Genomic DNA, 71385 nt, shown 5'->3' with positions numbered 1-71385 from the left:
GTAATACTCCATTGTATATATATATACCACCTCTTTATCCATTCTTCCATGGATGGACATTTGGGCTCTTTCCATACTTTGGCTATTGTCAATAGCACTGCTATAAACATGGGGGTGCATGTGTCCCTTTGAAACAGCACACGTGTATCCCGTGGATAAATGCTTACTAGTGCAATTGCTGGGTCATAGCATAGTTCTATTTTTAGTTTTTTGAGGAACCTCCATACTGTTTTCCAGAGTGGCTGCACCAGCTTGCATTCCCATGTGTTTTCTTTTCATTTTGATCCTCCCCTACATACCAAGAAGGCAGCTGCTAGGAAGGAGAACTAAGAAATGTTCTAAATATAGAACATTTTCTAATTTGAAAGATCTGCTGTCTGCTAATGGCCAGTGGGATCACCATTAATATATTTATTTTAATCGTGACTCAATCCAAGAAGCCTCTTTATGAAAGGACTCAGCGACAACTTTCCAGGATTAGAATAAGTCTCTACCATGGATGTAAGGATGTTTCTGGAGAGGGTATGGATGAAGAGGTCCCCATGATCCAAAGTTTACTCCTGAAAGAGTCTAAGAAAACAAAGACCTTTGTGCAACATCCTAATAACAAGTGTGCCAGGATGCCCACAAGGAGCTCCAGGCTCTTATGACCTGGCCTTTGTCCCCAGGGAGACTCTGCTGCTGTACTGTATTTGAGCCTGTCACCAGGGATGCCCAGGGATCCAGGCAAGGGCTGAGACCCCACCTCATGATGGGGAGAGGAAAAGCCACTGAGCAGAGGGGCGTGTGGGATGGAAGACAAGGCTGGGTCCATTCGGAACATGCAGTCTGCCATAGTCAGTCTCTGAACATCCCCTAGAAAGGACTCCTTGTAAAAGTCATCTTGCTTCACCATGACAGGCTCGCTCAGACTGCTGTCCACACCATCCTGGGAGTTCAGCCCAAGACTCTGAGAACATGTGCAGGTGCCGATGGGACAGAAAGTGGGTAGATCTGACTGATGTGTGAACAATTCAGCAGATATTAGAAGCTTCTGTAATTTACAAGCCATTCATATTTATTTAAAAATTGGAAAATCACAAATCATCTTTCATAAAACTATTTTGAGGAGCACTTGGGTGGCCCAGTCAGTTGAGAAATAGACTCTTGATTTTGGCTCGGGTCATGGTTTCAAGTTCATGAGATTGAGTCTCATGTCAGGCTGTGCACTGACAGTGTGGGGCCTGCTTGGGATTGTCTCTCTCCCTCTTTCGCTGAGTTTTCCACTGCTTGTCCTTTTTGTTTTTCAAAATAAATTAAAAAAACTTAAAAATCCTATTTCTAAGAGAAGCTTATAGACATGAAATAAATAAAGCAGAAAAAAATTTTGACTCCTCCCTAAATCTTGCATGTATCATAAAGTAATGACCAGTGTTTCCTACATTCCATAGACCTTTATAATTTCTATCAAAAAAAATTGCAAGGGAAGCAAATGATTCAGAAATTAGAAAGTGGAATTTGGACAAGTGTGTGTGTGTACTTACAACACTTGGTTCTTTTAGGAGCAAAGGACTCAGAAGAGTGAAGAAATCTCCATTGATATTTCAATCATTATCACTAAAGCTTAGTTAGAGATCACACACTATTCAAGTCCTTCTTTTTTGTTCCAACATTTTATGGTGGAGGAAAACATTAATGGTAGCTAGGCCACGTTTGTGGGTTTCTCTAAAGAAATTAAAATCCTAAACTGTCAGCTCACAGAGCCCAACGAGGGGCTCAATCCCTCGAACCATGAGATCATGACCTCAGTTGAAATCAAGAGTTGGACACTCTCCATCGGAGCCACCCAGGCACCCTGCAGTTGTTTTACTTTTAAAAAGTAAAATTTCATACATTTTTAAAAGAAACTTGAAAATTCAAAAGTTACCAGACTAGTCACTCATACAAAAGTATTTACAGCAATAATGAGTGAAGTGGTAATATTCACAGTGTAAAATGTCACACAATCAAATCACAACTTGGTTTTTAAATGATTCAAGTGTTTCACCCCACACAGCAGGGTGTGGTAGGCTTGAAAATAAAACCCATTTTCTGGATAATTTGTTGCCAGTCAAGGTCTTCTTTACACCATCATCTCACACGATAGGAAAGCTGGCCATGGTGGCGATTCCACAGTGGTTGTCCCGGTCCTTGGCCATGAGTATGTAGCCGTGTTTGCCCCAATTTGCACCCCAGCTGAAAAAAATGGTTTTTTTCATTTATTACAGAGGAAGAAACACATTTCTCTTTATGGGCAATAACACCTGATACTCAGCAGTGCCTGAGGCCAGGACAGATTCAGGAAGAATCAAGAGAGGCCATCCTTGCTCATGGTTGAGTTCTAACCCAGCAGAGAAATCTATCCCCAAACCTTTCACAAAACTGCAAAATGAGAGACAGGAAAAGGAAAGTCTTGGGTCAGATGTGTTTCAGATGCAGTACTACTCAAACTATAGCAGGACCCTTGCAAGTTTGAAACAGTAGCTTAATGTCATCAAATGAATATGTCTCTGTTCCCGCTAAGTGGGGCAAACACTTCTGGGGTCTCAGAAGTGGGCTCAAGGGTTTGATGATCTGTATCCAAACACTGATTGCAAAAAGGATTTCCTTTTCAATTCCAAAGATAAATATTTTTGGCTTTTTATACCTGTTCTTGACAATCCAGTATTTTTTGTTATCTGATTCTTCTCCTTCAAAGCCATAGCCAACCACCAGAACACCGTGATTCAGGCGTTTATTGCTGCACTTTGGATCATAATAAATGCCTGGAAAAGTAAATTTCAATTCCAAGGTGGGACATCAAAGCAACATGATAACATCTAACAATAACCGAGTCACCGCAGTAAAGGAGGCATCTCAGAATTCAGGTGGAATATAAATCCAATAAGATTTAGAAATCAGTTCTTTTTGTTTAGCAAGGCTCTCATGCACATCATCACACACACATCATCACAATCTCTTTTGTAAAGAACAGTCAAAAGGCATAGAAGAACACTCGCTGAAACTTTGTCATTCTATTCTACCATGTCAGCATTGGGAAGCAGCAGAAAAACACAAAATCACTTGAGCCAAGGGCTTCTTTCCAGCGTCCATTTCACTAGTAAAACTCTTTGGAAATCTTCCAGGTCTAACAGGTGGGAAGAACTAAAGTAAGTTAAACTATACCAATCAAATTATGTAGCCATTTAAATATATTTATGAAGTGGTTGAAAGAGGGGAATTTGGGTGAAGTCATGTCAACATGCTGAACAACAGGCACAAAATCACATGTGCTGAAGGAATAACTACGTGAAGTCCATACCCTCCTGATCTGTACACAACAAAGAGTCTATCTTGCCTTATATGATGGTGGTTCCCCATTTGTCCTGCCTACTTTTCTACGTAGACATATGCTGACCTTTTTTATAGAACTGGAAGGAATTCAGGCTTGCATCTACAGCAGCAGAGACAGGCCCCACAGTTGCCACTGTGGTCATTAGGCCATCCTCCTTGTTTACGACACTCCAGAAGGCAGTCACGTTGGCAACAGAATTCTCAGGCTTGTATTTGCAGGATTCGTTCTTTCAAAGGTAAAGGGGGAGAGACTTGATCACTACCATCCACCTCCAGGGGAACAGGAGTGCAAAATTGTTTGCAACTGAATGATTTCCAAGTCAAGTTTGTTATAAGGCATCTCAGGACATAAAATGGGTTTGATTGTTTTGAAGTTGAAAAATTAGCAGTGTCTATCCAATGAGACACTCTTTGGGTTTACTCGTTCATAAAGTATTCACTCTGGAGACCTGTACTGTATATAAGATGGTGTTTGTGACACCATGTAACATAGTTGTAGGAACAGCTATATGGTAATGAGGTGATCAGAGAGCTGTGCTAGGCTAATACATTTTAATGGCAGTTCTGACCCTTTGCAGGTATAGAGTCAATAATCAAATACAAGAATTCTAATTACAGGATCTGTTTCTACTGAAATGCTCAACTTTGATAAAAGATAAGGAACTCCACTTACCCGTGCATGATATGGATAGGATTCCTCTGAGTCCAGTCCCCCATTGTCCTTAACATACTGGAAGGCTTTATCCATTAGGCCACCATGGCAGCCCTTATTGCCATGAGTCCAAGAGCAGTCCACCAGGTTCTGCTCACTCAGTGAAACAAGTTTGCCAGTTTTCCGGAACATCTGTCCTTCAAGGGCACCAGTTGCACTAAAAGCCCAACAAGAATGACAGTCACCCTGAAAACAAAATGCAAACACTCTGAGCCTACAAAATAAATTGCAAGGCTTTGACAACAGCCCATAAATCTTAAAACTCTTCTAAAACATAACAAACTGCATATTGTGCCTCTATTTCCAAAGCAACAACACTGATTCCTTTTGGCTTTACTCTTGAGAGGGATCTGCTGAATATTGTCCCACCTGATTCTTCACAGGAGTCACATAGCCTTTCTCTCTCCAGTCCACAGATGAAGGGATCTCAGCAAAGAGAGGTGCTTGGAACACTTTCCCCTTTTTGTGTTTCTGGATTTTAAGGTCATTCAACACCTGCTTGAATTCTTCACTGGTCTTCAAGGAAAAGGAAACAGAATGTTGACAAGCATGAGTGTTTTGAAAAAGTACTTAGAGGAAGCATGAAACGTTCAGCAATCCGTGTCACACTCACCATGTCACCAAAACCATTCATTGCCATTGTGAAGCTGTGTTTCCCTTGGCTGTGTTCCCGATTGTGCTGTTCAATCATTTGCATATTCCTCTCCCACACTGCTCTCCTCTGTCCTTCTTCATCCTGGAGACAAACATATAACTTACCATCTTTGTCCTATTTAAAATCTATTGCCCTGAGACGTGTGGGTTCCTCAGTCAGTTAAGCATCCAACTTGGGCTCAGGACATGATCTCGTGGTCTGGGGTTCGAGCCCAGTGTCAGGCTCTGTGCTGACAGCTCAGAGCCTGGAGCCTGTTTAGGTTTCTGTGTCTTCCTCTATCTCTGTTCCTCCTCAGCTCAATTTCTGTCTTTCTCTTTCTCTCAAAAATAAATAAATGTGAAAAAAATAAAATAAAACAACCTAATGACCTACACCTAGTGGATGTGCTCACAGAGAGGAGGATATCCCACACAACCAGGGATGGCCTGAGACTTCTGGGAACTGTTCTCCAGCAACCACACAGCAGGACATATGCCCATGTTGTGCACAGTCCCAGTGCCCTGCTTACTGCCTAGGTAAGAATAACCTCAAGAAGCTACTCCCTGCTATGAACTCCCACCAGCATGGAATGTTCTCTGCAAGAGTCCCTTGGAAAGTTTAAATGTTACCAACCATGCTATATAGTTTCCCGTGTGTTGCCTTCCACTGGGACCATTGTTCATCTAAGCTCTGATTGACTTGTGGAGCAGCTGATGCTATTCCCAGGCAAAGGGTAGCCAGGAAGAAGGCAGGATGCATGTTTGAAAACCTAGGAAAGGAAAAAAAATGAGTGTCTGATTAGATCAAACCACCTAAAAAGCCATTCTTCCTTCTGAGATGTTAGAGCCACTGAAGTAGAGCAAAAAGATTGAATTTATCCTCCTGAGTGTTTACAAGGGCTGTGGAGGAAGGCTGAGGATGTGGGACGTGCAGTGCTCCCACTCCCTGCTCTGTGACCTGCCTACTGGTTCCAAAGCATGTAAATGGCAGTGCAGGGAGTGAGGAGCCCTGAGTCCTGGTGTGGTGGTGGGGGGGGGGGGGGTTGGGGAGGGGGGGCAAGCTGCCATGTCTGGAAGGGTCAGGTCCTGGAAAAGTGCCTCCTGGGAGCCCCAAACCCCCAAGGCAGCTGTCCCCAGTGTTTTCAGAGGTGGCCCACCCTTCATGCCAGTTCTGGGGATCTCACCTGTGGTAGGTGCAGCTGTGCAGCTCAGTCACACCTTCAGGTCAGGGGATGTCCAGGAGGCCTGGCAATGGTTGGGAGGCTGCCCATTTAAGGTCTAAGATTGGCCCTACCAGCCCTGCCCCCACCACCTGCGTGCCCTGCAATTGGCTGATCCATCCTGTGGGCGGGGCCTCTGTGCCCTGGAGCTCTGGGCATGTGATGCCTGGGTCCCTAATTATCCCAGGGGAATTTGTGCCTGCTTTAGTGGCCCCAGGGGGAGGTGAGCTGGGGAACCAGGGACAGCCCTGTGGAGGGGGTCCGGCGCCTCCCTGGGGACCCACATCAAATAATTACCATGAATTTATGCATTGGCGGATGGTTCATGAAAATAACTTACAGGGAACCCCAACTGGCTTTTAAGGACCCTGCCTGTCCTTTAGTCCTAGGATTTTTGGTTAAAATCTCCTGGAGGGATGAGAACAGGATAATCTAGTCTAGTGGTTCCTGTTTATTCCGATCGAAGGTGCAGCAGGTGGAGGGTGCAGAGCCCACATGGGGAGGTGTTATAAGTGTGTCAGGATGGGATGCCCCTGGGTTATGGAAGAGTCTGGAGAGGGCAGGCAGTTCCCCAAGCAGGGTATGTGCTGGGCAAGGCTCAAGTCCTTTCAGGGAAAGGGGCAGAAGGGAGGGGTGTATGGAGAAGGCATGGCATTTTTTAATTCTCCTGTCCTGCCTCCCCCAGGTAGAGATTCTTCTTCCCTCTCAAGCCTTTCTCAAAACTGACAGAAAAGAGTTATTTCCAGAATAATATGGTTTAATAAAAGGAGGACAGGCAGAATGTAGAAACACCCTTTCCCTGCCTACTGTCTGTCTTATGGATTAGTATGTTTCTCAGTATCCAACATGTTTTTCTTCAGATTTAATTTTAAAAGTTTCAGAAAGACATTTAATTCAAGCAAAAAGGTATTTATTAACCTCAGTTTCCTCAGTGAAGACATAGGGCAATAATTTGATTTTCCTTAGAGGATTCTTGTGAAGATTAAATGAGGTAATACATGTGAGGCACGAGCATAGAGTAGGGCTAATTTAATACTACTTCCTTGTGAGGTCACAGAAAATCCTTCCAAAGGTCATGCTTCATTCAGAAAGTATTTATTTGAGAATTTGATACATAGGCAATCCCTATTGACTTCTTTTCTTCCTGTGAACCAGGTCACCAGTTTAGTGAAATGAATCATAAATTATAGTGGTTAAGTAAACCTATACATTAAAAAGCCAAGCTACATCTGGTTAACATTCTTGAATTATACTCCCAAACTGATAAATGAGGCATACATATCCTAACTATACCCACGGAACCTAAAATACAATCTATTGTCTCTCATTTGACCCATTATGCTAGAGATGATATCACATTTTAAATTACAGATAGCTTTTTTTCTTTCCTATTAGAATTTAGGCAGTCATCTGAGTGTGCTAAGGTGGCTCAAGTTTTTCTACAAGCTGTTCAGATTACAACGAGATGATATTTCATACTCCTCAGGATGGGTAATATTGACAAGGGTGCAATAGCAAATGTGGGTGAGGGTGTGGAACTGTTGAAACTCTCATACATTACTAGTGGGAATGTAGATGGTAAACCACTCTGGACGGTGGCTCACCACTTGCTTATAACAGTAACTATACACGTGACCATTAACTCAGCAATTGTAGTGTTAGGATCTACCCAAGTGAGAATATTCACATCAGCTTTACTCACAATAAGTTCTAACTGGAAACCAGAGGAGAATGAATAAACACACTGTAGTACATTCTTACTCAACATTTAAAAAAGAACAGTATATGATTCTTTTTTTAAAAAAATTTTTAAATGTTTATTTTTGAGACAGAGAGAGACAGAGCATGAATGGGGGAGGGTCAGAGACAGGGAGACACAGAATCTGAAGCAGGCTCCAGGCTCCGAGCTGTTAGCACAGAGTCGGATGCGGGGCTCGAACTCACCGACTGTGAGATCATGACCTGAGCCAAAGTCGGATGCTTAACCAACCGAGTCACCCAGGCGCCCTGAACAGTATATGATTCTTAAAAACAGTATGTCAAGCAAAAGAAGGCACATGTTCAAAAGTACATATCTACATGTATTATATGAAGTTCAAAAGGCAAAACTAATCTGTGGTGATAGATCTCAAAACAGTAGTTACTTTCAGGGGAATTATTGACTGGAAAGGGGCAAAAGAGAACTCATTAAAATGTGGGAAATTCTTTTTCTTTAAGTTTCTTTTATTATTTATTTTGAGAGAGAGAGAAAGAGAGAACAAGGGAGGGGCAGAGAGAGGGAGAGAGAGAATCCACAGCAGACTTTGCACTTGTCAGATGTGGGGCTTGATGCATAAACTGTGAGATCATGACCTGAGCTGAAACCAAGAGTTGGATTTAGCCAACTAAGTAACCCAGGTGCCCCAGAATGTTGGGAAATTCTATACCCTGATCTGGGGGATAGTTCCATGGGTGCGTGTATTTGTCAAGACTTACTCAGCTATATACTTAAGATCTATTAATTTCATTTTATGTAAAATTCTACCTCAATAGAAACTTTGTTAGGATAAAATTTGAGATCAAAGCAAAAAGAAAAAAAAAAAACCCACAAAGTTAAATTGTAAAACATGGATGTTTTGTCAGGATACTGAGCAAATTCCTGACTTTTCCCTGAAAAAAAAAATCTGTAGAAAGTAGCCAAATCTTTCTATTGACCTAGAGCTGTGCCCCAAGTAAGACTACTATCTGTGCTTGTTAATGTGGTGGAAATAAGCAGCGACAGTAAGACTCCCTCGGAAAAGCAGCTGTGAAAGGAAAGCCTGACCTCCAGCTTCTCTGGGTCACCAGTGCCTGCAGCCTGGGTTCACCTGAAGCCACAGGGCAGCTCTCAGTGGACAGAGTGGTCTGAACTCAGGATGAGATCCTGGGAAGCCTGTCCATCCATGAGGCCCTTATTCTCTTCTTCTGTGAATTATTCTGAAAATACTCTGACACAGGACTTAAATAACATGTTGAATCTTTATTTTTTTTTTCCTGACTCATTTCCTGACTCATTTGACAATTTCCATTGTCAAGTTAGCTAACATAAGGTGTATACAGGGTGCTCTTGGTTTCAGGAGTAGATTCCTGTGATTCATCACATAAAACACCCAGTGCTCATCCCAACAAGTGCCCTCCTCAGTGCCTATCATCCATTTTCCCTGCCCTCCCGCTCCCCACCCCGTACCACTGTCAGTTTGTTCTCTGTATTTAAAAGTCTCTTATGGTTTGCCTTGCTCTCTGTAACTGTTTTTTTCCTTTCCCTTCCCCCATGGTCTTCTGTTAAGTTTCTCACCTTCCGCATATGAGTGAAAATCTATGATATCTGTCTTTCTCTGACTGACTTATTTCACTTAGCATAATACCCTCCAGTTGTATCCACGTTGTTGCAAATGGCAAGATTTCATTTCTTTTCATTGCCGAGTAGTATTCCATTGTGTGTGTGTGTGTGTGTGTGTGTGTGTGTGTTATACATACATATATATATATATATATATATATATATATATATGTATATATATATATACATACCACATCTTCTTTATCCATTCATTAGCTGATGGACATTTGGGGCATTTTTATTTATTTTTTTTTAATTTTTTTTAACGTTTATTTATTTTTGAGACAGAGAGAGACACAGCATGAACGGGGGAGGGGCAGAGAGAGAGGGAAACACAGAATCCGAAGCAGGCTCCAGGCTCTGAGCCATCAGCCCAGAGCCGGACGTGGGGCTCGAACTCGCCGACCGCGAGATCGTGACCTGAGCCGAAGTCAGACGCTTAACCGACTGAGCCACCCAGGCGCCCCAGGGAGCATTTTTAATCTTTTAAAGCAGCAAGAGAACAATTAGTTACTGATTTCGCATTTATTTGTAAAACAATAAAAGTTTCCTCCAGATTCTTAGTCTGTGTTTCTAAAGTAGACCGTTAGAACATCTTCTAGGGAAGCAAAGACGTGTGCACCTGTTGGGAAGGAGCAGAAGAGGGGGAGATGTGGGAACTGACTTTGCTTCAGGAGAAAAGCTGGTTTTACTTCTGTATTTGACTTTTCTGTTTGTAAAGCCTGTTTCTCTATGTGAGGACCTCATTTCTACTGAAGTATATGCTCCTGTCATTTCATACAAAATAAAAACTGCACAATAGTGCTTGTGTTCAAGGATTTACAATATGTTTATGCTCTGGGGGAAATCTTTCTTTAAAAAAATATTACTTCAGTCAACATTTATTCAGGGTAGTTTTCTGGTTCAGTACTCCAAATTATGGAGACTATGAGTCCTTTAAAAATTCACAATTTTTTATTTTATATCACATTCATTATAGTTTCCAAATATTTTGCATCTTCCAGGTAGCACCAGAATGATCCTTTAATAGAAGAAATACATCGCTTCAGGGAAATTTAACAGGAAGTAGAAGAGAAGGTCACAGTGTGCACTGTTGATGTCACTGTAACAGGCCAAGTGCCCCCAACCTTTATGCAATACAAGCAGGAAATATTTAATTCACATGGTATAAAGTCATAGCAAGTGGTTTCTGATTAATTGTCCATGACTGTTGGACTACTTAGTCCTTCACAGTGTTATCCCTGGGCTCATTGTCTTTTTATCCCATTCTGAAGGAGTACCATCACCCTCATCATAATCTTTGTTTTCTGCCATTCTTTAATTGCTGGCCCTAAATGGCATTTCCAGGCTCATATCTCATCCCTGCCTCAATGCCATAAACAGTGCAGTCCATCAGCGCGCTACTCTGATGACCTGATGTTACTCTGAGGAGCTCTCCTGTGCCTCAGTGTATTTGCCAAGCTGTGTCTTCCCCCTGGAATGTTCTTCCTTTCCATTCCACCTCTTAAATGTCTGGTGGAATCCTGCTCTTCCCTCCAGTCCCCTATGAAAAGCCAGTAAATGGATTTTTTCTTTGTGTCTCCAGAGCTTCTGGACTTCAAAGCTTTCAGGGTGCCTGTTACAGTGTTTATAAGTTTTTGGTAATCCTGGCTAGGCTGAGCTCCTCAAAGTCATGTTCATGTCTATTACACCATTGAACCCAGAATCTCAATGATTGGGTAAGCAGGTGCTTGATTAATAAGAAAGGTTGCACGTTGCACTAAAAATATGGGCAGCAGAACCAAATTATGACTTTCAGTTCCTTTAGATTTTGACTTTTTTTTTTTATTTGCAAAGTACATCCATGCATAAAGTTGCTCTCATTTTGGTCACATTAAAAATGAATAAATGGAGCTGAAATATTCACATTTATGTTTATATATTTTTCTGTTTCTTTTTCCAACTTTAATCTGTGATAATTCACCCAAGGCAGGAGAATTTTCCTTCCACACTATATATTAAGAAAGAATATCATGAATAAACTAATGTTCAAGCAAGTGCAGAAAATGTTTTAAATTATTTAATAGAAAAAAATGCTTATAACATGGTTAGTATTATTATCTGCATTCAGATGGCCAGATTATTACAAGTATATCAGCTACTTATTAAGATCATCAGTCTACTTGGTTTCACTTTATCAACAATAAGAACAAGTTACTTGCAACTTTTGCTTCAGACATTCTACAGTCCAGGAAACCAACATCATCACCATCATCGTCATCATCACCTTTGTGGTAGTTGTCAACAGCTTGTGATATGTTAGGCATTGTTACATGGCTTAAATATATCACTCTATTTCCTTTCACAGTGACTTCTGCCTGAAAGAGTCTTTGAATCCTTGTTGCACGTCCCAATGATGAAAATTTGGAGTTGGCAAACTCTAAGTTAGTCCATATGCAAAGAGTAAGAAAAATGACATGATGTGAAACTAGGGTAGTTGACAGCTCAGGTATTTTAAGATATCTTTGAAGAGCAAAAGACAGGTAATCCAAACCAATTATATTCTTTTTTTTTTTTTAATAGAATTTTGGAGAAGATATTGGGATATTGACAGAGTTCATAGCAATGCTAAGAAATAGATGTCAGGACCAAAACACCTGGAATCCAGGGCAAATTTGGCATCTAAGCAGCAGGAACTAGTCAGCAATGTGGTCAGGGCTCAGTTGCTGTAATAAAAGAATTCACATTGTTTCCTCCATCCTTGCATCCACTCTGCTTCCAGATTGAAAAACCTGGAAGACAATGTCTGTCAGTATTTCATCCCGTGTCTAAGGGAGGGAAAGGCATCTTAATAGAGCCCCCTCTCCCACAAGACTGCATGTGATGGGGAAGAAGAAACCACAAACGAGAGCACGCTGTTCCTACCAAGACAAGAGGAAATGGATGCTGGTGGCTAAGAAATAGCCTTTGTTCAACATGGCAGCCCCCATTTAGCTTCTCAAGATACAGATAAGCTTTTTCTTTTTATTAAATGTTTTCTTTTGAGATAATTGTAGTCACATGCAATTGTAAGAAATACTACAGAGAAAACCCATGTCCTTCTTAATTAAATGAAAACAAACACATACATGGATGGAATAGAATAGAAAGTCCAGAAATAAACTCACACATATACAGAGAATGTGAATAGATATTTTTCCAAAGAAGACACATGGATGGCCAAAAAGTACATGAAAAGATGCTCATCATTGTTAATCACCAGGAAATGCAAATAAAAATCACATTGAGATGTTACCTCACACCTGTTAGTGTTACTATTATCAAAAAGACAAGAAATAAAAAGCATAGTGAGGATGTAGAGAAACTTTGTAGAGAGACTCCTTTGTATACACTTTGTGGGAATGTAAACTGGTGCAGCTCATGTGGAAAACAGTATGGAGGTTCCCCCAAATTAAATGTAGAACTACTATAATAATTCCCACTTCTGGGTATTCATTCATAGAAAATGAAAATACTAACTGGAAATGATATATGTACTACATATCCATTGCAGTATTATTTAAAAGACTATTATTATATATAAAAGAGTCAAGATATAGAAACAACCTAAGTGTCAATCAATGAATGAATGCACAAAGAAGATGTGGCATATATATACACTGACATACTGCTCAGCCATAAAAAAGAATGGAATTTTGCCATTTGTGACAATATGGATGGACCTTGAGGGTCATTATCCTAAGTGCGATAAGTCAGACAAAGAAAGGTAAATACTATATAATCTCTGTCAAATGTGGAATCAAAACAAAAAGCAAAAAAACAAAAATCAAGCAAAACAAATAAACAAAAAAAACCAAAATAAGCCAATAGATACAGAAAGTAGATTAGTGGTTGGCAGACACAGGGACTGTGGAGTGGGAGAAATGGGAAGGGGGTCAAAAAGTAAAGGATATTACAAAAAGAAAAAAAGAAGCCTGAGGGGGAAAAAAAAAGTATCTTACCTTCTGTTCCTTCTTTAATTCCAACATTAGCCTGGGGCAGAGAATTTATTGCCTCTAACCCTGCAGGTAAAACAATGCATAGAATCTAAAACACCTTCAATTATTGTGCATAGAAAGAGTCTCTCTTAACAATGCTTTCTTTTCTTCTTTCTGTTTCCTGATGGGCTGGCGTGCATAGAAGTTTCTCTGTAAAGAAAGTGTGTTTCTTGCTGGAGCTTAGTGCAGGGAACAAGGAGTAACAACTACATCCTACATTCTCACATTTTTCTGCCAAGTTTCCAAATATTCCAGCCTGGTTAGGTGTTGTCCATACCCCCAGGGACAATAGGTGATAGGTCAACCACCTTGTAACTGACATTTCCAGCTTCTCAGCTTACTTAGTAAGGAGAGACGTACCCTCACTGTATCCACCCTATCACAGCCCAGCCAATCCACATTGTATAGACTTTTATTTGTAAGACCCTATTTCCAAGTACCAGTTTCTCTATTAGACATCACTCTTCCAGTTTCAAATGACAGAAACCTAACTCAATAGGCTTGAAAATAGTATATTGCCTTTGCATGGGAAACAGGGTAGTTTCTCTTCAAGCACAGCTGGATTCCAAAGCTTAGTAGGTGTGGGACGAGCCTCCATGAATGATGTAATCACGCCCAGTGTGCGTTCCTTCCATCCATCCACTCTGACTCGTGGCTGTTGACTTCACTCAGACTTCTTATAATCACTCTTGACCATTATAGACTTATCCATTTCTAAGGATGACATCCTCAGAAAAGAGAAAGGATTTTGTCGAATAGCATAGACAGTCTTGGAATTGTTCCACTGGCTCTAACGAGCCTGCAGCAGATGCTCATTTTAAATACATATCTGTGACACACTGTATGTTAGTCAATTTGACAATAAATTATATTAAAAATAATTAAAATAAATACATCTCTGTGGCTTGTAGATGAAGGAAGAGATGTTGGGCTTGGTCCTGGAGATAGGTTTGGTCAGTGACACCTGAAACACTCTCAAGGAGGAGGGGGTGAGTAAGTCGGGGTGGGGGGGGGGGAAGACTACAATTGCTGGGTCATAGGGTAATAGAATGTTTCCTTTTATAAGACTCTGTTTGGGTGTAGGGGACATGGGGGCAGGAAGACAAAAGGTATAAGCTTCCAATTATTAGATAAATAAGTTCTTGGCATGTAATGTCCAGTGTGGTGACTACGGTGAACAGTGCTGTATATTTGAAAGTTGCTGAGAGAGTAAAATTTAAAGATCTCATCATAGGGGTGCCTGCGTGGCTCAGTTGGTTAACCCTCTGACCCTTGATTTCAGCACAGGTTATGATCTCAAGTTTGTGAATTCGAGCCCTGCATGGGGCTCTGTGCTGGCAGCTTGAAGCCTGCTTGAGATTATCTCCTCTCTCTCTGCCCTTCCCCAGCTCTCTCTCTGTCTCTCTCTAAATAAATGAACTTAAAAAAAAGTTCTCATCACAAGGAAAAATAATTATAACTTTGGGGGTGATGAATGTTAATTAAAGTTATTGTGGATCATTTTGCAATTTATACACATATCAAATCTTTGTTGTATACTTTAATACAATGTTATATCTCAGTTACATGTCAATAAAACTGAGAAAACTAGAAAATGCTAAACTATAATTCTAGAGTGGCTGTACCACTTTACATTCCCACCAGCAATGACTAAGTGGTCCAGTTTCTCCCCGTTCTTACCAGCATTAGGTGTTGCTGCTATTTGTATTTTACCCAATCTAATAGGTGTGTAAAGATGATCATCCTGGCTTAAACTGGCATTTCTCCAACGGCTGATAGTAGTGAACACTGTCTCATGTGTTCATTGGCCATCTGCATATGTTCCTTGGTAAAGATAAGAAGTCTTCCTTCGTGCACATAGTGCACAGATGTCAGGAGCTCATTCAGAGCCAAACAAAAGGGCTGCTGTTGTTGCCTGTGTTCTGTCCAGGGTCATCCACAGGCACCCGTGCCGAAAATGGCTCCTTGATCCTGTCTGCAGACGAGTACTGGGTGTTCAGCAGTGTCTTCCGATAGAGGAGTGCAGCAGAGTGTCTACTTTCTCTTAACACAATCTTGGTCGTGACTCTCATGGCTTCTCTGACTAGCTTGTCAGACCAGTGTGGACTGTCGTTGTTCCTGCTGCAGGGAGGCTGTCTCTGTAACTCTGCAGTTCTGGGCTCTGGATTTGCCCTGTGTATACTATGCCTTGTAGACAAATCCTGAGAACGAAAGTCCTCTAGGGCAAGGCTTCTCAATCTGATGTCCATTGATCTCTTGGGTTCATGGACAGACTTCAGGCGGTCTTTATTAGTCAGGGTTCTCCAGAGAAACAGAAGCAACAGGATGTATATATAGAGAATGAGATTTATGATAAGGAATTGGTCCACATGCTCAGGAAGCTACAGTTCCCAACATCTGCAGCCAACAAGCCAGAGACACAAAAGATCCCAAGGTAGTTCAGTCCAACTGGGACCACCTGAGTACCAGGTGTTAGACCCAGAGAGCCAATGGTTCAAGTTCCAGTCCAAATGCTGGCAGGCTCCAGGCCTAAGAGACCCAGCGTTTCACTTCAAGTCCAAGGTAGGAAAGACCAATGTCCCAGCTAGAAGTCAGGCAGCAGGAGGAGTTCCCCATTACTCAGGAGAAGGTCAGTTGTTTCTTTTTTAAACCTGTTTAGGCCTTCAACTGATTGGAAGATGGTTGCCCACATTAGGGAGGACAGTCTGCATTACTTAGTATACCAATCCAATGTTATTCTCATTCCAAATCACTCTCACAAACACACTGAGAATGTTTGAACAGATGTTCAAGTATTCTCTGAACTACTTGAACTACTATTCTCTGAACTACTACAAGTTGACACATAAATTTAACTCTCACAATTCAAGCCCTTGTCATACTTGGCATACTCACACATCTTCTCAAACCATACTTCATCTCCAGATAAAGACAATGACAAGGTCATAATTCTGCCTAAAATGATCCAAATAAACTGTACAACCAAAAATGCACTAATGCCTTTCTCCACAGAGGAAATAAGTTTCCTTATTTACTCTTGTCTTTGATACCCCAAAACTAAAATACTATGATGTAAAATCAACAATAACTAAATACTATGATACAAAGTCAGCACATCTTATGTAATTAGATAAAGGAATAAGAGAGGGGGAAAAAGACAAAGATATTTTATGCACATACATACACATGTGTATTCATGACAAAATAGAAGGAAACGTTCATGATAATGACAACCCTCATTCTGGAAGTGGCCACATAGTACTACATATCTAGTATTTATAACTACTTACTTCCACAGGCTCTGTCCCTTTCCCTGGTACTGGAGATGAACCATTCTACATTCCCTTGGCCCTCAGCAAACACCTCAGCTGGTTATGATACTTTACCTGGTGTAGTGACCCAAACCTTCATCCTTGAAGGGTCTTAGACCAAACTAGCCTGCTGGATTGGGTTGCTGTAATTTTCTATTGGCCTTAACCACAGGTCAACCTAAGGTATCTCCTGTATTCCAGACACAGTCTCCCTTACCTCCATTGTATAGTAGCAGTCCAATTTCTCCTTGGTAGTGAGAACTATTTACCTCAGCCAGTACCATAGCTCCCTCTTTTACCTGTTGACTCAAAGGTGTGATGAACCTAAGTGGCTAAGCAACAGTCTTAACTTCCAGTTCAGTGGAATCATTGTGTATATTCTGGTGGAAGCATTTCTCCCTCTGGAACTAGGGCATCTAGAGCAGAGGAAAATAAGGTGGTAAGAACAGGAAGCATAAATTTTACAATTGGATCACTAAGGGTAATAGTGAGAGCTGCCACTCCCATATCCACTCTTTGATTCTTAGACCTTGGAGGTCTGGCTATTGGGGAAATAGCACCATATTGGATGCTGATTCAGACCACATGCAGCCTGCTAGAAAGCCTGCTAGAAAGCCTTGCAAGAGCCTCAGTCCTGCAAGATATTGCCATGCAGCTGGTGCTGTAACTGAGTCTTCAAAAGGCCATCGCACCATTCTATCAAGCCAGCCATTTTGGATGTTAGGAAACATGAGAAGACCAGGGAATTCCATGGGCATGGGACCATTGCTGCAGGTCACCAGCTGTCAAGTGAGGTCCTGGAATATGGTAATGCTGTGTGGGATACCATAATTGTATTGAATCCTTTCAGCAAAAGGATTGCATGCAGGGAAGGCAAATTTGTATCCAGACTGTCTGTTCGATGAAGAACAAAAGGCTGCCCCTTTCATGATGGAAGGGGTCCAATGTAATCAACCTGCCACCAGGTAGCTAGCTGATCACCCTGGAGAATGGTGTCATATCAGAGACTCAGTGTTCGTCTTTGCTTCCAGCAGATTGGGCACTCAGCAGTGGCCATTGCCAGGTTGCCCTTGTGAAAGCAGACCGTGTTGCTGAGCCCATGCATAATCTCCATCCCTGCCACTTTGTCTGTGAGTCCTTTGGGCAATGGTGGGGTGACTGTGGAAAGAGGCTGACTGCTATTCACAGAACAGCTCACCCTACCCACTTGATTATTAAAATCCTCCTCTGCTGAGCTCACCTTTTGGTGAGCATTCGCACAGGACACAAATATCTTTCTACCCATTAAGAAAGGTTTGTTCACATACTTTCCCTGAAAATTTCCTTGGAACCACTGTAGTGCTGCAGCTGTGTACTTCCAAGTGAATGCTACCCATTGTACAGAACCACCTGTAAACCTGGCCTGAATCTTATCTTTCTCTGTCAATAGACTGTAGAGAACTCCTAGGGAGGCCATAGGTGCAGGCTGGGCAAAAGAAGGCAGGGTTGGGGCCATGGAATTTGGGCTGCTCCCTAGGGTAAATTACTCATGTTTTCAGGGCCCACTTGGGCTTAATGGTGCATATATCGCTTCCATCTGATGAAGGGTGTTGATGTGCATGTCCAACTTTATGGCTTTGTTCATCAGATAACATCCATGCTTGCCGGGCAGCCCAGGTCACACTGTAAACTGATGACCCGTGGTTAAATATTCAGTCTCTACTAAGGCTCAGGAGCAGGCCAAGACCTCTTTCTCAAAAGGAGAATATGGATTTCCTCCAAAATCCTCACTGTGCTGTGATTTACCTACAGGAGACTGCCAAAGACTCCAAACAGCACCCCTATCTGCCACTGACCTCAAACACCATTGAAAGTGACTCAAGCGGCAGAACAGCCACATAGCTATTGTACCTGGTGCAGAGCTTTCTCTTGTTTTTGAACCTCACTCAAAACCAGCAGTGTGTTTAGTAAATAGTAAATAGACATGACATGACATCCACAGGAGGACTCAGTAAATAGACATGACATGACATCCACAGGAGGAATATGTTGTTTCCTAATTCAAAGATGCCAAAACCCAAAGGAAGCCTTGTACTTCATTTTTGGTTAGCGGCGGGGAGATACTATAACATATCCTTCTCCTTAGAAGAGGTCTCTCCACCAGCCCCATACCATTGGGTGCCTAGGCATTTCACAGAAATAGAAGACCATTGAATTTTTGTCTGATTTATTTTTTTACCCTCTAACACAAAAAATGTCTTACCAACAATTCTAGAGTCATTGCTCTCTTGCTCATTAGGTCTAATCAGCATAATGTCATGTAATAGACCACTGTGATATCTTCTGGAAGGAGGGACAATCATGACCCTTGTGAACTAAATTATGACAGAGGGCTGGGGTGTTGATATATCCCTGACATAGAACCTGGAAGGTATATTGATGGCCTTGCCAGCTGAAAGCAAGCTGCTTCTGATTAGACTTATGGCAGAGATGGAGAAAAGGGCATTTGACCAAATCAAAGCCACACACTATTTGTTCAAGCCATGCATCCACATCTGGTCCAACACTGTCATTGATGTGACCTACTGCTTAAGCTTACAATTATCCACTGTCATTCTCCAGGATCCAACTGTCTTCTGCACAGGCCACATAGGAGAGATGAATGGGGATGCAATGACAATCACCACTCCTATGACTTTCAAGGCCTTGATGGAGGCACTAACCTCTGTAACCTCTCCAGGGATGTGGTATTACTTCTGGTTTTACTTTCCTAGGTAGAGGAAGTTCTAGTGGCTTGTGCTTGACTTTTCCATCATTAATATCCCTCACTTCACATGTCAGGGAGCCAATATGTGGATTCTGCAAAACACAGGGCTCAGTAATATCTATTCTAATTATGTATTCCAGAACTGAGGAGATAATCACAGGATGGGTTTGGAGACCCACTAGGACAACTGGGAGATGGATCTGTACTAAAACTTCAGTGATCACCTGATTTCCATAAGCCTGTACTTTGACTGGTGGACCATAGCGACATTTTGGGTCTCTTGGAATTAGTGCTGATTCAGAGTGAGTCTCCAGTAGTCCCTGAAATGTCTGATTATTTCCAATGTATTTACCCTGGTCAAAGCCAGAGATGCCTGGAGGAAAGGCTGGAGAGGGATTAACAGGAAAAATGTTTGCTAGTGTCCCAGGGTCCTTCCTCAAGGGGCCCTGGACTCCCCTTCATTCAATGGTCCAGGGTCTGTAAACTGGATCAAGTTTGGAATTGATTAAGGGATGTGATTCTCATTTATGACTCAGGTTAGACTTTTGTTCACTTAGTCTGGAACTTTTCTGCTTAGTAAGAATTTAGCAGCTTCATATTTGTTTGACCTCTAGGAACACTGTGATCAACTAGCCAATGTCACAGGTGTGCGTGAAGCAGACAATTCTGATTGCTGCTCTGACTTTGCTGTCCATCACAGTGATGGCACCAACCCTGCTTTGGGCTGCCACTGGACCCATTACAAATTCATTTCTCACAAGAGTGGTCCAAAATATGTCTTCTGCATCTTCCCAGTGTGGGTAAGAATGTCTTAAGTGACAAATCCTATCTAATATTCCAATTTTTCTACACCCGTATCCCTTATTCTACATTAAACCAGAGCCGGTCTGGAATTTCCACTCAGTCACTATGGGACACACATTTTGGTCCATGTTTCACAACCATGTGAAACTGCTAGACCCTTTCTGACTCCCCAAGCTCCATCATTAAATGTAGAAACTCTTCTTGAGGAGTCCATGTCAAGAAATTCATCTTAGTAAAAGTTTATGTTCTTTTCCCCACTGCCTCACTCTCTTACTATCCTTTCTCATACATGTTCCCCAGAGCTGTTTGTTTAAGTTAGAAAACTCGAGTAGTTCCTTTGGGTATCGTGCAACCCCATACTTCATACTTCACGAGTAGGGGCCTGGTGAGAACTCAGTTTAGCTGGAGCAAAGAGGGGAAGTAGGGGTAGGTCCTCTCTTTGTTTGCTCAGCTGTCATAACAATCTGCCATTCCACCATTATACCTCCATTCCTTAGGTGTGGACGGGAGATAGTGTTCATTCATTCAACAAATACTTATTTAGGACCTACATGAACATGATGATAGATTCACAGGCAAAGGCAGACAATAATCAAATAAATATGTAGTAATTTAGGCCACTGGTTTTGGAATTAAATAATTCTGGATTCAAATTTTGATTCTGCTTCTTACTAGTCATGTATAACCTTGGCAAGACCCTTCACCTTAAAGAGCCTCCATTTTCTCATCTGTGAAAGGGGATTAAAAATGCCCACCTCTGATTGATATTGTAAGGATGATAGAGGATACATTATATGGTGGTCAGCATACAATCCCCAGCATGTAGCTACTACTATTATTCTTAATGATTTTCTGGAATTTATTAGGGCCCTTAAACCATCAAAACACCCTCGTTGGGGTCATGCTTTTAGATATATCACTGAAGATTATAGAATTATCAGACAACACAGAAAAAGAATAGAACATGTGACAAGGGTTTAAGGTCTGGGGAGGGCAGAGCACCTGAGGTCATAGGACCAGCAGAGATGGACAGAGGATTAGCAACACGAGGCCACAAACACTCACCTGGGGCCATTCCAACAGGCTGCCTCAGGTGTGCTCTGTGCTCGAGGTTGGATGAAGAGTGAAGTCACCTTAGTAGGTGCCCTTGGAGTCTCTCAGTCAAACTGGCTTCCATCATCAAAGCTTTCTGCCCTGCATTTCCCTGCTTGTTGAGCCCCCAAATGTGCACGACACACTGAAATAGGTCACCTGTGGGCAGATTTTTGGGCAAAATGCAATGCTGAGTCCAGGCTTTGCCTTGGTGAACTTTGCTCATCAGTGATCCATCTTGGAAGCTGGTGTTCCTCCCCCCCCCCCCTTTTCTTGCATGTTGCCAGAAAAATGAAAAACAAGTGAAAATGACTTTGTAGGCTTCCAGTAGAATCAGTCTACAACGGTCCAGGAAAACTGGACTTGCCAGGAGACATGAGTGAAGGATTACCTTAAATTTCAGTCTCTATGTCCTGGACGTATCCATAATCTAATGGAAATGCAGTGGTTTGCTATAAAAATGAAGAGTACGTGAATGTTTCATTACCAAGTGGAACAATCAACCAAACCTGTCACCTGGCTCATGAGCAACAATGTCACATTCCTTATGTCATGTCCCTGGCGGGGGGGGGGGGGGCAATAATGCAAGGTTGCCCTGCCACTAGACCTTCATGAACAAACTGGCAGTGGCTGTTGTGAAGGGGATTCTCAGAGAGACCTTGTCCCTTGTCCTTCCAGAGTTTCTTTGTTACTTTTTTTTCTCTTCCTTCCTTCCTCCCTCCCTCCCTCCCTTTCTTCCTTCCTTTCTTCCTCTCTCTCTTTCTTTTAAGTTAAAAGACAAATAAAATAAGAAAAATGGAAAAAATATGCATCCAAATTCCCAGTCTACTTTCTTGTGGCCTCTTGAAGCCAGTGGACAACTGAATATAGTCACAAACACTCTGCTTTGGGTGATGGCCTTTGTTCACCATAATTCCCCTTATCCCATCTTATGGATGAATGAACTGAAGCTTGGAGAGGCTTGGCAGCTTCCTCAGCTGGTGAGCAGGGAGCCAGGGTTTGATCTCAGGAGCTGTAACTCCAGACAAGGCAGCACACAGAGCTGTACCAGACCCGGGATTGAAGGCTGGATGTCAGTAAAGATCATTAAAGACAATTGCAGAGGACAACAGCCAATGCTTTATGCTGCAGTCCTGGGGACAGCAACCAAGGCACCACAGTCCTCCCTGGGGCCCCACATCATTACCCCAGGCACAGTCCCTAACCCTCTGTCACTGTGTCCATTCAACATTTCTGGAAAGTGCCTCCTGTGTCTGTGACTTGCACTGCCTCATGGGGAGATTTTCCCTTCTCCCCCTGGGAACCACAACTCTCTTCTCCTAGCAGAAGACCTCCCACTCCTGAGTTCTTTCTTCTAGAGCAGGTCCTGGGTGCTGTTGTCAGGGCTGAGGGGAGACTGTATCAGATGCTGAGAGGGGCCCTGTAGCCACCTGCAGACCTGTGTCATGTGTGTCACAGGACAGTGGTACTGTCTGAAATGTCAGTGTTCTTTTCCCATTTGCATTCCATTTCTAGGGACTGGTCCCCTCTATGGCCAGGGACATCCTTGTCTCATGGAAAATGAGGATTTCAACAGCAGGAATGCAAAGAGGAAAAGAGTCACTTTTCAGCACTTGACGTCTCATTTAGAATTCCTGAGTCCAAGGGCTCTGAAAGCCAAGTTTGAAGACAAAATAACGAACAAACAATCAAACAAAACCAAAAGATTTCCTAATTGCAGGGAGAGAGAATACCTCCTATAATGTGTCTGTCATCAAGGAATGAAGTGTCTATTGCTTAGTGGAATGGGACAAGAGGGGAGAAGGGGAGGGGATTCTCAGACTGAGGACAGTAGCCTGCTTGTACTCAAGCTATGTGAAGCTGGTCTAGAAAGGATGGGCTCTGGAAGATTTCCAGGCATCCTGGAATGACCAAGGGCTGGCAAACACAGAATGTTTATAAAACTCCAGGACCCTTGCATAGCCATGGGGAGAAGGAGGGGCTCCATGAATGAAAGAGACTAGATTTTGCATGGTGGCTTTAAGTCACATTGATTTTAAGAAGAATAAAGGAATATGGTAGTTCTCAATAGTGTGGAGGTTAATTATGCCCAAAGTCTGGGTTACAGACATAGTTGAGTATGACAAAGGCTAATTAGTTCACAGAAAATGGAAGGAAGTGGCAGGGGGTTGATGCATTCTGGGAAATTGAGGTTTACTCTCCCTCCTTAGGCTTGTCCTAGGATTCCAGTGGATGCACTTTCACTTCCAGTTCTACTCAGATACTAATAAGGATTAAGGTTAACATATATTAAAAGAAAATGCCAGAGTCTCTCTAATAGGTTAGGCCATTTTGGCTGCATCAGCCATATGTGCTCAGATTTTAGTTTCTCAGTCTTAGCTGGTGAACTCCTTCCCCACACCCCACTCTCCTCCACCCTGTGTTGTGTGCATTCCTGTTGCAAAGGGGGAACTGTTCTAAGGTCAGTTCCCCATGATTTTGTATAGTGGATGCTTAGTGAGCTCAGGGGAACCCAAGAAGTCTGGGCACAAATCCAACAGAGACTGTGCCAAATGGTGGTACTAGAATGGTCAGACTTGGTGGCAAGGATCACCTGCACAGGAGAAGATCCCGCCCCAGGTACACAGGGCTTGGGTTGAATACACATGAAATGTGGGCCCCACGGTCTCCTCCTCTAGGCACCTTACAGCAGTCTACACAGCACACAAGCATTTGCAGGTAAGATACACAGCCTCCCCCACTCTTGCTGGCTCAGAGCTCAGAAGTTAGGACGAGCAGGCAGAAGGTCCTGGCTGGCTGGTCACGATCACAGACTGAGGACATGGACAAGGGGAATATCCAAGGGGAAGGAGAAAAGCTGGAACCCTTATTCTTAAATGTACCTGTTTCTCTGATTCTAAAACTGGGACACTTGGCAAACAGAAATGTAAGGAAGAAAACAAAATGACTCAATTCTCAACACTATCGTAGTCCACATGTCAGTGTATTTCTCTGTAGAATGTTAGTCCGAGTCTGACAAAGTCTATGAGGTTTCAGAAGAATGAGTTTGTCCATTCCCTGTGCAATGAATCCTGTGCTGGGAACGACCATTGTCAGGAACAGACTTGTCTAGTGAACTATGGGCTCGTGGTTGCCAAGAACAGATCAGATTGGTAAATGTCAGGTATTTCTAGAGCTCACTGGTTGCATTGTGAGGATAAAAGATTAGAATAGAGTTTGTATACAGTATCATACAAATAATAATTTCACAGGGAAACATTGAAATCATCCTGGGAAAACATTTTTGCTAACTGCTGACCCCTAGTGGTGAAAAGTGACAGGCCTGACGGAGAAGCTACCTCTGCACCCTGGACGGAAGACACTTCCTCCCATGTGATCTTCTCTGGGGACAGCAAGCCGTGGCCCCTGCAGGGCTCCTCCTGGACACTCCCTCGCCCTCTGCTCTGGGTATTTCCTTCCTATTGCAGCCACACAATGTGGCCAACGACAGCTACTCAGCTGGCCCGTGTCCTTAGCTCTGGGGGCTGACCTCGGGGAGGTGAGACCTTGCAGCCAGTACATCTGGGCAGGGTGGGGTGGGAGTGGCCCAGGCCAGAGCCTGTGGGGGAAGGAAGAAGCCGGGACAGGCCTGAGCTGGGCGAGGTGTGCTGTGACCCAGTTCACCACGAAGTGATTGGGGGGCAGCCATGTGCTGGAGCCTCTGGTGCCCCCCCGCAGAGCCTACCACATGCGTCTCTTCCCACCTGCGTGTTCAGTGCCCTCACACTGGGGCTTGGAATCAGCCCTAGTGGCAGTATTTGCATCCCAGGAAGCAGCCGGTGCTGCAAATCAAGGCTTGTTTGCTCCCAGCGAGCTGGCAAAGCAGCCCACCCCTGCTCTGGGGGCTCAGGAGACCCACAGCCACAGCTTGGGTTGTGGGAACCACCTTCTTACAAAAAGAGCGGCCCCTCTGACTCTGCCCTGTGCCCCGCCCCAAAGTGAACAGGCCAGTACAGCTGCACAGACCTGCCCAGAACTGTGCTGTTGCTTAGACCAATTCTGCCTCCCAGGAAGATGAGGGGTGCATGTCAGAATGGTGGGGAGGGGGTACAGGTAGATGTCACGAGTGCATCTAGTTTATTGTCACCACACCTGCCCTGCTGATCTGATTTTAACATCCGAGTTTTGGGAGTGGTTAAGAAGTTAGTCTGTTTTGATTTAGTTTTATGGTCCTTCCAATCAGATGCTTCATACACTGATATCAAAGCAGTTATTTTTCTAAGCCTAAGAGAGCACAGTGAAGGAAGGTGCCCAGGAACATACTGGAAAAGAGGACAAAGTTGGGAGTTTGCCCAGGATTAAAAAGTCACCGCAGATAAACTGCATTTGCATCATGAAGAGTTGCAGCTCCTTCCCTGCTGGGTCTAAATGCATCCTGCCTTGTGCAGAAAGCCTTGTCCTCTCCCTGCTGCTATCTGGTGTCCCCAGATTCTGACAGTGCTTCCCAGTCAATATGCTGAAGTTCAGTCACTTTTGCAAGGAGCATGAAGCTACGTGGCCAGGGGAAAATGTTCTGGAAAAAGGGAAAGTAGAACCCAAGATTCACTGGGGCTCCAAAGAGCAATGCAGTTACCAAATGATATTCACTTAAAAGATATTCAATGTCCAGATATGCCAAGACCTGTTCTAGGTACAGGGGAGACCACAGCGCCCAAGTGGCAAGACTCAGGCTGTAAACAAATAAGGAAAATGCCAGTCAGGGGTTGGCAAACAACAGCCTAGGAGCCAGTGCATGTTTTTGTAAATAAACTGTTATGGAACACAATCACCCCTTTCATTTCCTCTTGTCTATGACTGGTTTAGCGACACATGACCGTCACGAGAGAAAACACCTGGTCTATTACAGAAAGGATTGCTGGCCTGGTGTAAGTGCAGGGATTCAAACAGGGTGAAATGAGAGAAAGGGGGTGGGGGGCTACTTCCCACTGACTGCTCAGGGGACCCCTCTCTGCCCATGACATTTAAACCAGCACAAGAAGGACAAGAGAGGGGAGGCTGCAGCAGAGGAGGGGCTGAGGGAAGGCAGAGGGAATAGTGAGTGCAAAGGGCCTGGGGCAGTAGAGAGCTGGGTGTGTCACAGGAAACACACCAAAAGGAAGGGGGATAGACCTGGCACAAGGGCTTGAGCATGGTGGTCTGGGGGAGAACGATGCCTGAGGAGATCTAATCAGAGAGGTAGGTGGCTTGACAAACCTACATCAGGAGATTGGTTTGGTCCAGGTGTGCTCAGCAGGTGGGAGCAAGATGGAACCCACTTAGGGAATTTCCCTCCCAGTGTGCAGAGAGACCAGGTAGAAGGTCATTTCTGAGTTATGATAGCACTTGGATGGGGTTGTCCAGACTCAGTTACTTTGTGAGCCATGGGCAGGAATGCACACAGAGGCCCCCATTCCTGGGTAAATACTTGAAGTAGAAAATTAAAGCAAACAAACAGGGAAATAGCACATGTCCTGCCTCCTACTTACGCAAATACACTCTTCTGACCACCTGGAAGGAGGGACTGGCTTAGAATTCTGATTCCTCTTGTTCCCTGCTGCTCCCACCACCCCTGCCCCCAGCTCTTCACAACACTGGCAGCCACACCTGCAAGAGGCCCACAGCCATGGACACTCCAGCCTCACCTCTGCATCTAGCCACACCAGCTTGCCTGTGAGGGGCGGGTGGGGAAACACACAGGAGAATATTCTAAGGCAGGAGCCATCTTTAGGAAATCCATAGCCCCTGCTCCTCACTCCCAGGCGTTACTACAGGACAGCCTGCCATTCTTAAGGTTGGGCTTCATTTGCTTGTTACTACTTCCCTGCCCTAAAAACTTTCAGGGAGCACTCTGGCCCAATCTCCAGGTTCAAATTAAATGCTGAAAGCTGGAAAAAGAATTTAACAAAAGCACCTGAGACCGGCAGTAAGGCCCACTTTTTGCCTGCCTGTAGGCTCCATCATCAGGCGCTGCAGGTCAGACATTCTTATCCAATGTTCTTTACAGGTGTACCCTACAGCCCCACCACCAAAGAATTGGTGTCCTCTGGGCACCAACAGATCTTTTAAATTATAAAGCTTTTTGCCCCTGGTTTTAAAATGTCCTACAAGAGGGGTGCCTGGGTGGCTTAGTCAGTTAAGTGTTCCACTCTTGATCTTGGCTCAGGTCACGTTCTCATTGTTCATGAGCTTGAGCCCCATATCAGGCTCTATGCTGACAGTGCAGAACTTTCCTGGGATTGTCCTTCTGCCCCTCCCCTGCTTGAGCTCTCTCTCTCTCTCTCTCAAAATAAATAAATAAAAAAATATATCTTACCAGCTGTGGAGAGAAGTTAAATAGGATAATAACTATTCACTACCCACCCCCCCCAACTTCACAGAGGAAACAGGACTAAAATTCCCCTAGGCCCTCCTACAAATGATCTGCAAAAGGCCAATATTCAGGGGTTAATAGAAGCCATGTTTCATTGGGTACCCAGAAAGAAAGCTTTTGTGAAAATGCTTTACACAGACTTTACAAAGGTATAAATCTTTTGATTCCCATTTCAGTGAAAAGTCTTTCTGATATAAACAGAGAAACAAAATCATTTCATTAAAAAGATGGGCCAATCCCTTGCTTTCAATCTATAATCCAGTTCTTTGGGAAATTAGAAACAACCATCTGTCTTCCAAATCTCCGCAAGACCTGAAGTACAACTCTAAAAACAAGTCCAAATCCACATGTATTTACCAATCCTCCAAACTCACCTATTCCTCTCAAAATGTTTCTGGATGTTATAAAAGATCAGGATATGGGAACAAATTGTCCTGTACTTCAGGAAAAAAAATCCATTTTCATGTTTTTGTTAACATTTATTTATTTTTGAGAGAGAGAGAGAGAGAGAGAGAGAGAGAGAGAATGTGAGCTGCAGAAGGCCAGAAAGAGGGATACAAAGGATCCGAATCAGGCTCTGCACAGTGAGCTCAGAGCCCGATGTGGGGCTGGAACTCACAAACCATGAGATCATGCATGACCTGCTGAAATCAAGTCAGCTACCCGGTGGCTGATTGACTGATTGAGCTACTCGTGGTGTCCCAAGTAGGATCCATTTTAAATAGCAGTTATTCTGAAACTCTAGAAAAAAAGTGTACATTATTTTCTCTCTTCTTACAATTATAAATCTTGTCTTAAAATGTAAAGACAGCCCGAATCATCTGAGCCTGGCGGGGGGGGGGGGGGGGGGTGCGGGGGGGGGAGGGGGAAAGTAGGGAAAGTGGCCTTTCAAAAAATTTTACTTACTTGCTTACTTGCTCACTTGATTAATTTAGCGAGCTTTTTAAAATACAAACTGCTAAAAGGGCTCTTCTTCCCACACTCTACCACCTCCGATATCAGTAAGATATGCTCTTAATTTCTACCTTGGAGAAAACTTAAAACACTCTTTCTGCAGCTTTGTGATACAAATTTTCTACCCCCATCTTCTCCAAGACCTAAAGCCATTTTTTGAAATGCAAACTGTAGAGAAAAAGGTGTCATCAGAAAAAAAAAAAGTAGGGGCGCCTGGGTGGCTCAGTTGGTTAAGCGTCCCACTTCGGGTCAGGTCATGATCTCACGGTCCGTGAGTTTGAGCCCCGCGTGGGGCTCGGAGCCTGGAGCCTGATTTGGATTCTGTGTCTCCCTCTCTCTCTGCCCCTCCCCTGTTCATGCTCTGTCTGTCTCTGTCTCAAAAATAAATGAACATTAAAAAAAATTAAAAAAAAAAAGAAAAAAAATAGAGGGAGATATTTGAAAAATGTGCCTAAGTCCTCTCCAGAAAATTAGTATTTTTTTTACTATCTTGTCTGTGTATATGTCTGCACATGTTGTAAATGCGGGATGATTTCTGTTCCTCCAGATGGTATTGCTAACATTAAGTTGTGAAAGAGCTCTATTTGGTACTAAAGGTAATTTAAGGTTATTGATTTTATTAAAATAGACGTGTCTTTAGAATTATCAGCATTAAATATGAGACTTTTATTGTGTGTTTGCTGAGATTCAAATAAGTGCAGGCTAGCTCTATTGCAAAATTTGTCAAAAAATGGTATTAGGATGGAGATATATATTTTTATTAGAGAAAAGAAGATTTTTCTCTTAATGTGAGGCTGATTGGGGGCAAAAACAAACGAACAAAACAGCAAAAAGTTAAGACAATATCTGAATGTAAGAAGGAAAGTTGTAAAAGGTTTATGGAAAAGTAATCTTTGGAGAGGAGTTTTATGTTTGGTCAGTACAAGCTAGAATTAAACTAATCTTGGGGCATCTGGGTGGTTCCATCAGTTAAGTGCTAGACTCCTGATTTCGGCTCAGGTCATTATCTCACAGTTCATGTGATGGAGCCCCACATAGGGCTCGGTGCTGACAGCACTGAGCCTGCTTGGGTTCCTCTCTCTCCTTCTCTCTCTGCCCCTCCCCAGGTGGTGCTCTCTCTCTCTGTCTCAAAAATATAGACATTAAAAAGAATTAAAAAAAATAAATTTAAGTAAAAAAAAATTTTTTTTTTGAGAGAGAGTGTGTGTGTGAGCGGGGGAGAGGTTCAGAGGGAAAGAGAGAGAGAGAGAGAGAGAGAGAGAGAGAGATCATACCAAACAGGCTCCACACATATCATGGAGCTGGACTTGGGTTTTGATCCCATGATTCTGGAATCGTGACCTGAGACAAAATCAAGAGTCCGAGGTTCACCAACTGAGCCACCCACGTGCCCCAGAAATGAATTTTGATATTAAAAGCACCCTGGTGTAGGGTCCTACTTTGGCTCAGGTCATGATCTCATGTTTTGTGAGTTCAAGCTCCCCATTGGGCTCTGCACTGTCAGTGGGATTCTCCCTCCCTCTCTCTACCCCTCCCCCACTTGTGTGTGCGCGCGCACTCTCTCTCTCTCTCAAAATAAACAAACTATATAAAAGAAAAAGAAAAAAAAAAAAGCACCCTAGTGGAAAATTTGTTTCTCTTTGTTAAAAGAACAAATATTGCTTGAACTAATGGTTGGCTGTTCATTAAAAATTATAAACAAAGGGGGGCGCCTGGGTGGCTCAGTCGGTGAAGCGTCCGACTTTGGCTCATGTCACGATCTCGCGGTCTGTGGGTTCCAGCCCCGGGTGGGGCTCTGTGCTGACTGCTCAGAGCCTGGAGCCTGTTTTACATTCTGTGTCTCCCTCTCTCTCTGACCCTCCCCCGTTCATGCTCTGTCTCTCTCTGTCTCAAAAAATAAATAAATAAATAAATAAATAAACGTTAAAAAAAATTATAAACAAAGGTTTTTCTTTACCTTCAAAGTTATCTGCTAAAAAAACAAAACAAAAAACCAGATTCTATATACCATGAAAATACTTTTCTATGTCTATCTGGATTTTGAAAACTTAAGAAAACTGAGTCTTTCTATTAAAAATCTTAACAAATTTTGCTTATAACTATATAAACTTTGACATCTTTTTTCTTTTCTTTCTTTTTTTTTTGCCTTTGACATCCTTTATTGTCACTTTGTTAAATGCGTAACTACTGTTACATAATGATCTATGATCCCATTTAATCAAATGCTCAAACCTTTTGATGTGTATGTGTGTATATATACATATATATACACATATATACACACATTATATATATATATATATATATATATATATATGAACATTTAAAAGATTTTCTGAGAAATTAATTAGCCTTTCTTGGTGTGTTAAAAATGACATAAATTAAAGCATTGTCGAGTAAGTGATGCTAAATTCTGTTAGATTATAATTGTATAGAGATGTTATTAAAATAAGTGTTTCAAAATCGTATAAAATTGTATAAAGCCCACAGAGACCTGATGTCCAGGTCTGTTATTATATTGAAGTGTTGTGTGTCATAGAAACAATCAAATGTCCTTGTCAATTGTATTGTCATGAACTCTCACCAGTTCTTTAGCCATAGCCGTTTTCAAGCTTTTTATTATTTACAGACATTTATACTTCTACTCAATACTTTTATAAAAGCTTCCTGCCAATGTGTTTCATCTTCAGTGAGGCTTATGAAAAAAATAAAACATAGAAACAAAACCAGAAACTAAACCTCTGAGTATAGATTTCTGACAACCTTAAGATCATAAAACCGAGCTATGTAAAAATATCCAGAACTAGTGGAAAAACTGGATTCAAGAAGAACAAGACTTAATAACATGGGACTGAATGAACCAAGGAGGATTGGTAGCATTTTTATGACTTCATGCTCACTTAAAAAATGTTTTGTTTTCCCAGAGTTAAGGAAACATTTTCTTTTAAGCTAACTGACTTCTAGCAATTTGATGTATTACACTGTTGTAAGCAGGATTGAAACAGCTGTCTTTTCTCCCCACTTGAACCCTCCAAAATTCAGAACCTCACTGAGTACTCTTATATTTTTATGGCGATGTATTTATTTGCATACATTCAGTAAGAATCTGTTTTCCTTAGAACAGGGACACATTGGAAACACTGGTTATATGACCAAGGCTTTGACTGGAATGTCCTACCTACCTGGGAAAGACATGCACAGACTCAGATCTGACCAGACAGCTTTAAGGAACTAAGGTTGACTTTATGGAGCCTATAAAGCCCCAAGAAGATGTCAGCCTTGTGACAGAGTTCACAGCAGCCTTACCAGGTGAGTAAAGAGGGTGGCTTCCTGACAGGTACAGGAACCCCAGGATATTTGGGGAACCTTGAGTAGAGAAGAATCCCCCCAAACCTATAGGTATTGCAGATGAACTCTGAGGGCAAGTAATTAGCTTGGTTCCTGGCCTTGAGAGGCTGTTAAAAGTTCAACTGAGAAATTTCTTATGAAAAGTTCCATCAAAGCAGCTTTTAAAGAGCCTACATCATCAATCACTATATTTTATTTTATTTTGTTTTACTTTACTTTTTTTATTTTTTATTTTTTTTTATTTGAATACAAGTTAGTTAACATACAGTGTAGTCTTGGCTTCAGGAGTAGAACCGAATGACTCATCACTTACATATAACAGTGCTTATCCCAACAAGTGCCCTCCTTACTTCCTATTACCCATTTAACTCACCCTCCTACCTACCTCCCCTCCAGGAGCCTTCAGTTTGTTCTCTGTATATAAGAGTGTCTCATGGTTTGCCTTCCTCTCTGTTGTTATCTTACTTTTCCTTCCCTCCCCTTATGTTGTTTGTTGTGATTTCTCAAGTTCCACATATGAATGAAATCATATGTCAATCACTATTCTTGCTGCACTTAGGTAAATAATCAGGCCAAGTATTTTTCAAAACTAGACTTATTTTGCAAATAATATTAATTTGACTACCTTTGGTAAAAATGAAGTGATTATAGAGAGATTATATGTTTCAGACACAGCTTTGTACATAGTAGATTCTAGTACTGATCATCATAACAACTGGATTCTGATTTCTACAACTGTCTTCCCATGCCTGGCAACAATTCTCCAAACCATCATTTTAGGGACTGTGCCTAGGGTACTGATTTTGGGGAGGTGGTGGGGAAGGTGTGAGGTCCCTTGGCTGCAGCATAAAACATTAACTATTGTCCTTTGCAATTCTCTTCCATTATCTTCACTGATTGTCAGCCTTCCATCTTGGGTCTGGCACAGCCCTGTGGTGCTAAGTGCTTTCTGGTCTGAAATTATAGCTTACAGCTCCTGAGATAAAATCCTGGCTCCCTGCTTGCTTGTTAAGGAAGTTCCCAAACCTCTCTAAGCTTTAGTTCATTCATCTGTAAGATAAGATAAAGGTTATTATGATGATCAAAGGCCATCAGTCAAAACAGAGTATTCCTTGAGTGAGCCATAAATCCCAGTTGTCTACTGGTTTGTGAGGCCACAAGGAAGTAGACTGGAATTTTGGATGCTTTTTTTTTTTTTTTTAATCTCACTTACCAGAACTTTGTCATATTTTCAAAGTGATTACTTGTTTTTTAATTTTTTATTTTTTAACATTCACACATTTATTTCTATCCAAATTGTCTCAGAAATTAACAGTCTAATGAAGAGTAACAATGTCAGTATTTTACCTGGAATAAAACAGCTGCATGCAATGGATGTCTGATCATATCATGATAGCATTTAGATACATTTCAATGACTTGATGACCCAAAGATTTGAAATGACAGGAGATTTTCATTTTCATCTCCAGGAATAAACAGGAAGTCCAGGTACAGTAAGTAGTTAGCTTATAAAAAGTGTACAATTAGGGGCGCCTGGGTGGCGCAGTCGGTTAAGCGTCCGACTTCAGCCAGGTCACGATCTCGCGGTCTGTGAGTTCGAGCCCCGCGTCAGGCTCTGGGCTGATGGCTCGGAGCCTGGAGCCTGTTTCCGATTCTGTGTCTCCCTCTCTCTCTGCCCCTCCCCCGTTCATGCTCTGTCTCTCTCTGTCCCAAAAATAAATAAATAAATAAAAAACGGTAAAAAAAAAAAAATTAAAAAAAAAGTGTACAATTAAATCTTCAAATACAAAGGCTTGCTAACCTTCTCATCACATCTGGGGAATACTTTATAAAAAGACAAATATAGTAAACAGTTAAATGCTTACCAGTCCCATGCTCTGTGACAAGCCCACCTTGCCCAACAAAACAAAACCCCATCAAAACAAAAAGATCCAATTGAATTCATGTAATAAGCCTTTTAAAATGCAAAAGACTTGAAAATTAATGGTATGGCTGACATTTATGACTACATGGCACATTCAAATATGTTTGCATCAGTTGAGTTTTTATAATCTGAACAGCGATTAAATCCAGTCTTTACCCTTCCTATTGCTAAAGAATATGACAGTGGAGGCTCAATCTCAGAAGCAGGAGCAGCAAATGACAAGCCACGACAGTAGTGATGCACCACACTCGGCAATGATCCACCACATTTGGTAATGATGCTCACACACTTGAGTTTCATCTAAAGCATGAAAATTCCCAGTTCTTGGAAGAGGGTTTCCTTTGTTAAAATCCCCTTCTCTTCTAGTCTTTTTTTCTATAATTATCCATGTGCCTTTGCAGCAAATCAGGGAAAGCTGTGTTGAGGGTTACAACTTCCAGATAATCAGGTCTTCTGCTACAGAAAGCAATGCACTTTTTTTGCATATATTAAGAAAATATAATTTATGCCATAAAATGGATCATTCATTTTGAGAAAGATAATCTCCATTTCACCCACCTTCATTTAAATCAAATAAAACCATTCTTGAAGTCACCAAAGAGCAACAGGTTAATATACAGAACAAGCTGCCTTAACACCCAATATGTATAACCCCCGCCACCCACCCCCGCACAACCCCTACTTCATTTGTGGCCCTAAAAATTCCTGACCAAAATATTTAGCCTGAATAAAATTCAGCAGATAATTCCCTTTTGAGAAACAGTATTATTTTTTTAAATTTTACATTATAACCATTGTGACAGAGTATGAAATAACTTTGGAAGAGAGATGTTTTTGGTAAGAAGTTAGAAAATTTCAGACAATGGAAATGGATGATACTTTTGGACCAATTAGAACCAGTTTCAAAATATTTTCTTTACCACTTTAATACTGAAACATTGGCTTTGTGCTCACGGGTTTATTTTGAAATTTAGAAGGGAAGCTGAAATAAAGATATAACCAAAAACTCTGGACAAGGCTGGGACAGAGGGGACCAACTTTGTAATGCTTTGTAATTTATTATCACTCCAGGAACCCATTTGTCCTAGTATTGTTCTTAGTTAAGCTGAGAATGGAGAAAGTGTGTTTTTAAAATTATATATCTATGTGTAGATAGTCTTTAGATACAAAATGAATAAATATTTAAATTCCATGATAAAGAAAAAATGTGGAATAAATTCCTATTTTTATAAGTAACTGTATATGCAGTGGATGTTGTCTGCCTGACTCCTAATCTTTTGTCTACTAAGAGTTCTTCAATGGGCAATTTATAGAAGGCAGTAGCTCATATTACCTTAAAGGAGCCCAGTTTAGCTTAGAAATCAGCCTTTCCAGACACTCTGCTCCCTGAAAAGCCCTCACACTTGTGTGTATAAATAGCTGAGAATACAAGCAGGTGCACATGTGCAAAAAAAGTACTTGTCTAAAGAAGAGTTAATTAGATTTACAAATAAAGTCTAAAACCAAGAAAATATATTGCTATTCCCCAATCCGACAAGCACACCTAATGAAAAACTGCTAAGGCCACTATGAAAAGGTGGCAGCTGTAAACCTAACTCATCCTACGTCATGCTCTAAGCATCTAGCTGTTCTGTGAACCAGCCATCAGAACACTAAATCCCTCCGTGTTCACATGGTTAAGTGCAGGCTTCTGATTTAGCTTTACTTTCTAGTTAGAGGCCAGACTACGCAGAATAATTCTTTAGAGTTATGCTGTATCCAAACTACCTCCTACTGTTAAGAAGAAAGTGCCCACATGATAATATGAATGAAGGACTAAGGTCTTCCACCTGGATAAGTTCAAGCACTGGTCCACGGAGAGCTTTAATCAAAGGAAAATTATATGGTAACTGCGAACAGTTTGCATATTCAGAGCTAGGGGGGGTAAGATTAAAAATTAGAGTGTCACTGAGGTGCTGTTAAGCATGGCAGAAAGGTGACTATATGGAAAGACTAAAGAAGCCAATTCTTTAGCTGCCCTTTGCTTTTTAAAAAAGTAGGGGCGCCTGGGTGGCTCAGTCGGTTGAGTGTCCGACTTCGGCTTAGGTCATGATCTCACGGTCCCATCCGTGAGTTCAAGCCCCGCGTCAGGCTCTGTGCTGACTGCTCAGAGCCTGGAGCCTGTTTCGGATTCTGTGTCTCCCTCTCTCTCTGACCCTCCCCTGTTCATGCTCTGTCTCTCTCTGTCTCAAAAATAAATAAATGTTAAAAAAAATTAAAAAAAAAAGCAACAAGTGTAGAATTTTCCCCTGTCAAAATCTGAACACCGGTGAATGCATGTTTTCTCCTACCCAGTTATGAAACCCCTTCCCAACCTCTGTCATTGCCTTTTTAAGCCTAAGAGAGAAATAAAAGAAAATGGATACAGACTATCCATTCTTATTTATGAAGAGAGAGGCATATTCTAATAGTCATAAGGCAATGTATTTAAGAGCTACACCTGAACTGGTATTCTCAAAACTGAAAATACACTTACTAATTCTACTCAACTTGCAGGATGTATCCATGTGCTTTCTAAATCATTGGTTGTCACTCAAATGGACCACAGTGACCCTATCATGCCTTAAGGCAGCACTATACTGTGTATACTATGTATTTTCAAGAAATGACATTAAGAGGAAAAGGACAACCTTTCAAACATCAGTTCCTTATATAAGTGGCGATGGTGCTTTATGGCTCCCATTTCATCTCAAAATATCTCCAAAATTAGACAAAAGAGGGCCAGAGGCAAAGCTCCATGGTGAATTATATCCTTCAGATGAGCTTTAAATTCACTGGCTTTTAATTTCCATTTCCTGATTTACTTGGGAGTGAAGGTGAGAATCATCCAATTGATGACAAACTAGAACAAGAAAACAGGATAAATGGCGAGGGCTTTGCGGTTTGGAGGCTGGCTATCGGCAAAAAAAGCTGTAGAGGCTGCTATAGACCAGGCAAACATCACAATCACCACAAAAAGCCAGACCATGAAGTTTATTGGTCCCTGCTCAGCCAAAAGGACCAACTGGCAAACCAGCATTGACACTGTTAAGGGAAGTATATGGTAACCCAGCACACAGAGGCTCTGGAAAAAAGATAAGTTTCCTTCAAGAAGTTTTCAGTTGAGGGTGGTGGTAACTGCACCAAACCAGACAATGACAAAGACTTCGGCAAACTGGGGCCCTCCATCCTTTTCACTATCTACAGAGCTTCTTTGAAGCATTAATGCAAGTGTCACACAAAGGATCAAAGGGCCCCATAAATCCCAATCTCTCAAAAGACTATTACTTTTTCTTGGGTACAAAACATGCATGAATTTTTTCCCAACAGCTTTTAGATCACGCATAATAGTATTCTGAACAGATTCATTTAACGTGGAGCTGTCAAATTCCCGAATGTGAGATCTCATAGGAATGGTGAATTCTCCTTCCACGAGGATGTCTTGTGAGATGGATATATCAGAAAGGCCTGCAAACAGGGGCCTGGGCCACGTTGTCCCTGGCTCTCCCGAAGACTCTGCTGCTTTCGCCATCTTGGCCCTCCTTCTCCCAGGTTGCTCCCTACTTGTTTTTTTTTTAATTAAAAAACAGAAGAAATTGTTGGGAGGACAATGGCCAAGGTCCCTCTGAGAATCCTTAAAAACAGCCCCTGCCAAGTTGTTCATGAAAGCTCTAATGGGGGGAGACAAGCCAGGGAAATGAGGCATTCCTGTCCCATCCCCAGGACGACCATGTAAGCAACATGTGACACTATTGCTCACGAGCCAGGTCGCTGGTTTGGTTAGTTGTTCCACTTGATAATTAAACATCCACATACTCTGTATTTGCACAAAAACCCACTACCTTTTCCATTAGATTACAAATAGGTCAAGACCTAGACACTGAAATTTTAAGGCAACTGTTGACTCATGTTTTCTGACAAGTCCAGTTTAGAAAGTGAATCCACTAGAAGTGGAGAAAGTAGTTTTTGACCTGCTGATTATTTTTCTGAGAATGCGCAAGAAAAGAGGGGAAGAACACCAGCTTGATCACTGATGAGCGAGATTCACTGAGGTGAGTCCAGGAGGCAGCATTGCATTTTGCCCAAAGATCTACCCACGATTGACCTCTTTCAGTGCATCATGCCCATTTGGGGACCCACTAAGCAAGGAAAATCTGGGCAGAAAGCTATGATGATGGAAGCTGGTTTGGTTGAGAGACTCCAAGTGCACCTTAGTCCTTTATTCTCCATCCAACCTTGAGCAGAGAGCACACCTGAGACACTGTGTTGGAATGGCTCCAGCTGAGAGAGTTGTGGCCTTCTGACCCTAATCCTCTGTCTATCTCTGTTGGGTCCTGTGACCTCAGGTGCTTTTCTCTCCCCAGACCTCAAGGGCTTGTCATGTGTCCTATTATTTCTGGACTGTTTGACAGTTCTCAAATCTTCAGTGATATATCTTAAGATATGACCCTAACAAGGGTGTTTTGATGATAAGGGCCCTCTTAAATACCAGAACATCATGAAGAATAATATAGTAGCTATATGCTAGGGATTGTATGCTGACTGCCATATAACTTATCCTCTATAATCTTTGCAATACCCTTCAAAAGTAGTCATTTTAAATCCAGAATGTCATTTCAGCTAAGTTCCCAAACTGGTTCTTTTTTTTTTAATGTTTATTTATTTTTGACAGAGAGAGACAGAACATGAGCAGGAGAGGGACAGAGAGATAGGGAGATTGAGAATCTGAAGCAGGCTCCAGGATCTGAGCTGTCAGCACAGAGACCAATGCGGTGCTTGAACCACAAACCGTGAGATCTTGACTTTGAGCCAAAGTCAGACAACTGACTGAGCCACTCAGGAGCCCCTCAAAGTGGTTCTTAATATAGAACCTAACTGCAGTTTCCACCTACCCCACCAATGTAATATTAACTTGTCAGCCATGAATTTTTCAATCTAGTCCAATGAGTCTGCCACTTGGGTCCTCTCCGTCCCTCAAAGAGGCGAGGTAGAAACATGTTTTGTCCCCTAGAAAGAGCACTGCCAGGAGCAATCCTTTTCCTTTGCTAATAACTCTCTGGACACCCCCTTCTATAAAGTCTTCCATTTTGTACTACTCCTGGATGCACATCTCTATATGCTTAGTGGGGTCCTGCCTGATTCATGAAGCATTTCAGAAAGCCACTTAGATCTCCAAATTTATTTGGTTGAATTTTGTTAGTTACCAGGAGGAAAAATTTCCTCTGCCCTTTGAGTTGGGCTAAGAATCTAACAGTTGCAGAAGAAAAATCAAATTTAGTTTCATACATACAGGGAACCCATGTTGTCATGGAATTCCAAAGACAGGCAACATGAGGCTCACAGGACATCCTGAGATAAGGAGAAAGGTCAGGGCTGGGGATACAAAGAGGAGGGAGACCATTGGCAAGCAGGATGTTTGGAAAACAATGTCCTGTTGTGTAGTTTAGTTTCTTAGGGAAGGGGCAATCTGTAGGCTAATGTACCCTTCCTTCTACAGACAGATAGTTAAGGGGAGAGGTAAAGAGTTTTTCCTGAATCAGCTGGGTTTTGGTTTCTTTTAACTCCAAAACAATCTTTTTGCCAAAATGGCCCATCTTGGATCAGCCTGCACTTGGCCCCTGGATCCACATTTAAAAAATTTACTCCAAAACTTGAGATTTCATCTACTTGTTTTTAACAATTTTGTGCAGATTACTTACAAAGCTTTATTAGGCATTAGACAAAGTAAGTTTTATCCTAGGCTATTATTTTATTTATTTATTTTTTTGTGGCTGTAAGATCTTATAAGAGATAACTTATTTGGTTAGTAAACTCAGGTAGAATACAAGTCTGTTTATTTACTGTTCATAACTCTAAAGATGTGTTTGTGTTAATTAAACCATCAAACTTAAAGTAACTTATCAAATAATTTCTTAGATCTTTTGAACTTGAAAGTATCTGGGTTGGTCTCTACCTTTTGCAGTTTTAGAATGCCCAGTGCTTACTGTCATTTGCCTTCGAACCAGGTAAATAGAGGTCTTCACAAGGGAATTTTAGCAATGCCATCTGAATGTAGAAGCGTTTACAACACATAAAAATATGAACGTGAATGTACAGAGTCGCAGACCTTATAGCTTCTGGTGTAAAATTACTGTCATGAAATAGGTATAAAACTTACTAGTTGGGGGAGCCTGGCTGGCTCAGTTGATAGAACATGTGACTCTTGATCTCTGGGTTGTTGGTTCAAGCCCCATGTCGGGTGTAGAGATTACTTAAAAAATAAAATCTTAAAAAAACTTTTTACTTTGGATCTGTTTTTATTTTTCTGTTTGGTAGAATAAGGCCTAAAAATTAAAAACTGAAAAAAATTAAAACGAAAAAATTCCAGCAGGCTCTGATGATCAACTTTAATTTTGGTGTAAGTTTTTCTTATAGAGTTATAAAAATTTTTAAAAATATATTATCAGTTTTTAGCCAGGAAAACCAATAACATTTCTGGCAGTATTAAACAACATCATGGACCTGAAAGACATCCTCCAAAAGGGTGTAAACAGTACTACTTTGACAAGATCTAGAGCCACTCCCAAAGATAGCTGAAGAGAGAGCCCAGGCAAGTGGAAAGGCAAGCCACATTCTTAGGATGTAAAGCCAAATGGACAAGAAGGAAATAGTTATTCCTGGGAAAAAAGGATCCATAACTAATGAGACTGGACTTGGAAAGGAAGGGATAATGTGAATTTTTATTTCTCAGGAGGAATTGATTTAAAAATGAAAGAAAAAGGGGCGCCTGCATGGCTCAATTGGTTAAGCATCAGACTCTTGATTTCAGCTTAGGTCATGATCTCATGGTTCGTGAGATCAAGTCTCTAGTCAGGCTCTGTGCTGCTGGCATGGACCTTGCCTGGGATTCTCTCTCTCCCTCTTTCTCTTTCCTTCCCTGGCTCTCAAGTGCAGTCTGTCTCAAAATCAATAAATAAACATTTTTAAAAAATGAAACAAACACATACAGACAAATAGATAAATACATAAATAAATAAATAAATATGAAACAAACAAACTAAAAACTCTTGGGGGCCCTGCTCAGGTTTAAGAAATGTTTTACTGTGGGCGGGGCGCCTGGGTGGCTCAGTCAGTTAAATGTCCGACTTTGGCTCAGGTTCCATGGTTCCTGGGTTCGAGGCCCATGTCAGGCTCTGAGCTGTCTGCACAGAGCCTGGAGCCTGCTTCAGATTCTGAGTCTCCCTCTCTCTGCCCCTCCCATGCTCATGCTCTGTCTCTGTCTCTCAATAATAAATAAACATTAAAAAAAAAAGAAATATTTTACTGTGGGCCTCAGTTCAGTCCTTGACCAACAATGAAAGGCCTCTCAGGAAGATCACCTGTAACCTCAGGTGGTGTCCTGTGAAAAGGTGAGTGTGTCTTCAGGTGGAAAGGCACCTAGGACAGGAAAGTAGCAGATGCAGCACTCAGGGCAAGGAGGGCTGAGGAGGTGGAGGACGTAAGTCAGTCTTATAGTCTTTGGTCTTAAGCACCTCTTGTGTTTCTAATTGTTCAGTAGCCTTTTGTAGTGAATCTTTCAATGCAGCTATTTTGGAATACTGAAGGCTTTTGGAGTCTTCTGCATATGCATTAAAATAAGTACCCCATTCTGTTTATTTAAACTGAGAACCCTGACTTTCATGTATACATCTTAAGTGAATAGTTCCGTCCAACTGGAAATTCCCCATAATGGCCACTATAATTCTAGGTTATTTTTAATAAATGTTTTCATCTTTCTAGATATCTGTACCTTCTGGGACTACAGTTCTTAGACAGAAAGTAAGCAGGTGTGTGAAAAGCTAGCACACCTGACTCTAGAATTTAAGGATCCCAGTAGTTACGGCTTTGGGTTTTGTGGAGCCAAGCTAGTACCTGAAAGAGAGGAGTCAGGGGGTTGAGGGCTGTGTGCTGTGTCACAGGGTACCAAGTTATCGGAAAATTTTCTTGAGGCTGACAGGTGACCTGGTGTCTGTCTAACCTGTTCTATGACCACCTTCTGCCATCATGGGTGTCTCTTTGAGATGGTCAGAGCTCTAGCAGCCTTTAAATGCTCAACCCATGCCCATTGAGTTTTGTGGTTTCTTGGCTTTCAAGACCTGCTGGCAATAGCCTTTATTTACACAAAACAAGACAGGCAAATATGTACCTTCATTTATTAGCATAACTGTGTCCTGTCACTATGAAAGCCCTGTGAGCACCACTGCCCATTCCCTTGGGAACCTTGGTAAGGTTTTCCACATGGAGAATGTGGCCTGAAAGGCGGGGGGGGTGGCTCAGGGCAGATCCTTCTGTCAGCTCAGTGGGGCTGCGCCTGGCACAGGTGAGGTGCAGGGCCAGTCCTGAGGGGATGGGCCACTCCCAAACCAGCTTGGCCACCACCTTTTGGTTTAGAGGTTCAGAGCTCGCAGAAGGTGCTGTCCTTGAGCCTGGCCCCATCATACACCCCACCTACTGGGCTGTGGATGGCCATGCCATGTGCCCCTGTCCACATGCCCTGGAAATGGAAATGGTTGCAGGGTGGGGAGCAGTCCTGCAAGTCTCCTGCAAATCGCACGTCCTCAGCCTTCCTCCCCAGCCCTGTGCAAACACTTGGGAGTATTTCTTCTCTATCAGGGTGGCTCTAACACCTCAGAAGAAAGGAGATAGCTTTTAAACAGTTTGGTTTAATTGGAAACTCATGTGTTTTGCTTTCCTAGGTTTTGAAACATGCATCCTTCTCTCTTCCTGGCTGCCCTTTGCTTGGGAATAGCCTCAGCTGCTCTGCAACTCAACCAGAGCTTAGATGAACTATGGTCCCAGTGGAAGGCAACACACAGGAAGCTATATGGCATGGTTGGTAACATTTAAACTGCACAGAGGGACCCCCGCAGAGAACAGTCTGTGCTGGTGGGAGTTCATAGCAGGGAGTATGTTTTTTGTTTTACATTGATGTAATATTTTTATTTGAGCTACTATCCATATTCTGGTCACTTGACCTAATAATAGCCTATGGTAATATTTTCATGCCTTCAATACAAAGATGCAGTCTAGAGTTAGGTATTGCATTTAGTTGTCAGAATTTTTTAGTCTCTTTTAATCCAGAATATTTCCATAGCATATCTTTGTCTTTTTTTTTAATTTTTAAAAATTTTTTATATTTATTTATTTATTTATCTATTTATTTATTTATATGAAACTTATTGTCAAATTGGTTTCCATACAACACGCAGCGCTCATCCCAACATGTGCCCTCCTCAATGCCCATCACCCACTTTCCCCTCCCTCCCACCCCCCATCAACCCTCAGTTTACTCTCAGGTTTTAAGAGTCTCTTATGGTTTGGCTCCCTCCCTCTCTAACTTTTTTTTCCCCCTTCCCCTCCCCCATGGTCTGTTAAGTTTCTCAGGATCCACATTAAGAGTGAAAACATATGGTATCTGTCTTTCTCCGTATGGCTTATTTCACTTAGCATAACAAGCAGAGAGTATCTTCTTGAGGCTGATCTTACCAAGGCAGTAAGCAGGGCACTGTAACTATGCACAACATGGGCATATGTTCTGCTGTGTGATTGCTGGAGAACAGCTCCCAGAAGCCAGGCCACCCCTGGCTATGGTTTCTCCTCCTTTCTGTGAGCATGTCCACTTGGTGCAGTAGAGTTGGTTTTAATTTTTTTAATGTTATTTATTTTTGAGAGACAGACACAGAGCATGAATGGGGTAAGGGTAGAGAGAGAGACACACACACACAGAATCTGAAACAGGCTCCAGGCTCAGAGCTGTCAGTACAGAGCCCAACACAGGGCTTGAATTCACGAGTGTGAGACGATGACCTGAGCCTAAGTCAGATGCTTAATGGACTGAGCCACCTGGGTGCCCTGAGTTGGTTTTAAATAGAAATAAAGATGATTAGGGAGAGTTTAAGATGACAGAGTAGCATGGAGACCCTGAATTGTCTTATCCCTGAAATGCAGCTAGATCACCACCAAACCATTTTGAACTCCTAGGGAATTGATCTGAGGATTAGTGCAACAATCTGCATAACTTGAGCTACAGGGCTTGGCAAATCTGCGGTGTGGAGAGGTGAAGTGGGGAGAGAAAGGCTGCGGAGGGAAGGGGGCCATTTTCATGGAGAGAGAACAGAGAGAAAAAGAGAAATGGGGAGAGTACCCATTGGGATCATGCACAAAAGGCACACACTCCTTCCAAAAAAAAAAAAAAAAAAAAAAAGTAGCTGGAGAGAAAGAGTGAAAATACTCGCAGGAGACTGAACAAGAAATCTGTTCCCCAAATCATTTACAGGGAGAAAGAAGAGGGTTTCAATACCACCAAGATTCTATAATAAGTGAAGAGCAGAGTCTGAAATTTTGGAGCTCAGTGCCTAGTGGTGCTCTGGTGAGGAAGCAGGGCGAATCCCCAGAAACAGGCAGCAGGATCTGAGGTGTCCATGTGCCACATGGGGAGAAGCGATTTCCCTGCTTGGTGCGCATTTGGTAGAGGCCATAGGGCCTCCCTGCAGGCAAAGGTCCCACAGGACCCCAGAGAGCAACCACGTTTGCGGGTATTGGGACAAAGACACCAGACTGTGGCAAAACCTGGTTCCCGCTGTATGTTGTGGTTTGTCATAATCTCTGAACCTCTGCTGCTTCCCGACAGCACAAACGTTTTCTGGGGCAAACCAGCACTGGCCATTGCTCAGTGAGACCCTCCCTCAGAGAGTTGGCACGGGTCCGAACTGTGGGAGTCTCTGAAGCGTGTGGTTTTAAAACAACACCCCATCTGAGATAAAACTCTGGAGGAAGGTGCCGCCGGGCAAGTGAACAGCTTGGACACAGACGGGGTAGAGGCGGGGAGTGGAGAAGGCCTGAGACAAAGAGGGGTGCTTGATTTTGGGTGAGTGAGAGCGCCAATTTCCAGTGCCAGACTGGAGAGTAGGGGATTTTCTATTTCCACTTGTACACTGATCCATCCCAGTAAACTTAGCAGGGCCACCTAGTGGAGAGCAGAACTATTACACCAAGCCTCACCCAACTGCACCTTCCAGGCTAAAGCAGCTGGACCATCCTGGGTCAGGAGGGAATCCCCCCCGAGGCTGCACCCCACACTCCAACAGACCCTGTTCTGGGGCCAGGATCAGGCTGGGGGTGGGAGAGCAGACTGTCTGTGAGGCCGGTTGGAGCAAGGGCAGTGAGAACCATCCCTGACTGTGCAGATGTAGAAGTAGGCTCTCTGGGTGCACAGAGCACCCACCCACACCATCCTATCAGAGTTCTTGTTGGGTTTGGTGTCAGTGTTCATGTGTCTGTGTCTCCTCAGGACACGGATCTGGGCCGGGTCCACACCTTCCTGTTCCCTGCACTTTGCTCAGGCCATGGGGGCCTCCATAAATGAGTGAGTGAGTGAACCTGTGAATAATCCTGCTTCTCCATGTAGGGCTGAGAGAGGATAGTGGGAAGGTTACGGGGTCCTCCGGCCCCATACAGCTTCGTGTATATACTTCCTGATGCCCCTTCTCAGCATCTGGTGCCATCACGGTGTCATGAGGGAACAGGACCCCTCCACACAGAGGGGCAGGGGCCCCTGGGCCACGCTGACAGGCTGACTCTGGTTCCCTTTTAAATTGACGGCTTCACGGGAATTCTCCACCCCATTTCCTGTGCACCAAAATACCATGGACGCGGGCACATCCCTGGTGACAGAGAGCATGCTGGTTGTTGCCAGAGCCCGGGCAGGGACAGGGGGTGACTTGTTATAGCTACGGAGCTTCCTTAGGGGATGGAAATGCTCTGGAACCCAGAGCAGTGCTGGTTGTACACACTGTACATGTAGTAAAGCCACAGAGTTTCAGTCCCTCTGAAATGGCTAAAATGGTCAGTTATCTGTTGTGTGCACTTTACATGAATTGTTTTTAGATGCAACGGGACAGAATCAGACATGGGTAGCGTCGCTGACCAGGGTACCACTTTCAGGTGTAAAATAAGTAAGTCCCAGGAGGTAATGCACAGGATGGAACCACAGTTCATTACACTCTATTGCATATTTGAAAGTCCCTAAGGGAGTAGCTCTTAAAAGTTCTTATCACAAAAAGCACAGACCAGGCAGGAATTCTGAACCTGGGGCAAAATTTAAAATCTGCTCAGGGCCTTGCCTTTTTCTGTGAGTAACACACCTTCTGTCACCTGTGTTCAGGATACGCACTGAGGACCCTTCCTCCAGTAGCTGTGACCCTCCCTAACATCCAGGGTGGAATCAAAAGCAGCTGTTGGGCCCCTCAAGGTCTGGGAAAACCACCCTGGTGGGATCCCTAAGTGTGGGCTGCTGAGAAACTTCAGAAGACGAGGGCCCAGACTCTCCTCCACCAGCTCCGCAAGGTTCCTGCCCTCACCCTGGCCCTGCAAGCCAGCACATAGTCGCCTCCTCCCCGGCTCCTGTCTCTCCACTCCGTGCTTGCTTTGTGCTGTCTCCTGTCACGGTCTAGGAGGAGTGCTGGCTTTGCGTTGGTTGCTTGGCTCGTGTCTCCTAGTGCCTTGGTGGCCTTAGGTGTGGTCAGCCTGGCTGTGGACCCTGTGTCCACCCCCTTCCTGGCCTGCACATGCAGATGTCCCAGCAATAGCAAGGACAGGCCTCACTGAAATCATGGTCACAGAAAACAAAAGTCCACATCACAAATGTGTAAACTGAACATGGCATCGTGTTCTATTGGGAGGACAGGTGGGACCCAGCCCTTGAAGACACAGTGAGCTTGGACGAACACAGCTTCCAGATTGCACAGATCCAGCATTGGCCCCAGGATGGGTCCTCACCTTAGGCTTTCTTCTTGGAATGCTGGGCACACCCAGTGACTTGAGAGCAGAGGGCAGAACAATTGGGTTCCTACGGAATCCTGTTCCTGTGCATCTCAAAGTTGGTGATGTTGGAATGAATGCTCCGTAATGTGGCTTAATGTTGGGATTGCACACTCACTCACATGGAGCTTTGTTGGGATTTTATTTCTCCAGATCCCCCCAAGTGAGGAAATTACCTTTGGGAAAATAAGAATATAGCCTATCATTGATTTTCCATAACAGTTTCAATTTTGTACCTCAAATTCACTTGTGTACATGATATCACATAGTGTCATATCTGTAGCCACATCAAAAACAATGGTATTATACATGGTGTTTCTATGTGACTCCTCTTTCCATGAGGAAGGACATCTGAGTTGAATTTGTCGGGAACGGGGGACAGTTTACTGAGGTTAACATGCCCTTTCCACTTATTTTTTGTGAACACAGGAGAAGAATTGGTACTTTGGGAAGAAATAATACCAAAGTGGATTGATGTCTACAATGTTGCTCATACATATTGCTACTACTTTCTGAGCACCAAGTGTGTGCACAGCACTGGACAAAATACAGTACATGTGACACCTCATAGATGTACACACGAGAGCCTACAGGGTATCTCTCCACAATTTCACTGAAGCCTGGAGGGGCCAAGCGGGCTGCCCTTGCAACACAGCTGGCAGTTCATGAAGCATCTGGTTCTTTTGCCAGTGCCTAGTGATGACTTCAGCATAAAGGCAATCTCATACACGCATTTTTCATTTTCTTCTGTAGTTTTGATTTGATTTATAAATGTAGGATGGGTTACACCCTCTCTGAGGGCAGCAGTTTTCCTGATTTAATGATTAGGCTCAGACTCTGAATATGGACCAGGCCAGTGTTTCTAGTTTTAGGTCAAGTTCCCTCACAATTCCTGCTGTTGCCCCTAGAGGGAGCCAACTCCCTGCTGTGGGGTTAAATTTACTCCAGTCCGAACCACAAGGGAGGCAGGATAGGATGAGAACTTGTGTGCCTGAGTGAGAGACAGAGAGAGACAGAGAGAGAGAGAGAGAGACCGAGAGAGACAGAGACAAGGAGATTGGTGACAGAGAGATAAGGATAGACAGAGAGAGAGACAGAGAGAGAGAGAGAGACAAAGAAATCTATTTAGATCTGTTACCTGGAAATTGCATAGGTCCTCATAGATAATGAAGATTATGCCCCAGAAGCCCAGGAGTTACCCTGAACCAGCCACACATCAAGTGACACATGGTTCCTGGGGAGGGAGAAGTGTTATTTGCTACTCACCACTCACCCCTCAGAAGTCGTGTCTCCATTCATCTTCCTTCTCACCGATTTTCCCTAACGTGAAGAATCTGCAAGTAGATTCTTGATTAAATGCAGCTCAGGGTGGCGGGATTATCTACAAGTGTCAACGTGTGCGGCAGCATCCTTCAGCCACTGCTTAAGGAGACTTGGGACTTGGGGCCCAGTGACAGAAGATTCTGTCAGGAGGATGTGCCCTTTGGACCCAGGAGCCACCCGAGCTGCAATCAGCACAGCAATGCAGCGGGTCTCCCGGGGAGGCTGCTGACCTGGTCCAGGTGCCACACACGTGTCATCTCACCGGATTCTCTGGACTTGGTGAGCTTGTGTGATAAACCCCCTTCGGGGAGAAGTAACCCGGGGCTCAGAGACATAATGTGCCTGTGACAAAGGCAGAGGCTGAAACCCAGGGTCTGGCAGTGCTGTGTACATGGGTGAGGGAGGGAGGAGGAAAACTGGATTTGCTGCCAACATTCACACTTGGAGAGATGTCACTGGACAAGTTGGGTATTTGGGCCTCTTGCAGAGGGCTGCTGCCCTCTGTCCCCAGAGAGGAGCACAAAGGAGGGTCTTCTGCCCAGTTTGCAAAGGGGCTTCTCCATCAGGCCACTAGGGGCCAGCAGTTAGCAAAAATTAATGTTTTCCCTCTGTAATTTTAATGTCTCCACATGAAATCATTATTGTTGTAATACTGTGTACAAGTCTGTCCTAATCTTTTATTCTCCCGACAAAAAATTCCTGCAGGAGGTGCCGGAATGCCTTTCATTTGGCAAATCTGGTCTGCTCCTAGGAAGCCGGAGGCCGTGGTGCCACTGAGACAGTCCATCCCTGACGGTGCTTGTCCAGGACACAGGTTTGACGGCACGGGGAGTGGACAGACCCCTTCCTGGGAAACCCGAGAGCCTTCGCCACTTGGACTAAGAGTCTGCAGAGAAGCGCACTGCGACGGGGCCCACGTTGCCACTGAGGGTTGCGTCATTTCTTCTGTACATTTCTATTGGCCAGGTGTCCTACTTGTATAATCAGAGAGACCTATTCACTTAAGAGTAACTGTTCCTGCTTTTCTCCTTCCTGCCTTGAATTTTCCCATTGGGCTTATCCTCAGTCTGAAATCTTTGCTCTTATGTAAGGGCTCACTTTGTGTTTGGCTCACCGACTGTGAAAGCCAGGCAGCCCGGGGGAAATGGTCAATTCTTCAGGACTTTGCAATGTGTGTTACTATTCCCTGCAAACCTAAGGTGCTACCTACAGCTGTATCTCAGCTCCCCGGGTCCCTCCCCCAGTGCACTTATGGGGAACCGCCTCTCACCGCCCAAGTCCCAGCCCTGAGGCAGACAGACTAGCTCTGCCCTCAGGACAATGGAGGAGAGACAGGCAGGCGCGCTAGTAATGGGGCCGTGGGTCCATGGGCACCACTCCTGGGCCCCCAGGCTCTAGGTACAGACGCAAGGGACCCAAATCGTGTTTCCAGCTAACCTCACAGGTCTCACCATAAATGTTCATGCGATATTTCAAAATTGATCCATTATTTCCATTTACTAACAGACGTGGACTTGAAAAGTGGATCGTTAATATCCCTCCCATAACGGAAAAGCACTACTGCTGCCATTGATAGAAATATTGCGTGAACAGCCAACCACGGGGCTGACATCTGGTACGTGCAGTTGCTCAGTCCTGCTTTCTCAACAGGGGAGATTAGCCGGGATGGACTTCAGACCACAAACCGAGACCTGCCCCTAGAGCGACCGAAAGCCCTGGAGGGGATTCCATAAAGGAAGACCTTTCTCACTGGGACGCTCAGCGGCACTGAACACCACGGACAGCTCCTGTGGGCACTTATTGTTGCCTTTGACAAAAGACGGTCTCTCGGACCTGAGTGGTAGTGCTTGATCCACATCAGTCAGGGTCCTGGTGGGGACATTAATGAAAGGCAGAGTCATGGGCAAAAGTCACAGGAAGACCCAAGAGACAGTGAAGCATCTGGAGGCTGGGACAGAAGGAAGCCATTACCTCCCCTGGGGCAGAAAGACACAGGGATAAATCCTTTCCTGGGGAAGCTGGAGCCCAGGGGTGAAGCCGCTCAAGAATTTAGAGTCACAGACACACAGCTGGAGTCAGAGAAGCAGCACTGAGTGATGGGGGAGGAAACACGTGAGCCTAATCTCCCCCCAGCCCGTGCAGTGCCCCCCATTAGCCGACCCTAAGTAGAAGCCCAATGACAGGCAAGCCTGGGAGAGGCCGTCCATGGGGTCCACCTTTCGGGGCGTCCCTTCCTTAGGAGAGTGGATGCTCTTTTCTCATGACAACATTCTCCTGAATGGCGATGGCTCTCTCTCTTGTTTCAAAGAGACCCTCACGTACAGGGATGTGGCACCACACTGCCCGAACCCAGAAGTCAGGGTTGTCTCTGTCTTTCTCTGTGTGCAGAGCTCCACAGAAGGTTCTCACTGGCCCAGCGTGGGTTCTGGAGTGGGCCTGCATAAACATCAAGGGGTGGGGAGATGGAGTTCCCTGGTGGTCTGGCCCCAGGGCCCCAGGGCCCAGGGGCAGTGCCGGGAAAGGAGCCATCCTCCCCACGGGGAGAGTTCTGTTAACAGAGAAGGGACCAGAAGAGCTCTGGACAAAGAAAAGCAATGGATGGCAAGAGCCTGTCTACTTTTCTCAGATGCAGGTGCCGGGACTGGCACGTGTTCATCAGAATGTGGGGCTGCCTAGGCTCCGGGAATGTTAAAGTAAAACAGCGAGGCATATAACCCAAGTCCGAAGGGCTTAAGGACCACTGCGCTCACTGCCCCATCCTGGGAAAGGCCTCGGGGGACAGGCCAGGGGGCCTTTCAGGGTGTTCTGTTCCTGAAATCAGGTGAGGTGGGAACTGTCTGGTGAAGTCCCACCATGCGTGGCTGGCTCCACCCCCTGCAGGAGGAAGAAACCAGAACATGGCTCAGCCCCTGCAGCCAAATGAGACTCATCAACGTCCAGAGTCCACGGGGCTGTCACTAAGCCTGGATGGCGTGACCCTGGGAGAGCCCCTCCAACACCAAGGGCAGGCCTGGCTGTACCTGCGCAAGCAGCCACTAGATAGCAGGCAGGCTGTAAAACCTGAGGGAGGTTGGGAGACCTGAGGCTGAAAATGACTGCCTTTGTAAGGAGTAAAAGATTTCCAGGTTTGCAAGATGAGAAACGTTCTGGAGACGGCTGGTGCTGAGGGTGCACAGGACTGGCTGCCTCTGCACCCCGCAGGTAAATGTGCTAAAACGACCAATTTTGAGTTTTGTTTCTCTTACCACAATTTCTTAAAAACAAAGTAAAAAGATCCATCAAGCTGAAAGTTAAAAATAACCAGGTAAGAGAAAAGCTTGCAGAGGAGTGTGCAAAATTGCCCACTGTGTTTAGAGTATGCAGAGAAGCTGGGCTCCCAAAAAGGGCTGAGATAGAAAACATGATCCAATGCACTTTGCAAGAATTTGAGATTTGTTACTTTAGGGAAACATCTAAAGTGGTATCAGAGGAGGAAGAATTAAAAATTTTGTTTGACTTTTTTCTCTTTTGTTTTTCCATTTTGCCCCCAGTTTGAATCATAGTCTTGTCCAGACTTTTGATTCTTGAGGACTTAATTGAACCAAACTGTTTATTAGGTGGGTAGTTATCAGATTCATTGTCTAGAGACCATGGCTGAGCAGCTATGGTGAGTGCCAGCCCCAGGCTCACAAGAAGGCACAGCGTCAGGTTCACCCATGTGCCTGCTCATCCAGGGAGGTCACCAGGGTCAAGTCAACAGTGCCTGAAAAATTGTTTCTGGGTGTTATTTCCAGGGATTGGAGCTATATTTTGGGTGGCCACCTGAGAGTAAGATCAGACTTCATCTTTGCAACCAAAGGTCATGTGTTGCTGACAGGCTGGGGCCTCAGCCCCCTCAAGCCTGGAACTCAGTAGCTTCCAGACACAGGCCAGGACAGGGGTGGGAGCGCAGGTCCCCACTGAACACCCTGGAGGAGGGAGGGTCAGGGAGGAGACCCTGGAAGGGGATTTTAAGGAGATTCCACGGGCACCTCTGGAAATGTGTGTGACCGGAGCGAGAAATGACTCAGGATAATGCTGCTAATCTTCTAGAACCCCATCCTCAGATGCTTGCTGGTTGTGACTATTGCTCACAGGGTCAAGTCTTTGCTCCTAAAGAATGAAGAAGAGTGTGGGCATGGGAAGGAGGGGCAGGAAAGAAGTTGCACAAGGTTCTACAGCAGAGTTACCCCCGAGATGGGACTCTGATGTGCCCTCCCTCTTGGGGCTGATGTTTGGTGAGGAGGCCTGGCCGGGTGCCAGATGCTATGACTCTACCCTGCGGGGGTCCTGTCAGGGGCACAGAGAGGGGACTGAGGCCAGCTCTGGGGAGGATGATGTGACTTGTCCCCCTGAAATCATGGAATTTACAACTAAAGAGACTTTCAGAGGGTTTGATTAAGCCATTCTCTCTGTGACCTGAAACAAAGGGTTTAAGATTTTAAATAGAATTTTATATTTAATTATTATAATTCAGAATAATTGTCAGGCTGTCTGCCCACACTTGGGGACCAGTTATTCTCCTGTGCTAAGTATTTAAAGTATAATATTGTGTATGAGGACAGTGTATCTATCTATAAAGCCTGGCTTATTATTGAAAGTATTATTGAAAGTGTGTGTGTTATGAGTGTATGTATATATTGGATACTGTGAATGTGCGTATGCATACGTGCGCATGTGTATGTGTGTGCATATGTATATATGTGCACGAATGAATGAATGTAGGTAACTATATTGTGCCTATGTGTAAGTGTATGTGTGTATATATATGTATATACACATGTATATATATGTATATATACATATATACACACATACATGTGTATATATACATATATATGTAAGTTTGTGTTATTATGTGTGTAAAGGATTTTCTGGCCCTAAAAACTTGATCTCCTGGGCAAGAGCCTTGAGACTCATTGATTTATCCATGAGTGTCCATTTCCCACATTCCAGGGACTGAAAGAGCATGCTTAGAACTTTTCCTAGAAAAATATGTATTAATGAACTTTTGCCATACCTTGTAATATTTTTTTACAACATTGTTTTACTAAATATAACAGATTTTATATCAGGTTTTCGCATGGATGGAAAGAAAATTCAATCTTCCTACCATCATGAGAAACAAAAATGTTGGTCAATATTATAGTTGTTAGTAGTTTAGAAAACCTTCATTATGGATGCAGTTTTAAGAGTTTTTTTCCAAATCTGGAAAACCTCTATCAAGTTAGATATTTTTTATTGAAACATAAGCTTTAGAATCTTTAGACATGTGGAGTTTTCTCATTTGCTGACTCATTTGAATGTTCGTTGAATTGCAACAATATTAGCCGGTCTCTAGGGGTCTGCATCCTTCTCAGTCTGGTCTGAGGGGCTGAATTCCTCTGTGGGCTCCCCTCACTGGGGACACAGCCTCACTAGCACTCTGGGCTTTTCTCCCTGTGAGGCTCCCTGCCACCTGGCCCAGGTCCCCACTTCTCCAGCCTCCTCACATCTCTGCGCCTGGGAGCCTGCTGTCCAGCTGGGGCCCTGCCTGGCCTCCCATTGGGAAAGGACTGGGGGACCTTATCAGTCAACAAGGACTGTACATAGCAAGGACGCCACAAAAGACCCATCATGTAGAGAACACCCAGCTCCAGGGCCAACATGCAAAACTGGTTATCTTGTAGAATGTTCTGGTTTGTGGCCTTATCTGATTGTTTCTCCTGGTGACATCTAACTTATGCCCCATAAACTGGACAAACGTGGACTTCCAACATGGTTCGCTTCCATTTATCATTTTGGCAAAATGCTATTCTGAAAATAAATAAGAATAAGCTTTACTACCTCTGTTCCCAAAGTAGTTTGAGACTGTTTTTAACATAGATGAGCTTTTCATTTGTTGACTCCAGAACCTGAGCAGCCCTACTGTGTGCTGGAGGTTCCCACACTGTGTGAATTTCATGAAGAACATGGAGACTGACACTCTGTTACACAGAGTAAGACCACTTAGAAACAGCAACAGCTTCCCAGTGCAATCACCAGTCATGGTAAAATAGTTTTAAAACATTGTATTGGCTATCAAGAGAAACAGAAAGAAAGAAAACAAGCATTTAAAAGAAAGAAATCTGAAATCTAGGAGAGTCAGAGCCTCAGAACTGTGGACATTTTTTCTTTGTTCTTTTTTTAAAATTTTTAACATTTATTTATTTTTTGAGAGACAGAGTGCGAGCAGGGGAGGGGCAGAGAGAGAGGGAGACACAGAATCTGAAGCAGGCTCCAGGATCTGAGCTGTCAGATCCAGGATCTGAGCTGTCAGCTCAGCTTGTGGCTCAAACTCACAAACTGCGAGATCATGACCTGAGCAGAAGTCACATGCTTAACTGACTGAACCACCCAGCTGCCCCTGGACATTTTTTAATTGAATAACTTAATCTTAGAACAAAAGCATCCTATGGTCCTATTTCTTCTCCATTTCACAAGACTAGTGACCACATTGCGGTGGGCAGTGTGGCTTTCAGATTTATTGCTGTTTTGCTTGTCTAGAAGCATTTGTTCTGTGCTGTGCATAGAAATGCAGGGAAAGCCCCACAGGCCCTGCCCATGAAATATTTCGTAGCCACATGGATCCCGTCCCCTGACACTGTAAAACTCATCCTTTGTTCCGCAGGCAGGGCCTCCCTTTGGGAAGACCAGTGATTCTGGCTGCACTTGAAATGTGCTCACAGATCCCAGCGTTAGTAGGAAACCTGGAGTCATGCACATGTCAGACCATGGCCTGTCATGAAACACAAGGGTCAGTGCATCTCTGTTCCATAGACTCAGGGATGGAGAATGGGAAGAGCAGGTTTTCTTACTTCATAAGAGTGTTCATGTTCCCACCTGAACTTCCCGTCCCTGTCCTTCCTTCCACGTGACAGAGAAGCCTGGAATCCTCATCCACGATAGCCATGTAAACATTTCTAAGACAACTAGTTATGGTGCTGCTTGTGGATTCCTTTGTCTCTTGAAGACGTGCACAGTGGAAGACAAGGTGATTGTGAATCGGAGGTCCTCAGTGCCACCCAGCTTCTCCTGAGCATCTGGCATTGGAAGGACAGTGTATCTATCTATAAAGCCTGGCTTATTATTGAAAGCCAGGAGCTCAAAACTCTGGTTTTGCAAGTTAAATCCTGAACATTTGACTTTTATTTTCATGTTTCCTTTACTACACTTCCCAAGGCAATGGATGCTTTTGGTAAATCAAGGGCGTGTTGCATATACAAATGTGAATCAAAAATGAACATAAGCCTTCCAAAAATATTATCCCCATCACAGTCGAAATTGAGTGGCTGAGAGGAGAGGGGAGAGGGGTGTTATGGTTTCATGGGGACAGAGTTCAATGTGAGATGAGGAACATTCTGGAGATGGATAGTGGTAAGGGTTGCAACAGTGTGACTCCACTAAATGAAAATGGTTGAAAGGGTCAATTTTGTTGTGCATATTTCACCACAGTAAAAAGCAATTCACCTTGCTTCCCAGTCAGCAGGCGAGCGTGGGAAGCTGTCTCACTCTGTCCTGGAAAAAGAGCAAGGAACACATTGGGTAAGATGGTGGTCTGTGGTCTCAGGAGGACAGTGCTGACCTCCTGGGGTCCAGCTCCCTGGTGCTGTCCTATGAGTGTGACCAACCAGCAGGGATCTTCTGCTGTCCACCTGTCTAGATCATGAGCTCTGAGCAAGTAGGGGTGCAGCGGGCTGTGCATCTTCCCTGCAACAGCATACTTCCTGTCCAGTCCCTGCAAATGCTTGTGTGCTGTGTAGACTGCTACAATGTGCCTGGAGGAGGGGGCCGTGGGGCCCACATTTCACGTGCATTCAACCCAAGCCCTGTGTGGTTGGGGCGGGATCTCCTCCTGTACAGGTGATTGTTGGCACCAAACCTGACCTTTCTAGTAACACCAATTGGCACAGTCCATGTTGGATTGTTGCCCAGACTGCTTGGATTCCTCTGATTCAAGTGCTCACTGAACCTCTAGGGTGCAGTGACCCCACTGCATGGGGCAGTGACCTTAGAACAGTTCCCCTCTGCAACAGGAATCCACATAAGTCAGGTGGAGGAGACTGGGGCTTGGGGAACGAGTTCCCAGCCAGGACGCAGAACCCACATCTGAGCACACATGGCTGAAAAATGTTTTTCTGTGCTCTTAAGATCTCTGGTCTAACGTGAGATTAAACTGACATAAGGCAAATTCATCAGAGGAAGCATCCAATTGTATTAAATTTTTTTATTGACATGGGGGCCTTCACAATCGAATTAAATACCCCAAGGGGTGACCACAGCTGGAAGCTTCTATAACTTTAGAGGAAGTCTTGATAAATTTGTAAAGAAATGACAAGACAAAGCACAGTAAGTTGTTGGGAGTGACAAGGAGATACTTTGGGGGGCAGGGGATGAAACTAGTGGAAGAACAGGATTATTTAGGAATTGTGTTTGCATAGATGTGTTAGGTGTTGACTCCCAGCCTCTGTTGGTCAGGATGCTCTCTTGCTGGATCCTTTCTCAGGAGAGAACACCTTTCTCAGGGAAATTTTATGACCTGCTTCTGGAAAGGGGATGTTAGAGAGCCCTTCCTGCATCTGCTGCTTCTCAAGTGCCTGCAGCTCAAAACAACCAATATGCCACAGTTGCTTACTTTGGGGGAGTGTGTCCCAAACCCCTGCAGCCTCAGCGAATAGTAGAATGTCTTAGGAACAAAACTGAGGTTTCTGCGGAAGAAGGAATGCTGCATCTAGACTGTGACACAGTGTGTGTGTGTGTGTGTGTGTGTGTGTGTGTGTGTTTACGTGGGGTGGAGGGCTTAAACTCTGTTCTGTTTCTCTGGGGACCTCAGACTGATACAAAGACCCATCATATAGACCCACCCACCATCTCCTAGCATATCTTTCTCATGCCTTTTTCCCTTCTTTGCAATTATTATTATTATTATTATTATTATTATAGAAAGTGGTTAGTTTCATTACAGGAAGTGAATAGAGAGTCAAGACGGTGTTAATTGTCATCAGGATAGGTGGAAGCAAAAGGCCTTACTTAGCATGGCACCAATATATTTCTTTTCACGTTCGTCTATTGTGATGTCCCTTGAACCAGGTAAGGGATTTATTTCCAAGCTCATAAGAGCTGGAGTGGGTTTCTAAGTAATTCCCAACTTTCTCAAACCACTGAAGAGCTTTCCACAGTCAACCGTCTCCCTACTGCTGGACACTTCGATCCTTCCCATCTTTTTGCTCTTACAGACAATATGTAACTTTAGAAAGGCTCATCTAGGTTTCCCTGCTGACCCCCAGGTCAGAGGGCCTGCTTATCTAAACTTCTCAACGTCCACAGTGCTGCCACGTTGCTGTCCCGTGGACATCCTGTGATCTGTCTCTCCAGCAGGCAGAAGAGGGCCGTGTCCCAGCACCTGAGGACATCTGAAAGGATCAGTCGCGGCTGTTTATTGTGCATCTGCTAAGTGAGAACGGATGGGCCATGTTCTTCTCATTTCCTGATCCTCAGGGAGGCTCACCGTCTCCCATGGCTTCATCTACTATTTGTATTTTCTCTTCACAAAATGTAGTCTTATATCCTTAGTTTATCTCTCTGAAGTGATTTATCTTTTCCCTCTTAATAGGTATGATCTTTGATGTGCACTTTGTGTTACATGTTACAAACATTTTTCTCCTGTGCTGTGGAGTGTCTTTTAACTTTGTTCGTGGGGTATAATTCCCATTTTGACGTAATCACATCTATCTTTTCTTTACACTTTGTGCTTAGTGTCTTTGGTCCCGTGTAAAGTCATAAATACATTTTCTTTTATGTTTTTAATACTTTCATACTTTTGTTTTTTTATATTGAATTCTGGAATCCATCAGTAATACGTTTTGTGGATCTGCTTCTAATTTTTCCCAGATGACTAGCTATTTATTGACCATTCTCTTCCCACTGATTTGAAATAGCATGTTTCTTTTTATTTTTAAAAAGCATCTATTAAAATAATCATATGGCTTTTCTCCTTTTGATGTGTTAATCGCTCAGCCTTCCAGTCACTGAAGCCTATTTTCCCAGAGTCCAATGCAACCCAGTGAATCCTCCCACGTTCCCCAAGTAGGGCCAGAGCTGTACAGAGTACTTTAGGGGATGCTAGAAAATGGAAAGCACACCTGGATTCCCCCTGAGACAGGCCCAATCATGTAACCTTCCAGTGGAAAGGCAATCAGGAAAGAATGAGAAACAGAAGAAAGGGGTTCTCAGGTCACAGGCTAGAGATCCCAATAGTTCCTCTGTCCCCTGCCTATGGAATGACGGTCACCCGGGTGCCATTCCACCAGTGGCTTTGAATCTTTGATATGTAGCCTCTGAGAATGAGGGGAGTCCCAAGCTCCTCCCAGCTCCCTGTTCTCAGATTTGACATGCAGGGACACAGATCACTAAATCACCACTAAATATATCTCAGTGTGCCTTCAATACACACTTTTTTCATATCTTATAATGGCATCAACTAAATGGAAGTTTAACATTATTTCCTTTGTTGAATAAGCATGAGCTTTTTCTTTTGGACCCTTAGCTGGACCACTGTGACTGCTCTATTGTTTTAGTCAAACCAGTTAAGGACCATTTGACAGGAAAGTGAGCCCAGACCATTGTCAACAAGTTTTTCTTCTGTAAAGAACAAGCAATTATCATCAAGAAAACATCAGAATAGAAGTCATCAGCTTGGGAAACAAAAGCAGATCAGGAAGATTACAGTGTACTGGGCCATATGGATAGGGCCAATCAGGCCAAACCCCAGGGATTTAAGTGGGTGGCCTCAGAGTCACTGCCCAGCACCAGAAAGCCCTGGGGCTACACCTGCCGAGAGCATCTGCACAGCTGCATGATCAAGTGAGCAGTGTTATCCTTCTGTAAGTACTTGGGAGGATGAATTCAATGTTTTTACTCCACCATAGTGGCTCTAACATCTAGAAGAAAGGAGGATGGATTTTTAGACAGATCAGTCTAATCAGATTCTCATTTTTTTTTTTTTTGCTTCCTAGGTTTTGAAACATGCATCCTTTTGACTTCCTGACTGCACTTTGCTTGGGAATAGTCTCAGCTACTATAGAGCTTGATCAAAGTTTAGATGCACAATGGATCCGGTGGAAGGAGACACATGGAAAACAATATGGTGTGGTTGGTAACATCTAAAATCTAAACTATCTAGGGGACTCACAGAGAATGCCTGTGCTGGTGGGAGTTTGTAGCACAGAGTAGCATCTTGAGACCACTCTTACCAAAGCAGTAAGCACAGCACCGTGAGTGTGCATAGTGTGGGCATATGTCCTGCTGTGTGGTTGCTGGAGAACAGCTCCCAGAAGCATAAGACCATCCATGGCTGTGGTTTCTCCTCCTCTCTGTGAGCACATCCACTTGGTGCAGGTCAGTAGGTTTTAAATACAAATAAAAATGATATATATATATATATATATATATATATATATATATGTTTGCCTGTAGGTTGAAGAATGCAGAAGAGCTGTATGGGAGAAGAATATGAAAATGATTATGAAGCACAATAGGGAATACCTTCAAGGGAAACATAGCTTCTTGATGGCAATGAATGGCTTTGGTGACATGGTGAGTATGGCACAGATTTGCTGAAAGTTTTGTTGTTTCTCTCAGTACTTTCCCCCCAAAATCTCATGCTTGTCAATATTCTACTTTCTTTTCCATGAAGACCAATGAAGAATTCAGGCACATGATGATTGGCCTTACAATCCAGAAGAATGAGAATGGGACAGTGTTTAAAGTCCCTTTCCCTGCTGGTATCTCCTTACCTATGAATAGGAGACAGACACCTGATATTAGTCTTGTGAGTATCAAGGATGACTACTCATCAGGTCTCTCTCCAAGAGGAAAGCCAAAAAGAAAGTGGCCCCCTGCTATGGTTTCCTGCTGTGGAAAAATATATTGTAGCTATATTTATTTATTTTGTTTAATGTTCATTTATTTTTGAGAGAAAGAAAGAGTGAACGAGTTGGGGAGGGGCAGAGAGAGAGGGAGACACAGAATGCAAAGCAGGCTCCAGGCTCTGAGCTGTCATCACAGAGCCTGATGCAGAGTAGACGAAGGTAGACCACAAGCCTTGAGATCATGACCTGAGCCTGCAGTCCGACGCTTAACCATGAGCCACCCAGGCACCCTGCCGTTGCTATGTTTTAAAGTTTTCATATAGATGGACTGTTTTCACTCTTGCTATTTGTTTTGTAGACTACGACCTTTATAATTTGTTTTCAGGGTCGGTGTGCTTCTGGCTGGGCTTTTAGTGCAACTGGTGCCATCGAAGGACAGATATTCCGGAAATACGGCAAACGTGTTTCCTTGAGTGCGCAGAACCTCCTGGACTGCTCTCAGGCTGAAGGCAATGAGGGTTGCAATGGTGGTCTAATGAGTAATGCCTTCCAGTATGTTAGGAACAACAGAGGTCTGGACACAGAAGAATCCTATCCATATGTTGCAAGAGTGAGTAGAGCTCCTCACTTGTCACCCTTCCAGCTCTGTCCTTAGAGTTGAATGCTTTTGAAGAAAACAGACACCATGTTTAACATTCGCATTTCCAATTGTAGACTCTCTATCTGCAGTCTGTCAGGACTGTCATTAAGCGGTATTAGCCTGGCATAGTTCTCTGCTTAGATGGTTACCACATAGCTTTTTTTATTTCTACATTACATGGAGATATGCATACCTTTTACACAAGGTACGGATTTCCCCAGAGTGAAAAACTTCTTATGGACAGGTAAACCATGAGTGTTTCATTGAATCCACACCAGTTAGTTTTGCTTTTTTTAAAAAAGGTTTTTTATTAATTTTGAGAGAGAGAAAGAGAGGGAGAGCACGAGAGGGGAAGGGGTCCAGAGAGAGAGAGAGGGAGAGAGAGAGAATCACAAGCAGGCTCCATGCTCCGTACAGAGCCCAACACGGGTCTCGATCCCATGACTGTGAGATCATGACCTGAGCCAAAATCAAGAGTTGTATGCTTAACCTACTGAGCCACCAATTAGTTTTTTAATTTTAAGACAATAAATAGCCTTTCACCTCCTGGGTTGGTTGCTTCACAACAAACTTGACTTGGAAATCTTTTACCTGTAAGCTGCCTTGAAGTCATGTTCCCCAGGAAGTGGATGGTCATAATCAAGTTTCTTTTCCTTTACCATTCAAAGGATGGACCCTGCAAATACAGGCCTGAGTATTCTGCTGCCAATGTCACTGCCTTTCAGACAATTCCTCGGCGGGAGGAGGCGCTCTTGGTGGCAATGGAAAACATGGGATCCATCTCTGCTGCTATAGATGCAAGCCTGGATACCTTCCGCTTCTATAAAGGAGGTAAGCATTTGTTGATGTAGAAAAATTGGAAAACCACCCTAAGAAACAGCAAGAATGACACTTTGGTATGTAGAATTCAATGTATAATTTTGGGGTGTGTGGATTTAATATAGTTGTTCATTCTGTACATGAAATATTTATGTCTGCTGTTTCCATTTGCCATTACTTGACCCAAATCCCCACGAGTGTAAGTATATAATAAATATATTTAAATGACAACATAATTTAATTGGTAGAGCTTACTTTACTTTTTTCCAAATGTTAGACCTTGATAACTTTTAAGGAATTTTGCTACTGAAATTAACAGTGGAAAGTAGCTCTTGGCTCAAGTAATTTTATGTTCTCTGCTGTTTCCCTAGGTTGACATCCTACAAGTAGAATAATAAGGTTTTGGCGGGTGATTTTTTTAATGCCCCTTGACTATTATTTTCAAAAGGGATTGTGACAGTTAATATTTCTCCTGGTGTGAGATGAGGGCCTAAATCCCCACCCCTTCCCACTAAACAAAAATATCTGACGTTTAAAGCTCATCTGAATTCATATCAATATCACAACTGAATTTTGAAATGCCTCCCCTACTGTGGTTGATAGGCTGGGTTACTATGACATGTCACGTGGGAATCCTCACTCAGCATTGAATATTACTCCCCAGGCATTTATTATGATCCAAAGTGCAGCAGTGAAGACCTGAATCACGGGGTTCTGGTGGTTGGCTTTGGCTTTCAAGGAAAAGAATCCGATAACCAAAAATATTGGTTTGTCAAGAACAGGTATGAAAATCCAGGAATACATACTTTTGAATTTGAAAAGGGAATGTTTTTTGGAACCAGTGTTTGGACGCAGGTCCCCCAACCCTTGAGCACACTTCTGAAATCCCAGCAGTGTTTACCCCATCTAGGGGGGAGCACAGACATAGTCAGTCATATGATGACAACATTAAGATACTGTCTCAGGCTTGCTAGGGTCCTGATATAGTTTTGGTACCACTGTATTTCTAAATTGGAAGTTTTTCAATATTCTATATCACACCCAGGTCCCAAGGGTTTCCTTTTCCTGTTCACACTGCAGTTTTGTGAAAGGTCTGTGCTGGGTTAGAACTCAACCATGAACAAGAACGGCCTCTCCTGATTCTTCCTGAATCTGTCCTGGCCTCTGGTGCACTGCTCAATACTGGATGCTATTGTTCAAAAGATGTATGTTTTCAGTTGTTTGTAATAGTTGGAAAACCCTGTCTTCTTTCAGCTGGGGCACTGACTGGGGCATGGGTGGCTACATAAAAATGGCCAGAGACCGGAATAACAACTGTGGAATCGCCACCAGGGCCAGCTTTCCTATCGTGTGAGATGATGGTGATGAAGAAGGCCTTGACTGATAACAGAATATCCAGGAAATGTATTTTATTCTAAAGTTGATCACATCTTATTTTGTGGGGTAAAACACTTGAATCACTGGAGATCCAAGTTGTGACGAATTCTGTTAGTGTTTACGCTGGTGACGAAACTACTTCTTTAATCCCTGCTCTAATCAACAGTGTGTGATTAAGTTGCTTAATAACTTTTGAATGTTTATGTTTTAATTTTTTAAAATTTATTTTTGAAAGAGAGACAGGCATACAGGGTGTGAGTGGGGGAGACCAGAGAGGGAGACACAGAATCTCAAGCAGGTTTCAGGCTCTGAGCTGTCATCCCAGTGCCCAATGTGGGTCTCGAACACACAAATCATCAGATCATGACCTGAACTGAGGTCAGACACTCAGTGAACTGAGACACCCATGTGCCCCTGAGTGTTCATGTTTAAGAGTTGCATGAAAGTTTTACCTTTTAAAATAAAATTTACTTTCATATGTTGAGGTGTGCTCTGTTTTTAATACATAAACTTCTTTGTAGTAAAAATGCAATGGTTTTGTAGGGAGGAAGAAATATCCTCATTCCTCCAAAATTCTTCCAACTGGTTTAAGAATTCAATTGACATGAGACAGGTTAACAGGAGGAAAAAAAAAAACAACCCTCAAAGTTTTATTACATAGGCAGGTAGGCCCACTAATGAATTTAAGCCCAAAGAAATGGCCAAGGCAGATAGGTTTTTTTGTTTTGTTTTGTTTTGTTTTTTTTGCAGTCTTATATATTTTGGACAAAGACAATAATTTGTGAGGAATTGACAGGAAAAAAAAAAGGTGTGTGGGAGTTTTAAATTGCAGGAATTCTAAGTGGAATCTGGGCTGAGGTTGTAGATGAGTAAAAAAGTAACAAGGTTTGTTTCTACAGCTTTCTCAGCTTTGAAGCCCTATCTCTGCTGATAAGGATGTCTCTTTACCTCATAGTACAGGGAGGGGACCTTTCATATGGGACACTCATTTCCTGCTTTCAAGAGGGGCATGTGACAGCCTGGGTGTTCTTGCACTGGCTGTATCCCAAGTAGCTTCAACTCAAGATACTCAATATGCCATGGTGGCACATTTTGGGGTGGCTTCCCTGGGGCCTCACACTTTCTTCCTCTGAAACTCCCCTGAAAGTTTATATAATAAATAGCTGAGCAGATGACTGTGGAGAGAGAAATCCAGTTTGGATTGAGCAGTAAGAAATCTACAAAGAATAAGAAAAGCATAGATCACCATGAGGATGAACAGGTGAACGAGGGTGGGGGGTACCTGGTATTCATTCATACCAGGTATGGAATGAATCAGTCACAGGAATCAAGGGCACAGCATAGGGAATATAGTCAACAGTATTTTAATAGCAATGTAGGGTGGGGGTAGCTACACTGTGGTGAGCACAGCATAATGTATACAGTTGGCAAGTTACTATGTTGTACACCTGAAACTACGGTAACATCGTGTGTCATTTATACTCAAAACATTTGGGAAAGAAGAAGGCAAGAGGATGAATAAATAGAAGAGAACACATTTCCCCACACCTCCTGGAATGAGTCCCACAATCCTGGAATAGATCTGACCAATTAAATGTGCTTCATTTATCTGATGGAAAATATTAATTCCTTTTTTAAAGTAGATTTAAGTTAGATATTATGTGCCTCATTTGGGTTAGATAAAAAGCAACATTTTCCACTGATGATTGCACGAGCACCCCCTGCTAAGCACCTCCTGCTAAGCAGTCACAGTATCTAGAACATAATGACTTTGGAGACCCCCAGAGGCTAAGCTGTTACCTTCTGACTGGAGTGTTTTCAAAGCATGCATAGTGGTATTGAACCCTCCTTGTTCCATTATCATAGACAGATTTAGAATTGCCTTTTCTAATTCATCATCTCTGAAACTTGGGAATAAGATTTTTAATGCTGAAGAGAACCTGGAATTCTGATGTATCATCCGATTTTCCATGATTCCTCAACAGGCATGTGGGTGTGACAATTTTATGAACAAATGCTGTCACTAAGCACAGTGACAGAAGAGCCAGGTATCCAAGTTCATATGGTTCTGACCATTTAGGTGGGAACCCCACATGCTTTGTTGACACATGAAATAAAGGAGAAGGGCACCTGGGTGGCCCAGTCCTTAAGCATCTGACTTCAGCTCAGGTCATGACCTCATAGTTGATGAGCCTGAGTCACATATCAGGTAAGCTCCAGCCCGGTTTCAGGTGAGCCCCCTGTCTCTCTCCCTCTCCCTCCCTCCCTCCCTCCCTCCCTCCCTCCCTCCCTCTCTCTCTCTGTCCCTCTGTCTCTGCCCTTCATTCACTTGGGCCCTCTCTCTTTCTCTCTCTCTCAAAAAAAAAGGCAGTGTGGTTTATAGACAAGGTGAGGTTGAAACCTGTACTTTTCAAGGTCTGGAGTGTTAATTGATAGTGTTAATGTTCATACATCTCCATTTTTCTTGTGGTCCTGTCAGTCTTTGAGAGCAGCACACGTTTCAAAATAGCTGATTTCAGAGTCTTCTTATTTGGCTCTGGCAGCTAGGAAGCTTTGTTTTGTCACCCAGCCAAGTAAGCCCAGATATTTGGTCCGCGTTTTTAGGTGGCCTGTCTTTGGTCAATACAATTCCTTGCTCTGCAACTCTCTTGGAAAATTCACACATTCAATGTTGAGCTGTCTTCAACATTGACCTGTCCTCAGGGTGGTCCGAGTGGATTCCTGGCTGGCTTCTGGCGGGTGGGCCAGGTTTCTGCTAGATCTGTGCCAGACATGGGAGACTGGTGTATTTTGTATATATTGGGAGAAAAGAAAACCCTTAACTGAAGATATAAAGAAAATGCAGCTCTTCCACTGACAACTTGGAAGGAAATAATTTCCCCTTTTTTAGCCTTAGAAGACCAGCTCATTCTTCAAGTCTTCTGAAACAAAATTAAAGTATGACTGAGAAGGACCAAGATGGCAGAACAGTATGGAAGTATTTTTTGTGTCTCTTATCACTGAAATGCAGCCAGATCACCACTAAACTCTCTCACACACCTAGAAAACTGATTTGAGGATTAATGCAACAATCTACACAACCTGAACCCCAGAACTTGGCAGGTACGCAGAACGGAGAGGTGAACTGGTGGAGAGAGAAGCCGTGGAGGGCAGGGAGCTGTTTTTGCTTGTGGAGAGAGGACAGAGACAGGGCTAGAGTACAGGAAAAGCATCCCCTCCCCCATAAGCAGCTGGAAAGAAAGTGGAAAAATGGAAACAGCAGCAGGGACTGAACAAAAAAAGGGAGAAAGGACAAAGGAGAGGGTTTAAACACCATCAAGACTCTATAAACAGGGGGGAGCACACAGTCTGAGGCTCCGCAGCTCGATACTTGGTGGGGCTCTGGTGGGAAGGGCGAATCCCCAGGAGCAGAGAATGAGGTCCGAGGGGTCCATGGGCCACACGGAGAGTGGCAGTTCCCCTGTGGGGAGGACATTTGTTACAGGCTGTGCAGCCTCCCCACAGGTAAAGATCCCAGTAGACCCTGGAGAACAACCACATTTGCTGGTGCTGGAATAAGGATGTTGAGGGGGAAGCCTGGTGCTAGATGTGTGTTGTGATTTTCCATAAACCCTGAACTGCTGCTGCTACAAGATCACGCGAACTTTTTCCACGGCTGGCTGGCGCCCAGCCACAGTCTCTGTGCACCAGCAGCAGCGTGGTATCCTGAACATTCCTGTGGACAGGCTGGCACCTGGCCATTGCTCTGCAAGACCCTCCCCCAGAGGAACTCAGTGGGTCAAAGCCCCAGTTCCTCAAAAGGGAGGGGTTGAAGGGAGGGGCCAACATGGTAGAGAAGTAGGGGGATCCGAAGTTCTGTCCTCTCCAACAAAGCCATGTTGAGGCCAAAGGACCTTGAACCCCAAGAGTCCGGGAGGAAAAGAGGCAGAGTTGCTTCCAGGGACCCACCTGGACAACCTGACAGGCCATAGGAGGAGCGCTTCAGGGAACAGACATCATGCCCACAGTGGAGGCCTATCTACTGGAGTGGGATTGAAGTTGAGATAGCCCCTCCTCCAGAGCAGCGCTTTTGCCTTGCCTGGTTTAATTCACAGACAATTCTTATGATATAGATATATTCTTCCTTCCTTTTCTTATTCTTATCTCTTCCCTCATCTAGTCTGGTTACCCTGGTTTTTGGCCTATTTAAGCAGACATGTTTAATCCGTTCTCTTGATACATGTTCTTTTTTTTTTTTTTTTTAATATATGAAATTTACTGTCAAATTGGTTTCCATACAACACCCAGTGCTCATCCCAAAAGGTGCCCTCCTCAATACCCATCACCCACCCTGCCCTCCCTCCCACCCCCCATCAACCCTCAGTTTGTTCTCAGTTTTTAACAGTCTCTTATGCTTTGGCTCTCTCCCACTCTAACCTCTTTTTTTTTTTTTTTCTCCTTCCCCTCCCCCATGGGTTTCTGTTATGTTTCTCAGGATCCACCTAAGAGTGAAACCATATGGTATCTGTCTTTCTCTGTATGGCTTATTTCACTTAGCATCACACTCTCCAGTTCCATCCATGTTGCTACAAAAGGCCATATTTCATTTTTTCTCATTGCCACGTAGTATTCCATTGTGTATATAAACCACAATTTCTTTATCCATTCATCAGTTGATGGACATTTAGGCTCTTTCCATAATTTGGCTATTGTTGAGAGTGCCGCTATAAACATTGGGGTACAGGTGCCCCTATGCATCAGTACTCCTGTATCCCTTGGATAAATTCCTAGCAGTGCTATTGCTGGGTCATAGGGTAGGTCTATTTTTAATTTTCTGAGGAACCTCCACACTGCTTTCCAGAGCGGCTGCACCAATTTGCATTCCCACCAACAGTGCAAGAGGGTTCCTGTTTCTCCACATCCTCTCCAGCATCTATAGTCTCCTGATTTCTTCATTTTGGCCACTCTGACTGGCGTGAGGTGGTATCTGAGTGTGGTTTTGATTTGTATTTCCCTGATAAGGAGCGACGTTGAACATCTTTTCATGTGCCTGTTGGCCATCCGGATGTCTTCTTTAGAGAAGTGTCTATTCATGTTTTCTGCCCATTTCTTCACTGGGTTATTTGTTTTTCGGGTGTGGAGTTTGATGAGCTCTTTATAGATTTTGGATACTAGCCCTTTGTCCGATGTGTCATTTGCAAATATCTTTTCCCATTCCGTTGGTTGCCTTTTAGTTTTGTTGGTTGTTTCCTTTGCTGTGCAGAAGCTTTTTATCTTCATAAGGTCCCAGTAATTCACTTTTGCTTTTAATTCCCTTGCCTTTGGGGATGTGCTGAGTAAGAGATTGCTACGGCTGAGGTCAGAGAGGTCTTTTCCTGCTTTCTCCTCTAAGGTTTTGATGGTTTCCTGTCTCACATTCAGGTCCTTTATCCATTTTGAGTTTATTTTTGTGAATGGTGTGAGAAAGTGGTCTAGTTTCAACCTTCTGCATGTTGCTGTCCAGTTCTCCCAGCACCATTTGTTAAAGAGACTGTCTTTTTTCCATTGGATGTTCTTTCCTGCTTTGTCAAAGATGAGTTGGCCATACGTTTGTGGGTCTAGTTCTGGGGTTTCTATTCTATTCCATTGGTCTATGTGTCTGTTTTTATGCCAATACCATGCTGTCTTGATGATGACAGCTTTGTAGTAGAGGCTAAAGTCTGGGATTGTGATGCCTCCTGCTTTGGTCTTCTTCTTCAAAATTACTTTGGCTATTCGGGGCCTTTTGTGGTTCCATATGAATTTTAGGATTGCTTGTTCTAGTTTCGAGAAGAATGCTGGTGCAATTTTGATTGGGATTGCATTGAATGTGTAGATAGCTTTGGGTAGTATTGACATTTTGACAATATTTATTCTTCCAATCCATGAGCAGGGAATGTCTTTCCATTTCTTTATATCTTCTTCAATTACCTGCATAAGCTTTCTATAGTTTTCAGCATACAGATCTTTTACATCTTTGGTTAGATTTATTCCTAGGTATTTTATGCTTCTTGGTGCAATTGTGAATGGGATCAGTTTCTTCATTTGTCTTTCTGTTGCTTCATTGTTAGTGTATAAGAATGCAACTGATTTCTGCACATTGATTTTGTATCCTGCAACTTTGCTGAATTCATGTATCAGTTCTAGCAGACTTTTGGTGGAGTCTATCGGATTTTCCATGTATAATATCATGTCATCTGCAAAAAGCGAAAGCTTGACTTCATCTTTGCCAATTTGGATGCCTTTGATTTCCTTTTGTTGTCTGATTGCTGATGCTAGAACTTCCAGCACTATATTAAACAGCAGCGGTGACAGTGGGCATCCCTGTCGTGTTCCTGATCTCAGGGAAAAAGCTCTCAGTTTTTCCCCGTTGAGGATGATGTTAGCTGTGGGCTTTTCATAAATGGCCTTTATGATCTTTAAGTATGTTCCTTCTATCCCGACTTTCTCAAGGGTTTTTATTAAGAAAGGGTGCTGGATTTTGTCAAAGGCCTTTTCTGCATCGATTGACAGGATCATATGGTTCTTCTCTTTTTTTTTGTTAATGTGATGTATCACGTTGATTGATTTGCGAATGTTGAACCAGCCCTGCATCCCAGGAATGAATCCCACTTGATCATGGTGAATAATTCTTTTTATATGCTGTTGAATTCGATTTGCTAGTATCTTATTAAGAATTTTTGCATCCATATTCATCAGGGATATTGGCCTGTAGTTCTCTTTTTTTACTGGGTCTCTGTCTGGTTTAGGAATCAAAGTAATACTGGCTTCATAGAATGAGTCTGGAAGTTTTCCTTCCCTTTCTATTTCTTGGAATAGCTTGAGAAGGATAGGTATTATCTCTGCTTTAAATGTCTGGTAGAACTCCCCTGGGAAGCCATCTGGTCCTGGACTCTTATTTGTTGGGAGATTTTTGATAACCGATTCAATTTCTTCGCTGGTTATGGGTCTGTTCAAGCTTTCTATTTCCTCCTGATTGAGTTTTGGAAGAGTGTGGGTGTTTAGGAATTTGTCCATTTCTTCCAGGTTGTCCAATTTGCTGGCATATAATTTTTCATAGTATTCCCTGATAATTGTTTGTATCTCTGAGGGATTGGTTGTAATCATTCCATTTTCATTCATGATTTTATCTATTTGGGTCATCTCCCTTTTCTTTTTGAGAAGCCTGGCTAGAGGTTTGTCAATTTTGTTTATTTTTTCAAAAAACCAACTCTTGGTTTCGTTGATCTGCTCTACAGTTTTTTTAGATTCTATATTGTTTATTTCTGCTCTGATCTTTATTATTTCTCTTCTTCTGCTGGGTTTAGGCTGCCTTTGCTGTTCTGCTTCTATTTCCTTTAGGTGTGCTGTTAGATTTTGTATTTGGGATTTTTCTTGTTTCTTGAGATAGGCCTGGATTGCAATGTATTTTCCTCTCAGGACTGCCTTCGCTGCATCCCAAAGCGTTTGGATTGTTGTATTTTCATTTTCGTTTGTTTCCATATATATTTTAATTTCTTCTCTAATTGCCTGGTTGACCCACTCATTCGTTAGTAGGGTGTTCTTTAACCTCCATGCTTTTGGAGGTTTTCCAGACTTTTTCCTGTGGTTGATTTCAAGCTTCATAGCATTGTGGTCTGAAAGTATGCATGGTATGATTTCAATTCTTGTAAACTTATGAAGGGCTGTTTTGTGACCCAGTATATGATCTATCTTGGAGAATGTTCCATGTGCACTCGAGAAGAAAGTATATTCTGTTGCTTTGGGATGCAGAGTTCTAAATATATCTGTCAAGTCCATCTGATCCAATGTATCATTCAGGGCCCTTGTTTCTTTATTGACTGTGTGTCTAGATGATCTATCCATTTCTGTAAGTGGGGTGTTAAAGTCCCCTGCAATGACCACATTCTTATCAATAAGGTTGCTTATGTTTATGAGTAATTGTTTTATATATCTGGGGGCTCGGGTATTTGGCGCATAGACATTTATAATAGTTAGCTCTTCCTGGTGGATAGACCCTGTGATTATTATATAATGCCCTTCTTCATCTCTTGTTACAGCCTTTAATTTAAAGTCTAGTTTGTCTGATATAAGTATGGCTACTCCAGCTTTCTTTTGGCTTCCAGGAGCATGATAAATAGTTCTCCATCCCCTCACTCTCAATCTAAAGGTGTCCTCAGATCTAAAATGAGTCTCTTGTAGACAGCAAATAGATGGGTCTTGTTTTTTTATCCATTCTGATACCCTATGTCTTTTAGTTGGCGCATTTAATCCATTTACATTCAGTGTTATTATAGAAAGATATGGGTTTAGAGTCATTGTGATGTCTGTATGTTTTATGCTTGTAGTGATGTCTCTGGTACTTTGTCTCACAGGATCCCCCTTAGGATCTCTTGTAGGGCTGGTTTCGTGGCGACAAATTCCTTCAGTTTTTGTTTGTTTGGGAAGACCTTTATCTCTCCTTCTATTCTAAATGACAGACTTGCTGGATAAAGGATTCTCGGCTGCATATTTTTTCTGTTTAGCACACTGTAGATATCGTGCCAAGCCTTTCTGACCTGCCAAGTTTCAAAGGAGAGATCAGTCACGAGTCTTATAGGTCTCCCTTTATATGTGAGGGCACGTTTATCCC

At 43.2% G+C, this 71385-nt stretch overlaps 2 protein-coding genes and 1 pseudogene across 3 annotated transcripts; 1 reads left to right on the top strand and 2 right to left on the bottom strand.

The window, feature by feature from the left end:
* Positions 1-1625: 1625 nt before the first annotated feature.
* LOC109251670 (procathepsin L-like) lies at positions 1626-5459 on the bottom strand. The gene is made up of 7 exons (XM_019423464.2): positions 5331-5459; positions 4677-4799; positions 4433-4579; positions 4025-4249; positions 3416-3578; positions 2666-2783; positions 1626-2214 (listed from the first exon to the last, which is right to left on the bottom strand). Exons 1-7 carry the CDS (start codon positions 5454-5456, stop codon positions 2115-2117), a joined length of 1002 nt encoding a protein of 333 aa, XP_019279009.2. The 5' UTR covers positions 5457-5459; the 3' UTR covers positions 1626-2114.
* Positions 5460-36126: 30667 nt separating this feature from the next.
* LOC109251677 (protein YIPF6-like) lies at positions 36127-37413 on the bottom strand (annotated as a pseudogene).
* Positions 37414-42593: 5180 nt separating this feature from the next.
* Positions 42594-63065, top strand: LOC109251671 (procathepsin L-like). Of its 2 annotated transcripts, XM_019423465.2 has the most exons (8): positions 58836-58934; positions 59087-59222; positions 59547-59666; positions 59767-59901; positions 60327-60551; positions 61250-61412; positions 62065-62182; positions 62655-63065. In XM_019423465.2, exons 2-8 carry the CDS (start codon positions 59097-59099, stop codon positions 62752-62754), a joined length of 987 nt encoding a protein of 328 aa, XP_019279010.2. In that variant the 5' UTR covers positions 58836-58934; positions 59087-59096; the 3' UTR covers positions 62755-63065. The 2 variants fall into 2 exon arrangements, with proteins under 2 accessions (XP_053763825.1, XP_019279010.2); XM_053907850.1 differs by lacking the exons at positions 58836-58934; positions 59087-59222 and adding an exon at positions 42594-42725.
* The last annotated feature ends 8320 nt before the right edge of the window (positions 63066-71385 follow it).

This window comes from Panthera pardus, unplaced genomic scaffold, assembly GCF_024362965.1.
Source record: "Panthera pardus isolate Hobbes unplaced genomic scaffold, ASM2436296v1 HiC_scaffold_20, whole genome shotgun sequence".
NCBI lineage: Eukaryota > Metazoa > Chordata > Mammalia > Carnivora > Felidae > Panthera > Panthera pardus.
The sequence above is the reverse complement of the archived record's forward strand: the minus strand, read 5'-3'. Positions and strand labels throughout refer to the sequence as shown.

Excerpts from the sequence above, each read along its gene's own strand:
- LOC109251670 (XM_019423464.2), bottom strand. The coding sequence starts at position 5,456 with ATGCATCCTGCCTTCTTCCTGGCTACCCTTTGCCTGGGAATAGCATCA. Across the intron at positions 2,784-3,415 it reads CTTCCAGTTCTATAAAAAAG|GCATTTATTATGATCCAAAG; the intron begins GTCAGCATATGT and ends TTACTTTTCCAG. Across the intron at positions 2,215-2,665 it reads TACTGGATTGTCAAGAACAG|CTGGGGTGCAAATTGGGGCA; the intron begins GTATAAAAAGCC and ends CATTTTTTTCAG.
- LOC109251671 (XM_053907850.1), top strand. The coding sequence starts at position 42,600 with ATGCATCCTTCTCTCTTCCTGGCTGCCCTTTGCTTGGGAATAGCCTCA. Across the intron at positions 59,667-59,766 it reads TGAATGGCTTTGGTGACATG|ACCAATGAAGAATTCAGGCA; the intron begins GTGAGTATGGCA and ends TTTTCCATGAAG. Across the intron at positions 60,552-61,249 it reads CCTATCCATATGTTGCAAGA|GATGGACCCTGCAAATACAG; the intron begins GTGAGTAGAGCT and ends TACCATTCAAAG.